Below are 55,358 nucleotides of genomic sequence, written 5' to 3'. Positions count from 1 at the left end.
TTTTTTTCTGCAGAGTGAAAGTCTTCGGGTCCTAAAGAAATGGAACATCGTAATTTTAGTTTCTGACCACAATTCACAAACTATAAACAAATTTCTTTGTAAAATTCTATGGGAATAAGAGTTGACCTTGATGAATATTTCTCCAAGGGACCCTTTCAATAAAAGGGGAATAAGACCACAAAAATATGTTATATACAGAACACACAGCCTACTTGCAGGTAATTTTCAAGTAAAAAGCTCAGCATAATTATAATGCATCGTTCTTTTGCCGTGGTCTCTTTCACGAATATATATATTCACAGTCCCTATACCTGAAGCACACAAATAGGAGATAAAGAGGTAGCTATGTCATCATATATTTAGAAAATACCCCATAAAGCTTCCACTATGATTAGGCAGAGTCCTCTTTCCCTGAGTTTGTACCTTGAAAGGTTAAATCTCATTTCCTTTTACCAGAACGGGAATTATTTTTGGAAGTCAGAGAAAGAAAGTGAAAAAGACATAATCCTTTCTCTAGACAAGACTCAAGCCATAACAAGCACAATGTTCCATGAACTTCTCCCCTCCTTCATCCTTCCTTAATGCACCATATAGAGAGGGCTCTCATGTTGTAAAGATGTCATATATATTTTCTCTTCACTCAAAGCTTCCTGAATAAAGAAAAATCTATTTGTCTCCATGGTGTTTTCACCATTAACAGTATCAGAGCTGCAGGAACACAATGGGAGATGTGTTTTCTGTTAACCTCTTGACTCAGAGATGTCCTGATGTTAAACGTTATTGCATTTTGCATTAGCACAGAACAGTGGGAGTTCTGTGACTGATGTAAAAAGGTTGAGAAGGGCCACAGAAGCTCTCATGTGCTCCATATTGCAGTTGGTGGTGGGGCATGAAGCACATATTTTTTGTTTAGAAAGAGCACAAACAAGAACCAGGAAAGAGGTGGTAAATTTCACATATCCGACATATCCCCCTCTTGTTCAGCACTGAGATAATCTCTACTGTAAAATGATATTCAGTGCTTTAAAATACCCTGTTCATAGACATTAACTTGGCAGAAATTAATTCACTTTTATTTATTACTCTAGTAATCTGCAAACCATGAAAGGAACAAGGGGATTAATATTTGCTGTTGGTTTAGGCTACTTTTTCCATTGCCTTAATGTGGCTTTTATTATTAGTAGCTTGTTGTGGTAACCATTATTGCAGACTGTTCGTTATCACTCTGTTCATGTCCCTTTGACAGTACAGAGACAGAATTGGGAATATTCTCTTCCATATTATAGAACAGAAGGATATGGAGGCTAAGAAATAAGTCATGCCATCTAAGATTCCTGAATTCCCAGACTTGCAGCATATTCTATATTAAAGGCATCTCAAAAATTATCCTCTCTAGTCCATGGGCTTATATAATTGGATATTTATGTTGAGAAAGTTTAAATGATTTGGGTATTGCTGAACCAGGTTTGGTACCTGCACTCATGTCCCTAGCTGAATTCTCTTTACATGAGCTATTCAGAGATGCTTCTGTTGAATGAATGATCATTGTAATATAAAGATCTTTATAGTCAATGTCACAATGTCACTATTTCTAAAATGCAAGTTGCATAGTGCCGCATTTTAGGATTCTGTATTACTGAAAGGAACAAAGTTACTTTTAAAAATTAAGCTGTATAACTACAATTAAAAGGGGAATTTGCTGTACTTAACTAAAGATGAGAGGCTGTCTCCAAATTTTTTATTCTCAGGTTAAATGCCTGGACATCTTGGAATTTGGAAGCATTTGATTTTGCAAAATCTTACTACTCAACAGTGTATACCATGAACAAACAGCATCAGCCTTACCTAAGAGTTGGTTAGAAATGCAGAATTTCCTGTACCATCCAGACCTACTGAATCAGAATCTGCATTGTAACAACATCCCAGAGAATTCATATTAATTAGTCTGATAAACACTATTTAAAGGATAGAACTTGGAAGTTCAACTATTAGAGAAATAAGCTATTAAAGACCACTAGAGGTTAGTCTTATTCAGAATAGAAAAACAAACGTTTTGGTGGAGTTAAAATTTGGAGAGCAAGAGATGAAGGGGAAATAGTCCAGTGAGACAAAAATATTAATGAAGTAGGGTGTTATTCTATTTACAGTCAAAGCTTGCACTAGGTATTTAGAAAATATTTATTGGTTGAAATAAGAAAAACTCGGTTTACTCATTCCTCCCTAAGTCTTCAGAAAGCTTCAAGAAGACAATGAGCCAAAACCAACTATGAGAAAGCTAGTGTTTATCTTTACAAGAATGTCTTTGGAAGTGCATACTTACCCAGTACAAGATGTGGCTTGATTGTGTTATCACATACTAGTTAAATGTCTCTACTAATAAACCAAGTCAAAAAGAATGTGATGCATGCAAATAAAAAAAGTACAAATGACCTGTCTTCAAGGAAGTATGTAAACTCACTGTTTTAACTGGCCAGAGTCTCCTTATATTGCATTAGCCAAACATGCCTTGCTTGATGAAGAAGGTCAAGATGCCAACAGCGCATTTATGTTTTGAAAATTATCAGTGCTCTACAAAAGAGCTGGATGAAATGACCAGATTGTGAAAAATTAAAATAACATTTATACCACCATATAGATATAATTTCTTGATGATATTAAAAAAAAATGTAGCATTCTGCAACACATTTAAAAAATCTTTTTAAGTCCTAACATTAATTCTAAGGAGATACTATTTTTATTTATATTAATGGTATAGTTGGGATATCTGGGATTAAGAATAATTGTCAGATCTAAAATTCAGTGAAGAGTTTCCCTAAGGAAATTGAACACATACTCACCAATGATGAAGGTAAGGATTGAATCATTTTGAAGAATACTTTACCTATTCATTATGCTAAAACTGACACTAAAATGTATCTTAAGTGGCCCCCCCAATCATAATTTATTTTCCATGTGGGTCCCAAACTCTTTGTCCTAGCATGGGATAGTGGCTCAAAATAATAGTATGACCTCCTAGACATCATAGCCATTCTGAAAGCAAACATTATTTAAACTCTGGTAGATACAACTTTATTATCAAATCAGTAGAAAATCAAATAAAAGTTACTTTGTCTTCAGAAGCAGGAACTCAAACACTACTTTGCCCTTGGGAACCATGGCTGTGTGAAACCACTCAAGATTATGCAATCGAAAAGGAGAGGACCTTATTATCTTGTACAGAAAGATAACTTAATTTAAAAAAAGAAAAAGCTTTCCAAATGTATGAACAGTACTAAGTAGGTCCTTATATGTCAAGTGGCTACAGATGTTTAAAACACAAACTCTTACTCAACATGGATACAGGTAACAGCTTTGTTTCATGTCAAATTTATAATAAATGTGACAAAGTAATGAATGACAGTGTCTTCTAGAGCAAGGCCACAGGCCCTTCTAAAGGATGAATGAATGAGCTCAGAAATAAAGACCATACAGGAACCTTAGAGCCTGGCCCTTAGTTCTGCTGTAGATTTTCAGTGGCCTAAAACTAACACTGAACCTTTAGCTGTATTTTGTAATCAAACTGGGGCTAGTTATCCTCGATCTGTTAGTGATATAACAGTCACTATGACTCACCATAAAAATATTTGAGCGTGGAATCAGTGGTGATACAGGGATTTCATCTTTTTTATTTTTTTAAGGCAATTTAGAAAGAGCTCTAGCTAGAGGTTGTAAAACCATTCTCATATATATATTGTTTATTAAAATACAAGACATTAATAAAATTAAATAACCTCATTAGGTGCTTTCTGACTATCTGTCTGTATTTTCTATTAAAATGTGTCTAGGCTTGGAGCAACACCATCCTACCCAAGAGGACTAGATTGTAGTGCTGGTTTGCTGCTCATATGCTCCGTGGAGATTGTGTGAGCTCAGTACAAGTCAGGCAAAATGTCCATCATTCATAATATTGATTATCACCATGAAATGACTAAGCCTTAAATTGTAATATAATCAACCCCCACATTATTACCATTCCAGTCTCTTGGCATTTTTTCCACAGAAGTTGGTTGTAGTATATCTCATTAACAAGGACATAAATAGCATTCAAAGACCAGCTTAGCTTCAAATCCAAAGTGTAAATTTACAAATATAGCTCTTGATCTTGGGAGCTACCAAGGATGGAGGGTATATAATTACTTTCAATTTGGTGAAATTCAAGAAAGTGCAATGTGATTGCTAAAATGGATCCCATTTGTCATACCTTCCTGTGTTCATGCCCTTTGCCATGAAACTTTATAGTGCCTCCAACTGCAGCTCCAGGCTTGGTCATGTGACTTCCTTTGACTAATGAGGAACAAACAGAAAGCCAGCAAAAACTTGCAAAATATTTAAGCCATTTGGCGTATTCTTGTCCTTGCTCTTCTGCTTTTACCATGAGAATGTGCTAGGAAGAGGCTGTTGAAGGATATGACACATGAAATAGAACTGAGTTGTCCAGTCATCCTAGTGACCCCATCCTACAGCTGACAGCCAGAATGAATGAGACCAGCCAAGGCCAGACAAACTGCCCAGTATGTCACTAATCCACAGACGCATGAGCTAATATGTATATTTATTGTTGTATGCCACTGAGGTTTTGTTAATTATTACACAGTATTATTGTGATAGTGAATAACTGATACACCAAATCTCTCAAAATCTTACGTTCTCTGTTAAACGAAATTAGACCAGAAGAAACAGGACATGAAAATACAACATGGGTACAAGAATTAAGCAAAATCTGAATTCTAAAATGCCAGTAAAATAACTGTACCCAATATTACCTTTCATAGACTTTCCTAAGAAAAAAAGGCCTGGAGGAATCATGATTGTTCTCAGCATGTTGCTTTGTGCAAGACCCAAGGAAAGCTAGGAGGCTGTACAGTTATCTCCCTTGATGCAATTCTAAACTATACAACCTACTACCTCAACCTGGGAGCATGCAGTCACAATGGCTGGAAAGCTACTATTTCTTAAGCAATGAAATTGCAAGTTAGTCTTATAATTATTCTTCGTGCTATCACCTATTTGGGCCATTCAAAAGAGACAACACATTAAAAAGTCTGACAGTAGAGATAATATCAAGAATCTTGGCTTGAGATTATTGTTGCAGACAAAAAGGGAGGAAATATTTGGGATTGGTCTCAAAATTATTGTGCATGAAAATTACGGTAATGTCATATAATGGCAGTTGTTCTGATCAATCTAATGCCCTCTGGTGTCTGTTGACAGAATACAGAAGTAGAACAATATTTAAACTTGGACAATTGAAAAAAAGAATTAGGAAAGCAAACATTTTCCTTGTGAAACTGAAAAACTTGAAAATCTAAAGGATCAATAAACAAGGGGCAATAGCTAAAGCCAAAACACAGTGAAAAGATATACACAAGATTCTGAGCAAAATAGAGATAAATGAATAATATAGAAGTTATGTTGAACATTCACTCAACAGTATTGATCATATATATTATATAATTCACATATTTATAAAGTGCCCCTCTTTCCAGAGTTGAATGTTTCAGCACTTTCCAGAAAGCCTGTCCCCAACAGTTTATTTAGCAACTGTAAAGTTTATTTTATATAAAAATTTTATATAAAGTTTATTTTATATAAAAATGTGACTATTTTTTTCTTTATAAGGGGATTTGGTAAATTTCTCTATTTCTTCTTTTAATTTTTAATTTGGGTCTTTCCTTTACCTTTGGCTCTAGTTAAATGCTGAAGCAGCAGACGGACTCACAAGCTTGGTGACTTCCCATCTCCATGTGAACTCATATTTGTTCGGGTTTGTTTTTTCCCATGAGGACTACTCTGTGGTCAATGATGGTCACCTCTCTTCATTGTTTAGGTGGACCCTGGTTTTGCCTGGTAAAGGCTGTTCCACAAAGGAGCTAGGCCTAGGCATTTACAGATGGAGGAGTGTTTGAGTATATGAGGAAGAATGATGATTCTATTGTGCTGATTGTGTTCTAAAAATAGATACAAATACTGTAGAGCTGATATTTCTTCATGCTTCTCCACTAATCTGGAAAAGGATTATTTTTCCAATCCTGTTCCCATATGCAGCTACTATAGTGTGGGGCAGCATTTTTGAGGAGGCTGCCTCTGTTGAATCAATGCTACCTGGTTTTGGGGAAACACTGGGAAGTTAGTTTTATCAAGCAAACTCTCATTCATCCCTCAAGTCTCAATTTAAGTAGCTCTTCCTCTGATTATCTCATAATTTCATATATTTATAATTTAATTTAGAAATTTCTGATTTAACCCTAATGCCATTGCATTATCATTTATATGTCTCCCTCCTCTACTAGAATCTAAGCTATTTGAAAATGGGGCTGTGCCACTAACCTTGACAAATTTAGTATCACTTGCATACAGACTACTTAGAACATAGTAGAAATTTAAAAATATGTCTCTTGAATGAAAGCAAAAATGTATAAATGAAAGGATAAAGTGAAAGTATGAACCTAAAGTTAAAGACCAAGTGATTTTTATTTTTTATGTCAGGTCTCTTGTTCTTTCCCTTTTATTGTAACTTCAATTATAGTAAAGTGGATTTGCTACCAAGATTCTCCAGGGGGGGCAATGCAGAATGGCTGAATTCAACCTGGCAATTTTGCCTCAGATCTTGGATATCATGTGGAAATTCAAGGAGAGACTGTGAGCCCTCTGCCTCTAGATACTCACTTATGTAAAAGATTTAATATTCACTGAGACTTTAAAAGAAAATATATTTTCTTTCCTTTGCATTTGAATTTCTTATATTTTCTTTGCATTGACCATTTGCTTGATTCTGTAAAGACCCTTATGAATGGGAAACAAGGCAATGAGGGGCAAGTAAGAGTTAGAAAAAGAAGATACAATAAAGAGACGATAAGTTTCTATGTGCTAAAATGGTAATATATTAGCCTAAACATATAGCTTACAGAGCTTTTAAATATCTGAAAGTGGAAATATTCATCTTTCTCCATGTACATTCTTCTTCTATTGGTCAAAGATAAAAGGATGTTGCTCTTAAAATACTAATGGCTTTCAATACTCCACTCCTTTGGTTGTGTGAATTTCCTTGTTTATTTACACTGATTTTAGCCCATTATCATGTATTAGTGCAATTATGGCTCATTACATAATTAGTGTAAATATTTGTAGGCATGTGATAACAACATGCAATTATGATATGGAATGAAGTCATAAATAGTCTCATTGAAAAGAAGTAAAAATTCATATAACTATCTTTTATAGGAGAATAGTAGTTATATATTTTAAGTACAGAAAATATATTATACTTTTTAACCTCCAAAAAGTTTATTCCAAAGGTATTCTGAATACATGTAAACAGACTCTCAGTCTATTGATCATTGAAGTTTTGAATGCTACCAGCAGCAAATCCCCCACCCCCAAATGAAGTAAGAATGAACTTCAAACAATATTATAAGTGTCTGGAATTATGGAAGAGCATAGACTCCCCATTAGTAAACATATTCTGTATTTGATTAGGTATTTGGAAGTTGTACAAATGTTATGATTACAATATGTGATTCATTAAAACGTGTTAGTATGGCACGTTTGCAGTATGGAATTCTGCAAATGGGCTCCTGACCAGATCATCAGTGCAGTGTTTTGAAATAAGAGTCATAACTTCAATCTTTAGCAAAGTGCTAAACTCATAGCACATTTACAAGGTTTGCTGGATGAATAGAGCTATATGGCTTCACCAGAAGAAAAAAAAATGAATCTATTCCAACTCATAATTTATGACTATGTTAGATGTTAATAAATTTTTGAAATTTTTGAGGAGTCATTCATATTGATGTCTCTGTAAAATTCCAGCACTATTATAGGCATAAGAAGCTTTCAAAATTTTAATTAGAGAGGCTACGTGACATCTGATGAGATTAAATATCATAGTCAGCAGACAAGGATTCATAAGATCTAACAAACATTGGGGAATGATTGGTAAGCACATTGAAAAATAAGAGATCGTATTAACTTAAAATACAAAGTAAATTCTATCCTACACACACTATTTTCTTTCCATATAGAGAAATCGATTTATTAATTTTGGAATACAAACAACGGATCCTTCCAAAACTGAATACCAGCTCCCCTGTCTTCCCCAAACTCTGGTTTTGAGGGGTGAATTGCTTAATCAAATGTAATTCTTAAAATAGAAATTATTTTTTCTATTTAAAAAATCTAAACTATTTTCCTATGTTACAGCTTAATAAATATATTTTTATAGTAACGATTTGAGAATTTTAATAAAACTAATTTGTTTTATTCCCATTGTGTCTATACCTCCATGCAGTAATGACTACTGAAATATCTTTTTAGAATCTTTCTGGGGAAAAACTTGAAATTCTATAGCTTTCTGTAGAACATTTGGTCCACTCAGAGGAATCTGTAAAAGAATAATTAGTATCTACAGCATCATTTATTCATGAACATTGAAGAAAGAAAAATTACTGAATTTCATCATGTAAAATATTTAATATCCTGTGTTTCTTTTTTGGTGGCCATTGTCCAGGGACTTTGGGCTTTCTATCAGAATATTTTCTAGCCAGGTGAATCAAATAATAATGATGTTTTAGGTCTTTTAGAAACTTTGAAAAGATTGACTACTCTGCCTAATCTTTATTTTTCTTTAGGTGGAGTGGGTGGTGGTTAAAAATCCCTTCTTAAAAGAAACAACCTGGTAGTCACCTACTGGCCATCCTGTTGTCTTCATTTTGTGTTTGTACAGGGAATATAGGCAGCTTGGTGTCCCTTTGGATTCATGAATTCGATGGTCTCTCTTGTAGCACACTTAACAGGAGGTTAAAGGGACGATGAGTAGAGACGTGATTTTGCCTTTATCAAGTATAAGTATTTATCCAGAGAAGGTACAAGTTTAATTTGATAGCAGTTTATCCATTCTCCGTCAGCCACTTCAAAGAGGCATGTAAAGCCCACCAAGTAGATTGTTTGCTTAGTGGGTCAATAAAGGTCTTGGGCAAACAATTATACATAATACATACACACCAATGAGGACAGTCTTTCGCTTCTGGATGTACTGTTCCATCGTTCAATAATAAAGCAATGATTATTTAGCAAACTGGAAGTTGAGATCTACAGTCAACCCTCCTAAATGCTATGCAGAACAAAAATAAAGGAAATGCATCTACACAGTATCCTCTGGGTTTAGCATTTGCAGAGCTTGATATTCTACCCTTCAAACATATGTGATCTATATTGGACCCTTCCTAATTCTAACATACAAAATTTAATTTTTATATACTTTTTTCAATTCAAGTTGATATTTAATATTGTTTTATATTAGTTTCAGGAGTACAGCATAGTGGTTAGACATTTATATAATTTACAAGTGGTTTCCTTCCTCTTCCTATTACTCAAGTATCCACCGGGCACTATACATAGTTATTACAATATTATTGGCTATATTCCCTATGCTGTACCTTACATTCCCATGACTATTTTGTAATTAGTAATTTGAATTTCTTAATCTCTTCTTCACCTTTTTCACCTGGTCCCCCAACCCACTTCCCATCTAGTAATCACTAGTTTGTTCTCTTGATAGAAGAGTTCTAACTATCTCTGAACTGTCTGGCTCTTAAGAGGAGACATAATTTGATAAAATAAAATGTATCTATTTGTATTTCAAAGTTTTTGCTGATGTTAACTCAATAACTACTTCATATTGACTCTTTTTGTTATAAGAGGCTACCAAAAAAAAAATCTTAAGGGAATTCCTGGTACTACGTTTGACCAAAAGGAAATGCAAAAGTTTAAGAGTCATCCAAATTGGATCAACTTTTCACCCTGGGTTCTGTTTACAGACAGACTCTTCAGCTCACTTTGTTGGAATGAGATAAATATAGCCAGTTTTGCTTTGATCTGTAGTCAGTTTGGCTTTCCAATCTTGGCACAATAGTGACATTTAAGAGGCAAAGGGATAAAATTATTTTCATTCCAGCCTTTTAAACATGGTGAAGACTTATAAAACAACTCTGGTCAAGTATGAAGTTGGACCTAAACAGGCTATTTCTTATTTATAAATAGTTCTTTTTTCTTACAGTACTGAATATTTACAGAAGTATTAATAGTTAAGCATATCCATTCTTTGCATTAATTTTATTTTTAAAGATAAGGACCGATTTGTCTGTACTTGGAGAACAATGAGTGAGGAATAATTGCTACAAGATACAGCCCAAAGCAAGGTGAAATGGCTCTTATAAATAAGTCCTTGTTATTTCCAAAAAAAAAAAAAGATCATAACTCTGAAAACAATTGGTCAGGCTTACAGAAAATAAAACAAACTCTTGTTTATATATCTATTTCCTCATCACTCAACAAAAAGTTGTCTGAGTCACCTGAATTCTTGCTGCCTCACCTAGTATTTTAATTTGATAGCTGAGAGTAGTTATAACAGATAAGAGACTTCAGGGTAAGCTTGTAAATTGAAGAACCTCATCCATTCCAGAACAAATGGTCTCCTTCCTTTATATCAGCTCCTCTTTCCATTTCCACCACTCTTAAAGGAATTGAAGGGGAAGAGAAGGAGAACAAAGGAATTTGAAGGGATATTGAGTGGCATACAGGCAAAGCCTGTGGTCTGTGAGATTGCCTAACAGACACATACCTATAGACACAAGCTTGTGTGGACTAACACCACAAGTTCGGATCTACGGGTTTGTGGCAACAGGCCTCAGTATCTTCTCTCATTTGAGGGTTTGACATGTCTGAAAATAAAACGTTAAAACCATTAGTCCAACCAAAGAGTATGTTAATTTATGCCAGAAATTGAAAGGCTTCATCCTGCTCTTAAAGAGTAAAAGTTAAGCAGCATCTTCTATATTTTTCCCCACATACTTCCCTTTGTTTTCATGTATGCTACAGATTGGTAAACTTTAGGTAAACTTCATCATTTTACTGTTTAATATTATGAAAGACTCATTTATTCAGTCCTTAACACACAATCTGGGTAAAGTATGGCAAATTATCGAAATAAAGAAAATTCTTTGAATTGTAGGGAAGGGGGTGGGGCAGGAAGAAAAACATGAGAGTACAAATGCAAGTTCATTCTTTTAAATATCTGTAATTACATGAAAAAAGAGTGAATTTTTTCTTTTCCATTTGCATTTTGGAAAACTGCTGAAACAAACTAGCAAGCACCACCAATAAGTTTGTACGTATTTTCCAAAAACTTCTAGAGGAGATTTCTAGCTATATTAAATTAGAAGATTCATCTTCAGAAAAAGTTAGTATTTTTATTTCCACCCCATTCTCACCCCCACCCCCATTATTGGTCCAAACACCAACACTGAGCAAGTATGAACATATTTTATATAATGTGTACTGGAAAAGAAATTGTAAAATCTGTTTCTGAGTCTTTCTTATAAAAAGATTTCATTTGTCAACATAACATCTTTTCTTCAAAACCAATGTTCTTCTTGTAAGAATGGAACCTCCAAGACAAAGAACTTTTATTAGAGGCTCCTTTTGTGAATTTCATTGAGGGCATAGTCTTATTCATAAGCACTTCATGGACACATGATGCAAAGCAAAATAATTCCCTCCCTAGATGTTGGGAAAAACATATGCCTCCATTCCTTTGCAGAACCAAAAAGAGACCTTTTCAATTTTTGTTAGCAAAGTCTACAGATCTTGACTCTCAAAAATACTATCTCCTTTGCCTCAACATATAAACATTCATTCCTTCTTAAAAAATCTCAGAGACTCTACTAATAACAAAAAAGATGGAGCTAAATATGGGGATTATTCAGAGAAAAGAGCAGGCCCTTATATAAACTAACAGGTGAAATCAAGAATACAGGAAGCCAATAGCAGGACGAACAGAGACTGAGGTGCAATCATTCATAGATACTTCATTGTCTGCTTATACCATCTTGACTGAGCTGTCTGTGGGCACAATTGCTTGGAGCACACTCCTAAAGCTAAGGTTGCCAAAATTCAAAATTTAGTTGCAGTTTCATGGTTTGACTTTTAGATCCAAAGAAACAACAAAAAACAGGTGGAAGTAGGTGGAAATCTAAACCAGTCACCTCAAAATTATCTTTATTTTATTTAAAAATGTTCGGGTTTTTTTCCTAAAATAAAAGATTTTAAAATAAACTCAAAGCCTCTTATTTTCCTTTGATCCCTCTGACAAAGGCATGCGGCCAGAGGTATTCGTGGATGGGCGCTCTGAACACTGTTAAGGATTGCTGGAACACATGTGACATAGGAGCTATTATTAAAATAGAAAGGAATAGGTCCAAGTTACCAAAGTGATGAAAATTAATTGTTATTATCAAACTTATTAAAAAGATATAATACACTATTTTTTAGCAATGGCCAAAGATTTGTCAAAATGTTACATTTAATCATTTAAGTATCACATCCTTCATAAATTTGCACCCTCAAAATTCATAGGAAGGAGCTCAATACTGTACTTCAATTGGGAGGCATCTCTGTACCTTTTTTAGCGGGGGCCACGTATAGGACAGAGAGAAATTTTCATCCCAAATGGTTTGTAGCATTAACTTCTAAACAATTCAGTTTTAATTTCAGAAAATAAAAGAGAAATCAGAAGATGCCTAGACTGCAGAAAAAAAAGAAAAAGAAAAAGAAAAAGAAAGTCAAATACTGACCTAATAGAAGGATGGTTTTTTGGGAATATATATTTTACAAAATATGAATTGAATACCTCCTTTAAGAACCTTCTTTATGTTGAAGAGAAAAATAAGGATTCTTTTCAGAGGTAAGTTTGGCTTTCTTTATTAAGAAAGATTCTATGGGGCTCTCTTAGATAGCAGTACTAATAATTAAGTTGAAAAATATAGGTTAATGCCTGTAAACAATGACAAAAACTGGGTAAGGCAATTTGTCAAGCAAATATACCATTTATGTTATGAAAAAAATTAATTGGCACAAAGTCTTTCAATAACACTAAAAGGAAACTTCTTATAACATGATAGCTGAGCGCAAATCTTAGTCACTGGACATGCCTGAAGATAGTTCCATAAAATGCCACACAGTATTACCAATCTAGGACTAAACTTAAAGCACAATATTGTTATTACACAATTTATATAATAAACCCTGTCTTTTGGGAATTTAGAGTACAAGGTACACTTTTTAGAGATAATTCTCTAATATTTATATTTTTAAATTCGATTACTAAATACAGCATAGAGTTTAAGGACAGTACCTGATGGTTTCAAATAAGTTCTGCCTCAATCGTTGTTGAAAGAAGTAAGCAGTGTTAAGCAATAAGTTTCAAAAAAACTTTCTGAATTCTATAGAATTGAATGTCATGACCATTCTACTTACTGGCTATGAATATTATAAAACTGGTTGCTATTTTTAAAAATCAAGTTTAAAATGCAGTTATTCTTCATAATTAAATCATTCACATATGCTCTAAAAATTGCAATACTCAAGGATGGAAAATTTGAGGAAATTATAGGAAAATACTATTACCTGAAAAAGTAACTTCTTATAAATCTTACTTTTTAAACCTGCTGCCATCTTGCTAGTCCAATATCTTCAAACCATCCACCTGTGTCTGGAAAATAAAATTATTTTAAATGGGTCACAATTTTTTGCTTTTTTGTTTGTTTGTTTGTTTGTTTTTGTCACCCAATTCTTTTCTAAAGCTAAATTAGAATTAATGCCAGAAAGAGAGCAAAAAAGAACACCAGAAACTGAAATAAAAGTAATTCTAGAAAAACACTGGGCAGCATTATGTTTACTTCATTTTCCAAACAACATATGATATAAAGTATCTGAAAATAAGTAACTTTCACATTCTTCCTGGAATTTCCCTGGCTACCAACGAAACTTGAGAATGACTTTACCAGAAAAGTGATCAAATAGGAATGTGAAGTCTTGGAATACTCCCAAATTCCAGTGTTTTATACCAAACCACTCATTCACTAAATATGATTAAGAGACAGGCTATCAATAATTAAGAGTGGTTAAGTTATAATCAGGTTGGTCAATCATTACCTGGCATAATGTAGCATCGCTGAGACATTGTTTAGCTTTTTGATTCTGAAATGATTCAGGAATCATTATTTCTCTCTGCTAATAGGGCTGTTGAAAAGAAGTGGAATATCTGATTGTGGTGGATTCATGAATCTATCCTCCTTCCACCACAGCAGGATTCTTGGCTTCCTCTCCAACGTTCTTTCATTGCCCATATTTTAGACACAGGGTTTATTTCTCCTTCATTGTTCCTTTATCAATGGAAGGAAACTCATTGCACAGCTGCTTGCAAAATGGATGATCTATTTGAGTTTTATCTAGCTATGGACTTGAACACCAAATTCATGGGGATGTCAGGAGAATGATACCAACAGAAAGGTTTCCTGCCCTCCACCCTCTTTCTTTTTAAAAGATGTATCTCTTGTTCAGAATATCCACCAAACTTCTTTGTCTCAAGGGGATAAATCAATTCAATTGAATAATTTTTCATAAAGGAAGGAAGGAGGAAAAGAGACACACACACAGAGAGAGAGAAAGAGAGAGAGAGAGAGAGAGAGAGAGAGGAGAGAAGGAGGGAGGAAGAAAAAAAAGAAAAGAAAAGAAAGAAATCAAAAGAAAGAAAAAGAAAAGCTCAAATCTACCCTTTGGCGTTCACTCTGATTTCATGAAGCAGGGGAGACAGCTAGTCTTCGGTCTTCCTATGGCTTTTCAGTTTTCCTGATGTCTTTTCTCTCATCCTCTGCAGCTCTTGTTATTTTTTTTTTTTTTTTTTTGTAGAAAGATCCAATAGCCTTAACAAAAGTGGCACATCCAGCAATTGCTGCTCCAAGTGTAATTTATTGGTGCCATGTAACACACAATGCTTTATCCATCTATAATATCGCCACCAGGACACCAGACCCCACTGTGGGAATGCCTCTCAAACATGCTATGCAGAGGCTTCTGGCACCAAAGCCAGCTAGCTTAAGTGAATTAATTCCTATCTACCCAGGAAAAACTGGCGAGGAAGGAGTAGAGGAGGGAGGAGACTGGCAAAGCAACACCAAGGTTTTCACGTTCCTTTCAGGCAAAGGGAAAATTAGAAATTGATAGTTTATAATCTCCCTACCACACACCCCTCATATTAAAAATATATTTTACGTAAAATAAAAACTAAAAATGTGGCTAGGTTGACTAAAGAACGAAGACGTGAAAATGGCATGATAGAATAAGACAGATTAAACTAAAAAAAAAAAAATGATGCCCTTAGATTAATTGAGTAGTCAATGTTTTTTTTTTTTGTAATTTAAAAACAATCTTAAATCCACTAAATGTTCATTTACAACAGATGTATAATGAAGATCAACTATTTAAGAAGGAGAAACTGGAGGCAAATTTGCTTTTGATATACTCAATGAAACAAAAGAGAAAGAGGCTGCAAGTTACAAGTTGTTTCATGTGCAGCTAGCTAAAAAAGACTACTTTCATTTTTGAATGAAATACATTTGCTCAGGATGTTTTTCTTCCTTTTTAAAATGCTAACAATGATGCCAGCCTACAACTTCCTTTCTAGTTACATTGTTAATAAAGCCGGGAATATTTTTTAAGAATTAAAATTTTAAAAATTATAGATGTTGATTCTGACATAGGAACGAGGTATATATTTTTAAAAATCAGATGTCTGTCATTTCTTTAATATAAATAAACTATATGCCGCACAAGGCTTCCTATATGCTAGTCAACTATAACACTTTTATATTCAAAGTTATATTTTGCTCTTGAGAAGGCATGCCACTATTCTATTAGAAAGCTACGAATTAAGTGAAGGTAAAGGGTGGCTTGGAAAAGAATTGCAGATTAAATGACTTGTATCCTGCAAAAACAGAGGTATGCAATATCCAAAGCATCAGTGTTTCTTTACAACCTTGATTGTATAACAATGGGATTCTTGTTCTGGAAAAAGTACAAAAAAGCCTGGAACTTCCACAATGATATTTATAAAAAGAAGCAACCATCAAACACAAGAAACAAAGTTCAGCTGAAACAGAAGACATTTGCCTTACTCCAGAGTATAGATTCACTTAGAAGAAGGAGCATCTGAATAGCCTACTAACTCTCTCTGCCCTTCACCCTAGGAGAGGTCAGCTTTTCTTCTCTAAGGCTGTCCATGTCTACTGATTTTCACATTTTCCTCTTCATTTGGAACAACAACAAGCAAACAAATGAAATACAATTTTATATAACCTCCTCCATATTAAAGCTTGGAAAGAAAAAAGTATTAATCTATATTACCTACTTTTGGCTCTAAATTTTTCCCCAAATTGATCTTTTTTGCCGTTTAGCCCTCTATCTACTCCCCTAAAAAGCCCTCACTTCAAGTCTCTCTCTCTTCTCCTTGCCTGTCCTCTTTCTTCTCTCTCTTTCTTTCTCTCCCTCTCAAGCACACATGTATGCATGCACACGTGCACACTCACATACATACAAACACATGCATGTACACATAACACATACTGCTGCTTGGTCCAATCTGGTTAATAACAACAGAATGACAAGCAACATCTGTTTGTAAAAGAGCCAAAATCAAACCTTAACATTTTTGGCTAGGTTCCTTCTTTCTTTTTCCCCCCAACTCTAAAAGGGGAGGAGGCAAAAAGGAGAAATAGTAAGGTTTATATTCAACATCAGCTCCAATGAGGCAGCAACTATACTCCCCCAGAGCCATTTCAAGGCAAAGCAATTTTAGGTAAAACCATTGCAGTATTTATGGTTGTCTCCCCTGAAATGAGCCGAGTCACATAAAATCCTACATACAGATTCTTAAGAGTCAGATTTTTTTCTAATAGCTTTATATTCATCTTCTGATTAGAATTACGGATCTTTTGTGCTTGTGTGTGTTGAGGTGGGCATGAAAGATAGAAAAGGAGAAGAGCATGACAGAAAAATAAAATAATAGAGAGGAAGAGAACTCTGCTGTTTCTCCCCTTTTATATCACACATACATACCTACAAACATAAAAACAGGCACATTTACACAAACATACGCCACACACAAGAACATGTACTAGGAGAGGCTGTGGCAGAAATCTGCACAGCTGTGGCCATCAGAAACAGGCTCTATCACTCCCCCATGGAGACTTGAATTTCTGAAAAGTTACCAACAGTGCACAAAGTCACAACGCAAAGGATCTACTAAACAGGGGAGGGGTTAGGGTGGGAGAAGAGTTGGTAAGGGAAAGAAAGGCTCGTTAACCAAGTGAAATAGTTTCACCCTCATAGAAGAGAAATAGGGGGACTGTTAGATACTCAACTCCTATTTCACTGAGGGTTTGGAAGAAACCCACACACATTAAGGGAAAAATAAATTCAGACAAGTTGCTAAGGAGACTTGTGTAAACTCCAAGCACAGACACATTTCTTGGCCTTTCCCCCTATGCTCCATCTTGTATTCTGATCACGCTGCTCTGCGGCAACGTTGCACCAACCTTCTGCATTAATCTTGGCCTTCACCGTGCAGACTGGCAAAGCACACTGGTTGTATATATCATCATCTTTCAAACCTAACAAGTTAAAAAGTGTCTGTATATGTGTGTATAACTAGTTGGAGGGAGAGAGTAGGATAATTTAATTTGAATTTTTAAAACATAGGTATTGAACAAAGAAGAATACTTAGATTTTGTGTTTGGGAGGCTTTGTTTTTGGGAGGCAGGGGTAGGTAAAACATCTATCTTTGGAAATTTCCCTTTGCCTGTGGATTTCATCTTTTCTCTATGCCCTTGCCTTTTCCCCTTCCCACATCCCCAATTAAAATTATTTGTCTCTGGCAGAGGTAAATAGTGCCTGAATCATTGCAGATACCCTGTAGGGGCCCAGGCCTCTGCAGAAGGCAGTGTACTACACAAAGTGGAAGCCTATTCCCCTGCTCAGGAAGGTGTCCCAGTGAGATCAGCTTTTTGAAAACAAACTAGGACAATTCATAAACCTCTAAACCAAACGTGTTTAGATTCTAAAACAGCCAGAATTTCAGAGAAGAGACTCCAAACCAATATCTGTGCTCAGGAGCAGAAAATTCACCCCATAATGACACACCTTCAGCAGGAGCTGATATCTATCAATATTTGATTTAGGGGAAATTTTAACATTTTCTTTCAAGACAGAGATGTTTGTAGTGTAGAAGCCAATATTTTTCTTTTTCAGCCTCCTGTATTAAAATTTCTAAAATTTTCCCCAGGACATAGGGGGTTAGACAATAAATACCTTTAATTATTGCTCAGGGTGCTGGGGCAAACCAAAGTTAGGGGTGTGTGCGCGTGTGTGTGTGTGTGTGTGTGTGTGTGTGTGTTTATATGCGTGTGCGCGTGTAGTTCCCTGCTTTGCAATCATGAACGGAAGAGTAAGACACACATCAAGGTAGCTGGATGTTGGCATCTGCATGTTCTCTTCCCAAATTCAAGAAGTTCACAATGTCTGGCCACCAGCCACAACAGAAAAGTTTCAGTGAGGGATAACCTACCAAACCTGCTGCTGTTTTAGTCACAATCCTCAGGGGTGGCCATGGGTCAGGGAATTTGGTAAGAGGATGGGAAAAGTTTCTGCATTCAGTGCATAGGTCTGGGATTATCTCTTCATGCTCCAAGAAGGCTATTCCAGCTTCCATTTCTTCCCTTTGCCAAACATTATTTGGTTTTCACACTTCAAAGCTAAAGCAAGCTGTACTGCCTCAGTTAAAGTAAGGCAGTCAGGCGATTCATGCTGGCAAGATGAAGATTTTTGCTCCCGCCATTCACAGAGAAAGACATTATCCTGCAACTAACCCTACTTGCCTACCCTTTAAATGATTCCATGAAAGCAAGCTCTAGATTTTAGGGAAAGGGGCATCATTGGAGTTCTTTATGATCTTTTTTACCTACAAAGTATATTCTCAGATGTTTTGTGGCACTAAGCCATTATGATTCAATGAAAATGAAAAATGAACCCTGATAAAGAAAGTAAGTGGGCCTATCCCAGCAGGTAACTGAAAAATTACCCTGTGCCTGATTGGCCAAGTGACACCTGCATTTTCTCATTTGTCCAGCACGCTTCCTTAGCCTGAATCCCAGGAAATCCTACCTAGTCACCTGTTGGCCTAATTGTCCTTCCTGCTAGCAACAAGAGGCTGTTTCATCCTAAAGTAAAGATATATTTGCTAGGATACTGTAGGATCCTATATCATCTAAGAGAAGAAATAAATTACATGATCAGTGCAACAACTAGTCCTATAAGAAAGGATTCTTTCCATCTAGATAGTCAACAACAACAATAACAAAAATTCTACCCTTTTTAAGTTGTCTTACCGCTTTCTCAAATTCCCAAAGTACAGAAAACATATTAGACACCTTTTATTATATCACCCCCTGTCTTCTCTTCAAACCTGCCAGTCCTCTGTGGAAAAAGGAAAGATACCAGTAAATAAATCATTAACATGGCAGGTTAGTCTGGATGAAAGACTTCATTGGATGCATAAAGAGCCAACTCAGATGACTTTCAGTAAAAAATACAGCTTTCCACATTATATTGGAAAATCTTTAAGGAGTCTTTTCTTTGAGATGAAGAAAGAAAAATGGCCATATAAATAGTGTCTGGCAAACTAAAATGTTGCCCAGACACACTTCGAAGCATAAAGTAATATAACTTCTATTTTTAACATGGATTTTTTAAGTATTTGCTTTACAAATCTCTCACCTTTAGCTTTGAGATTGAAGAGCACATATTTTTCACATTTTATAAAATTACCTTCCCTTAATCCACCCTGAAATTCAGTCTTATGCCCCACACAGAGAAGAATGTTTTCTTTCTGTATCTTTCATGAGCTAATGCTTCAGATCACAAAATGTTTTACGTGTCAGTTAGTAATTGTCTCCTAAGTCCAGTTGGTACTAATATTGCGGTAGAGAGTTGACAACGAGAAAAGTTAAGTGTCTTTCCAAAGCTCATATATTACTGTAATGCCAACACTAAACTGGACAGAAAGCTTAGGTCAGGCTGGAGGAATTTGGTGGTGCCCCTTCTCTCATTTTGCCTTATCTGTCAGTCAGCCATTTTGAATCACCTATAATCCCAAGATATAGAAAATACTGGCCACATAGCAGCTGCCATCTTGGGGAATCCCAAAGAATAGGCAACTAAATGCTCATATCTGAGATTGACATCAGAGGTCAATTAAGGTTGAGAAAGGTCTCCAGCAGTGTGTTCTAGTCAAGCCAATCCAACTATAACTCTGATCATGAGTGACATATAAGTCACAATTTGGTTCTGCAAAATGATTTTAGTCTATTCACACTTAGACTAAAGTCCATCTAACCGTTACCTGAGGTAACTGTTATTGCTCACTGAAATTTTATTTGTTTTCACCTATGGGATGGGAGAGGATAAATGTAAGATTTGAAGAGAGGACATCAAGTTCAAGGTATCCTGTGTAAAATGTTTACATATTTTCTATGTATTTCCAAGGCATGTGGTTATTAAAGTTCAATTTAAAAAGTACTAGTGTTCCTCAGGGGGCATTCAAAGTAGTTAAGCTCATTCTCTTGGATAGGGTTAATATTCATAATATAATCACATATCTGTATTTTTATCTCACATAAGTAATTTATTTTTGACATTTAATATAGACCAGACAACACCTCATAGATGGCTCATAAAAGCAGGATCATATTTCCCATTTAATTCTGCGTGGTAGACAAGAATAGGTAGGGTGTGTCTTGAATCTTGAATCTCAACTAAATAATTTGTAAATAGAAAGTCTGGCAAAAGCCACACAGTCCAAAACTCCTTCTTTAGATACTTAAATTATGCCTTGAAGAATTCAAAAAGCCACCTTTTACAATTTTATTTTATTTTATTTTTTTGATTAATTCCTTTATGTCAACTCTGACTGGCTGGTAGGGGCTGCATGGAGTACAAACTGAAAAGGATTATGAAATCCTATCTGATTTCAATAGGAAAGAGTTTTATGAGCACTCAGAAAGCTATCACTGTCATGGGGGAAGTCGGTTAGGGATGAAAGAGATGTACCAAGTATTTGCCATTTCTGAGTGACCGCAGACTCTTCTTATATCAGCATTTCTTTGTCTTCCTCATGACAAGGGAGAGGAACTGTTCAACAGCCTCTCTGTGGTAAATTTTTGAATTCTTAGAAAGTATATTGTTGTTATTATATATCTGGACATTCTAGCTAATAAAGAAGGAGTTCTAGTTGATTTTTCCTTTGCATGAAATAAGTCTTAAAATTTTTACTCATACAATCGTTAGAATAAAGACTTCTCCCCAGGCAATACAACAGGACTAGATGAGCATTACCATTTCTCCAGGGAAGCTTGGGAGGTTCCTGGTGCTGGCTGAGGGCAAACCAGAGCAAGGGAAGGCACTGTGATGAGACCTGCATGCATCCCATCTTACAACATAGAATTTGCCAAGCTCCCTCTTTTTATGAGGCTAGACAACTGTGACTGAACAGGACCTAAAATCAGTAGACTTGTCCTTTATTCAGGACAATCATTCACAGATAGACTTCACCAGAAAACTTTAGTCTCTGAGGAAGCTTCATCATTGTAAGTGAGGTCACTATAAATTCATAGATTCACTAATAAACTCCTGCCACTCAAAAAGGTAAATTTAGTCTATGGCCCAAGTAATTAAATTTCCTTTTCAGAAACAGAGGTCTAAGGGGACTGCATCAGAGACTTTCTCATTTCTACTGATGTAGCTTTCTCTGCAGAATTCTATGTTTTGAGTTGTGAAATCCACCTTCCGAGAGACAAAGTGGGATTCTTTCAAAGGGCAAGTGGATACTAATTCTAACCTGCGGAGAAGCCAGCTTTATTTTCCGATTTATGATATGAGATAGAGGATACTTTCCCAGCCTCAGCCTTAAGAAACTAGGCATAAGAGCCTGTAAAAGGTAGGGATCTTCTAATCATTGATGGGAGGTCATCAATTCTTTCTTGACTGAGTCAAATAGACAGACTCATTACCTAGTTCTCCAGAAGTTAGACCATTACCTAGTCCATCCTCTGTCACCACAGAGGACTACAAATGGGTTCTACAATTCCTTCTCACTTCAATACACTTGGCAAATGGACAGGAAGGGTCAGGACTGCCAGATGTTTTCAGTGAACCTGTGTACATACAGTGAGGGATTAAGATCAAGTCACTGATGAGTTTTCCTCATGGACTTGGAGCTCCCAGCAGAACTGGTGACCACAAGAGAGAGAAATCTCAACCTTTGAGTTAGGGATTTTCAAGAAGACCTAAAGGCTCGCCCTCTAAGGGTGAAGCCTGGTTTGAGCTCAGAAATAAAATACAATACAAACTCTGAAAAAAGTTTACATAAGATCTCCTAGGTATCAGAAAATTAAGAAAAATTCCATCTGGGAGCCAGGTGAACATCATAACCTTGGTTTTTGCACATCTGTAAGACTTATTAGTGCTCATCAGCCTGTGGACTGATTTGCGACTGCAGTTACACTAAAGGGGCCATGGCGATATGAGAGCTAACAAATGGCTTCCTCCACCCCTTGCTAAGAGCTTTCTTTGAGGGGATGAGAGCAAAGGGATCACAAACTCAAGGGTATCCTTTATCTTAAATTATTACCACCATCCTTGTGTAGAAGTACAATCATATGTCTCCTCAGCTACTGCTTAGTTTCCATGAGTTTGCAGATAAAGAGGTTGATATCTTGCTGCTGAAACCCAGAGCTGGATTTTCTTCTTAGCATGTTCATAACCCCTCTAGACCCATGGCCCTGAGAAAGAGAAACACTTGCTCCCTAACTGCTTTTGTTACAACATATGGCCTACTGTCCTCACTAATGTTAATATGATGAAATTCCTATTTAAATGTCTTATCAGAGGGTTCTAAAATGGTACTGGCCCCAATGTGCTTTTTTTTCTCTCTCTCTCTTAGATCTCTGCTTTTACTAGAGTCCTATTTCCCTGCATACATATAACTCACAAATGGGCTGTGCCAGATGGGCTCTTAATCATAGTAATCAGCTGAGAAATTAAATTTTGTAAAATCCAGCTAGTCTCCTGAATTGTCTCATTCGAGATCAGGGCCTGAGCTGTCACAATGTCCTATGTGAGACCCAGGGTGCCTTTTAAAGAAGGGTCAATGTGATGGACCCAGTGTGGGCTTCAAGCTTTATGATCATTTGTGTTTCTTCCTCAGAAAATGACTGCAGCTCAATTCAATTTTGTTTACATTCTGCTATTAGTACCTCCTATTTAGAGAACATACACCTCATCTTGGAGGAGCTCGAAACATTTATAAAAATTAACCAAGCCTTGCAACAGCCCTGTCAAGTAGCCAGAAACTAGATATTAGTATTTCATTTCAGAAGAAGAAATAGAGCTATTAAGAGAGAAAATTTCTTTGCCCTGCCCTGTAGATAGGATCCATGGCTCACTCATTTCCAGGGCTTTTCTGAACCTTCCTAATGAAGTGGTATTTACTTACACTGTACTCACTAGCTTATTACTCTAATATTTTTCACAAACACAAACACACATACATAATGCCATAAGATCTTGGTGTGCAAATCATATCTTCTTTCTTTCTATAAATCTCCCCACAAGTTTCCTCTAGTGGGTGATCAATACATGAGATTGATTGATTTGTAATAAACCTATACTTCTTTCTAGAGTGGCTTTCTCCCTCTCTGCCCGAAGACTCCTAGCTTCTTCCCAGATGTTGCTGAGGTTCTATCAGCAGGTTCTATCAGCAGCTAGATTTTGATCCTGTAGTAACCATCAAAGCTCTTATCTCAGTCTATTACAATTATTAGAAAGCATAATAGTGGGGGGAAAAAATAACTCTGTAGTCTTTGAGACAGATATGCCTCCATTTGAATCCTAATTCTGCCATTGTAACACTGTGGACAGGTAATTAACTTTCCTCTATCTCCTCATCTGTAAAACAGGGGTAATATTACTTTGGAATCCATCATGGGACTAATTGCAATAGAAGAAAATATAAACAATTTAACATTTGTCTGTATGTAAATGGTCAAATACATGATGGTACATCAATATTGGGAAATACTCCGTAGCTGTTGTAAAGATTATAAATATATAAAGAAAGAACAAAGAAATACTTCTAAGACATATTAAGTGTGAAGAACAAGTTGCAGAGAATATATATAATTCTCTATATATGAAAAACTTCCGAATTATGTTATTATTATATACGGACTTACTTAAAGCTAAGGAATGAGAAAAGTGAGTAAGATAAATTGTACGAAGCATGTATAAATAAAGTGTTCCAAAATGGGAGCTACAACTTTTGCTATGTATAGGTTCCTTGGAGGTGGAGCTGTGTTTTAATCTTAGTATCATATCTAGCTCCTGGCACAGTACCTGGCACATCATATGGGCTGATTTATTGAGTGAAAAAATAACTTTGAATGAATGATGCAATCAGAAATTAATTGTTGAGTCAGGAAATAAAAGCACTAATGTGAATCGCAGAGTCATGTTTTGTTTGGAATGTTTTTAATGTAGAGAAGCAGCATAGTCCTTTGCGAAGAAATTAGTCTGAGAGTCATTGAGACCTAGATTCCAGATTAGTGTTTCTTAAAGTGTGGTCTCAGGCCCCTCCAGCTGACACATTACCCAGGAGGCTTATTAATCATATAGATTCCAGGACCCATCCCTGATCTGAATCAGAATCTCTGGATTTGTGATACAGGAATCTGTTTTATAACAATTTCCTTTTTATCTGTAGATCAAAGTTTGAGAATCATTGCTTTAAATCCTGTTCTGCCTTCCTGTTTGACTTTGGACAAATCACTAACCTTTCCAGACCTCAGCTCCTTTTCTATATTATAGAGGCTGGATCTTAAATGCCCTTTTAATTTGTAAAATTATATGCCTATGACCAATCTAATTCCCTGCCTTTAGGTAGGCCTGTATATAAGCCATATAAGATGGACTAGTTAAACCTGGTTTGAGTTGTCTTTGGGTCTCTGATCTGTCATTTAGATACTTTTCAAATTCTGAAGTGCTTATTATTTCCTCTTGCTCCTCATACTCTTTAATTAGTAAAACCAGCTAGTAAGGACGTTCTCTGAGCATTGGTTCTTAATGATCAAAATACACAATTTTTATATTTTAATATATTTGTGTTTAATTATTATATATTAACATAATTACTATAAAATAATATAAAAAATACACACACACAGTTAAGGGAAGGTGGTATGAAGACCTTGGAATGGATATGGAAAACAATGTTAAGAAAGATTACTGAAGAAGGTCAATAAAATGTCTCTCTTTGGCCTTGAGTATGGATGGAAATAAAAGAATATGTTCAGTCATTTTCATGGAAATTAAAAGCCAAGAATACAGATGGCTAAGTTGAAGAGGGACTCTCTAGCATGCCCTATGTGCAGCAGGCAAGAAATGGCAAGTGATAGCATCCTCTAATAAATTCCAAAGGTTTTCAGAAGACAGGATCCAAAACCAAATTAACCCCTCCTTTAGTCTTCAGAAGAATTTTTTAGAGTCACCAAGAAGTGGCCCTAAGTTTTAATAAGAATACTTTGAAAGAGGTTTTTACCTAAGCCAAGGACTTTGAAGTCAATGAATCTGTAGTTAAGTGTCCTCCACCCTATTAGTTATGTTCTTAGGTGACTTCTTTAGTCATTTGAAGCCTCAATTTCCTTATCTACATAAAAATAATAATAATAATAATAAAAATGAAATCTATTTCACAAGATTATTGAAAGAATTTCAAAAGTTAAATGAAATAATGCATGCGAAAGTACCTCACCTTGTACCCAGGGTATATTAAGCCTTAGGCCAATATTTAAAAAACAACATCCCTCTTCCTATGATGGTATAGCAGATAATTGTCCTTTGAGCCTGTCTTATCTTCTTCACAGAAGTCTGATAGAGTGGTGATTTAGGACTTCAAGAGGGTCACGCTTTTTTGAAATTCTCAAATTGTTTTAATTTTAGTTTCTATTTTATTCAGCTCTGTTTCTTATTCTCTTTAATGATTAAAACCAATTCATAAACATGCATGGTGAGTTTTTTTTCTCAAAAAATAAACTCTAAAGACCTTTTTAGAGGCACCTTGAAATAAATCTTACAAAAGGAAAGCCAAATTTGTTGATGTCAGCACCATCAATGATTTGAGGCTGATGAAATCCCCTGGCCTAGGACACTGCATGGCACATAGTAAGTACCAAATAAATATACAAAAAAATGAACACAAGATCTAATGCTTTTAGTCATTTTAAAACAGGAAATAAAGTTAAATTTTTTAAAGGTTGACAGTGTATAGATAGTAGAGATGGAAGGCTAAATCTGAAAATTCATTGGTAATCTTAGTTGAGAGTGAAACAAGTCACCTGTCAATAAGTTAGCCTCCAATAACCTAGATTATTGGAGTTCTTTAGATATTTTCACATTTATATTAAACTCTCACTCTGTCACCTCCACAATATCAAGCTCTTCAAAAAAGTTCTGAGAAAGAGAGTTAAAATTCCAGAATTTAAACACCATCTTTGGAATTCTTTGGACCTAAAAACAAGGACTGACTGGGAGCCCTTAGATTTGATCTCTTTCTTACTGTCCTCATTCCTTTCCTTTCTCACTCTTACTCACTTCTGCTTATGAATGTTCACTTCATTTTCAGGTATGAGTCAGACTCTGCACCTTCTTAGAAGCAAGTTTCACACCTTTCTTTCTTGCTGGCATGTGCCTAGCCTTGGCATTGTGTTGAGCACATAGTAAATAGTATGGAAAAAATGTTATATAAATTATATATCAGCTCAAAGTATCAGGGAGAGTCCATATCAGGGGGAAAAACTCATTGTTTTACCTTTACCAGCCATACCAGTCATCTCTACAGTACCCCACTATTTCCTATTGCGAGGTGTATATTATTCTAAATAGTTCATGTATTTGTTTGTTCACTACCCCATGAGCTGTGAAAGTCTCCAGATCGGGTTAACATCTTCCTCCTCTGTATCCTCCCACAAACTACCACTTCAAATCTACACCCACAGTGTTTGATGATTTACTAAGAATGGCTTCTTGACTCAGAACTAACATGATTGTTACAACCCACTCTAGACCTCCCAAGGAAGTAGTGACCATGCCTCCCTCATGTTGGCATATAGTCTAATACCTGACCCATCAAAGATTCTCCCTAAATAGGAAGGCAGAGAAGCAATAGAAATGAATTAAACTTAAAAGAAAAAATCCAAATATTTTGTGAAGTCAAATATGCAGCAAAATAAATGAATGTACTTTTATATTCATTCTATCCTGCATTCATTCAACAAATAGTTATTGAATGCCTACTTTGTGCCAGCAATTGAACTTGGCACCAGTGACTTACAGATAAATTATAAATGAGTGAGAATGCATGGAATGTCCACTCTAGTAGGGAAGATAGATGATACACAAGTGATTGCATGTGTTCTGGTGTTGCCAATGGGCGAAGAGAAAGTACACTACTTCTTGTAGAGGTGCAGAGGAGGCATGAAGGAGACACTGAATAACCAGGGAGAAATAAGGAAAGGAAAGAGGAGATTAAAGAATAGTCAACAAAATTCATCTGTGCCTGCAGCAAGGAACTTCTTGTAAAGACAAATGTATTCAGGACATTAGTCACTCTTTAAACTAATGGTTTAGTGTGATGACAAACTCTGTATAGCAGACATCTTTTATGCACAGTGATATTGACATGCATTCAGCCAAGAAATTTGACTGACTCATCTGACAAACTACTTGATCAAATGCCTAAGATCAACTGTGGGCTGACTTCCTTGACCTTGGCACTTACACAGGAGCTGTTTCAGTTGTTTTAACAAGTACTGGGAAGTGGTAAGCTGCTGTTTCTCTTGATTTTCAGAGAGTTACTTGTTGACTTGCACCGGGCATTCAAAATACCATTTTGTATCCGGGAGTCAAGCTCAGTAGGAAAGAGTGGTGGGAATATAGGATGATGAAGAAAGGCATTTGAGAAATTATCAAAACAGAAGCATAGGCAGTTAAACACTACGTAAAGTTATTTGACAAAAGGACCCAGAAATGAGTTATAACATTGACTTAGAATTAATTCAAAATGTCATGGTATTGGCAGAAAAACACACAGACCGGTGGAACAGAATCGAGAGTCCAGAAGTAAACCCATGTTTATATGGGCAAATAATTTTTGACAAAAGAACCAAAAACAAACAGTGGAGAAAGGAAAACCTCTTCAATAAATGGTGCTAGGAAAATTGGAAAGGCACTTTCAAAAGAATGAAACTAGACTGTTGTCTATCACCACATACCAAAATTAACTCAAAATGGATTAAAGACCTGAATATAAGACCTGAAACAATAAATTGCATAGAAGAAAGCATAGAAAATAAACTTATGGACCTTGGACTTAAAGAGGATTTTATGAATTTGACCTTAAAGGCAAGGGAAGTAAAAGCAAAAATAAATGAATGGGACTACATCAAGCTAAAAAGCTTCTGTTCAGCAAAAGAAATCATCAACAAGATAAAGAGACAATCATCTAAATGGGAAAATATATTTGCTAGCAATGCCTCTGATAAAGGCCTAGTATCCATAATATACAAAGAACTCATATAACTCAATAACAACAAAGAAACAAATGATCCGATCAAAAATGGGCGGAGGACCTGAACAGACATTTCTTCCAAGAAGACATACAAATGGCCAACGAAGATATGAAAAATGCTCAACATCGCTAGCTATTAGGGAAATGCAAATCAAAACCATAATGAGATACCATCTCACACCTGTTATCAACAGGACAAGTAATAAGTGTGGGAGAGAAAGCAGAGAAAAAAGAACCCTCATACACTGCTGGTGGAACTGCAAATTGGTACAGCCACTCTGGAAAACAATATGGAGTTTCCTCAAAAAACTAAGAGTTTTTCTGCCATATGATCCAGCAATCCCTCTACTGGGTATTTACCCCCAAAGATTTGAAACCCATATCCGAAAAGATATTTGCATTATTCATGGCGGCCAGGATACGGAAGCAACCAAAGTATCTTATAGTAGATGACTGGATGAAGAAGCTGTGGTATACAGATTTACAATGGAATATTACTCAGCCAAAAGAAGAGATGAAATACTGCCATTTGCAACAACATGGATGGTCTGAGAGATAATCATGCTAAGTGAAATAAGGAAGGCAGAAAAAGCTGAAAACCACATTATATCACTTGTATGTGGGATATAGACCTAAAGGGAAAAATGAACAGGACAAACAAACAAAGACTCATAGATATAGACAATAAACTAGTGGTTACCAGCGGGAAGGGGGAGGTGGGAGAGGGGAGATAGATGGAGTAAAAGGTGTCAAATATATGGTGACTGAAAGAAATCTAACTATGGGCAGTGAACACATAATGCAATACATATATGCCTTACTGTTGAATTGTACATCTGAAACTTACTGGATTTCTTTAATCAATGTCACTACAATAAAAATAAATTTAAGAAATAGAAAAGAAGAAAAATCAATTCAAAATCAAGTGCAATTACTTTGAATATCAAGATGGGTAAGAGGAAACCAAGGTACTCTAGAATTTGGCCACGTACAAACCTTCGATCTGGAACTTATAAGGCCATTCCTATTCTACCTTTTTCACCTCCTATGACCATCTTGGCCTGCCAAATACTATAAGTGCAGTCTTAGGCCATGATCTCCACATCTGTAAAATGGAACCTTCGCTGTTGTATGAATAAGGAATATTGGAGGGGCCCTAAGCTCACACATGTGGATATGCAAGTGAGTGTCTCTCTGTGTTTGTCTGTACAGAAAAGGAATTTAAGGACTTCTGGTCAAGACAGCAAAGTAAGTAAACATGGTGCTTGCCTCCTCCCATGACCACATCAAAATTACAATTAAATTGTAGAACAACCATCCTTGAGTATGGCCCAAAGATTAGCTGAAGAGAACTCTTATAACTAAAGATATAGGGAAGAAGCCAAAACAAGACTGGTAGGTAGGGCAAGATGCAGAATGGGCTATCTCCACATCCATGTGTGGTGGTCCTCTTAAAGAACCCATGTGAGGGCTCACTTGCTGACAGATGTACTTACTTTGAGCTCCAGCACGGCAGCAACTTGAAAAGCACCAGGGACATACAGGGAGGAACTGAACTGTCTGGCTTCAGATCGAGAGTTGAACGGGCAGCTTTCTCTTCCATTCTGTTTCTTTGCTGAGTCTTCCTCACCCAGCCTGCAAGTGCACACAGGTGCCAAATCTGAGTCTCCATCAAACTGGCTCTAACTTGATGATTCCCTGAGAACCCGTCCCAACCAACTAGACCATAGACCCAAACCTATTTCAGCGACTGATACTCAGAAGCAGCTGGCTTACACCTACACTGTGGACTTTCCTAAAATTTCTGAAAGTACACAAAGCCTTGACAATCAGTGACTGGCTTTGTGATGCCCTGTACCTCTTGCTAAGTGACCCTAAGCCCAGCGCTAGTGGCAGTTTACCTTGGTTCACAGCATAGCCTCTCCCAGGTGCCTCCAAGCTCAGCATAGGCAGCTAGCAACCACAGGTCACTTTATAGCTCTTACAAGGTGGCCCTGTGCCAGGCTCAAGCAGCAGCTGACCTTAGCCTGCACCAGGGCCCCTCCCAAGAGGCCCCAGAACAACACAGCTGGTGACCAGCTTCAGACCCAATTAGCTCCACAAACAATATACCCAAAAGATGAGCTCAGCAAGCAATAGAGACCTCCTATAGTGAGTCCTACTCTGTGGGGTTAGCACCCACACAATAGCTTGACCACTATAGTCAGAGTAAGTCATCATAGCCAGTCAGCCTGAGACTCAATTGCACCCACATGCCAACAGCATTTAAGACTCAACTACAACAGGAAGGCACACACTACTCACATAGGGGACACCGCTGGAGAACCCAGATCAGGTGACCAGGGTGACTGCACCACTGGGCCCCACAGGACAACTACAAAAGGCCTCCCTGGCAAGACTGGGAGATGTAGCAGGTCTACCTAATACAGAGAAGCAAACACAAGGAGGTAACTAAAATGAAGAGACAAAGAAATGTATTCCAAAAGAAAAATTAGGACAAAGCTCCAGAAAAAGAACTAAACAAAATGGAGACAAACAATCTACCAGATGCAGGGTTCAAAACACTGGTTATAAGGATGCTCGGTGATCTCAGTGAGAATTTTGACAAAGAGATATAAAACATAAAAATTGAGATAGAAAACATAAAAAAGAATCAGTCAGAAATGAAGAATACAATAACTGCAATAAATACATTAGAGGATAGTTTAAGTGGCCTCTGGGACAACCTCAAGCATAACAACATTCACATACCAGGAGTCCCAGAAGGAGAAGAGAGAGAGCAAGGAATTGAAAACCTATTTGGAGAAATAATGATTGAAAACTTGCTTAATCTGGCAAAGGAAATAGACATTCAAGTCCAGGAAGTACAGACAGTCCCAAACAAGATAAATCCAAAGAGGCACAAACCAAGACACATCATAATTAAAATGCCAAAGGTTAAAGACAAAGAGAGACTCTTAAAAGCAGCAAGAGAAAAGCAATTAGTTACATAAAAGGGTGCTTCCATAAGACTACCATAAATAATTTTTTTACAAATATGGTACATATATACAATGGATTATTACTTGGCCATAAACATATAAAATCTTATCATTTGTGACAACGTAGATGGACCTATAGGGTATTATGCTAAGTGAAATATGTCAGACAAAGAAAGAAAAATACCATATGATTGCGATTATTTGTGAAATCTAAAAAACAAAATAAATGAACAAACAAAACAGAAACAGACTCATAGATACCAAGAACAAACTGATGCTTGCCGGGTGGCAGGATTAGGGGGGCTCAGTGAAAAAGGTGAAGGGATTAAGAAATACAAATTGGCAATTACAGAATAGTCACGGGAATGTAAAGTACAGCATAGGGAATATAGTCACTATTATTGTAATAACTATGTATGGTGTTAGGGGAGTAATAGACTTATCAAGAGGATCATTTCTTAAGTTATATAAATGTCTGACCACTATGATGTACTGAAACTAATATAATATTGAATGTTAACTGTAATTGAAAAATTTTTAAAAAGGAATGCAAGGAAGTGAGAAAATAAATCTTCAAACAGAGTACTCCTTATCACCTAGAATGTCTTTTTATTCAGTTTTCTAGGATTATTTATCTGTCCTAAGGAGTTCAATATAGAAATGCAGAGGCTGACAGCCAAGGATTTCAAATACAGTCCCACCTGAGACAACACATCTGAGATACAATGCTGAGTAATCAAAGATGAATAGCAATCAAAGGGCTTTGAGTAGCAATAAAGGAAAAAAATAAAGACATTGCTCCTTTGGGGATAATTTCTTACTTCTCCCACATGACCATTTGCTTCTGGATGACAATGTCCCACGTCCAGTTGTGCCTACGAGAAGCTGACTTCTGTACGCTGCTATCCTAATCACATAGCCATCTTTCCCTTAACTTCTCAGGTGAGTATTTCCACTGGATAAGAGCTTCTAGAGACTTCTCATAGGACACGGTGCTGCCTGTAATTGGTCTCATCTCTAAGTCAGGCAGGCCAATGCCATTTTGATTTTTTCTGTGATTTCTTTTATAAAAGGTAAGATTGGAGAAAGAGAGAAGAATGCATATCCACGAGACTTTTTTGGGCTCCTGAATATTGTTCTATCTAAATGGGTATAATTGCAAAACTCTAACACACTAAATGATAATTTACACACACTCATAAAGGATCACTCAGAAGCCTAAAAATAGCCAAGACATGAAAATAACCTAAATATCCCTTGACTAATAAATGGATAAGTAAATTGTGGTATGTGTGTATGTATATATATATGTGTGTGTGTATATGTATATATACATACACATATGTATATGTATATATATAAATGTAATATTATTAAGCCATAAAAAAAAAAACAAGAAAATTTTAGCATTTGTGATAACATGGATGGACCTTGAAGGAATTATGCTAAGTAAAATAAATCAGACAAAGATAAATACTGTGTGATCTCACTTATACATGGAATTAAAAAAAAAATCTCATAGTAAATCATGGTTACCACAGTAACCAGAGGTAGGGAGTGGGGACAGGAAAAATTGGAGAAAAGTGGTTAAGGGTACAAACGTTCAGTTATAAGATAAATAAGGACTAGGGATATAATGTATAACATGATGACTGCAGCTAACACTGCTGTACGACGCAGGAAAATTAAGAGAGTAAATTTTAAGAGTTCTTATCACAAGGAGACAATTTTTTTCTTTTTTTTCCTTTTTTCTTCTTATCGGGTCTATATGAGAAGATCCATGTTAACTGAACATATTGTGGTAATCATTTCACAATATATGTAAATCAAATCATCATGCTATATGCCTTAAATTTATACAGAGATGTATGTCAATTATTTCTCAATAAAACCAAAAAGAAAGGCTTACACTCACATTTTTTTAAATTTCTATTTCTTATAGAAAACAAATGTAGATGGCACTTTCTTTTAATGGTTTATTTGCAAGCTGAGCTTCAGAAATATTATGCTCATAAAGATAGTACATGAAGGACTATTGCATTTTTCCTTATCAACATAATAGAAATATAATATAATTAAGTGTTTATGTTATAATAAAATATAATTAATATAGATTCATCTAGCCAACTATTATATATGAAGTGCTTCCTATGGATTAAGCAATGAACTAGACCAATAGAAATGCATGTATAGAAGGAATTTTTACATTGCCTTGAATAGTATTATCAGTATATTTGATAGACAGATCTCATGGGTATACAGTGAAATCTGCTGTCATATTTTTGCTGTGCATCACACTTAGCTTTCATGATATTTTCATGATAGCTTTTTTTGTTTACTCTTAGTATGTTCTCTCTTTATTTTTTTTAATCCAATCTCAAAAGTATTGTCATCTCTAGTATATATAAAAAAAAGATGGGATTCCTCATTTAGGATGAATTTACATGTGCTATGGAAATATTGATTCTATAAAGAGAAATTGAGGTTGGATACTGTTGGCATCAAATCCCAAATAGAAAATAAGTACATAAACCAGGATGATAAATATTCTCAAATAAAGCCATCCTTTTTCATAATTTCTAAGGTAAGTCATGTTTGTGGTACTCTTTAAAAAAAGAAAGGGGAATAGAACGGAAAAGAGAATGTCTAGTAAAATAAGTAATATTCTCATGCATGCATTCTCTTCTTTTTTAAATTTTATTAGGGTTTTTTTTTTAATCATTCAGCAAGTATCCACTAATACTGTGTGCTAGGAAATAAAGCAGGTTATTGAAAACAAAGTAAGATAAGAAAAAAACATGCCTAGTATATATATATTATACCTTTTGAAGAATTTTAAAAATTACTAAAACACATTATTTTAAATAAAGAAACACTTGTAAAATGGTATTCCAAGGGTATGATAGTTAGTATTACTCTTTTGTCCATAGGAGGTGGGTTAAAGGAAAATAAAAGTGGCACCTCTTAACAGTGGTGGGTAAAACATGTTGATACTTATGAAGAATAGGAAATGGAAGCTAATGACTCAGTGAGTAGACAAAGACAGGAGAAAATTTTAAAATGCAGAAAGATAGAAGACACATGGCATTGGTCATCATCCCACCTGCTCCAGAGACATGAGTTCCATGTGACTCCTACCACTACTAGCTACTGTTTATTGAACAGTAAATCAATGTCAGGTACCTCACAAGATTTATTTACATATTTTCTTATTTAATTCTCACAATAGAATTTGTTTTGTGAGAAAAATATCAAAAAGTAGGTGATATTTTTTCCATTTTCTTCATTGCCTAAATAAGAATGTGAGACACAGAAAAGTGATACATCTAAGCTCACATAGTCAGGGAAAGTAGAGCTGGGTTCTAATCCAGAATCAAGGGTCTGTCTGACTCCAAAGCTTGCCCTATGTTGCTTATCTCTGATTAGGTTCAATCTAAAATTCAAGGTGGGATATCTAATTGGAAAATAATAATGAACACTTCAGAATATTTCCTTCCTTTATGACTCTTACTACTTGTTGGTTCTTAGACTTCTATAACAATTTTATGAAAACTGTAGTCACTCTTCCTAGAAAGAAACATGAATGTTCACAATTATTTTGTGCATGCACTTTTAAGGGATTTCCAGACTCCTCAAAACTAAGGCTTAGAACATGTGCCTGAAAGCTGCAGGACCTGGCAGGGACAAAGTGGGTAGAAATATCTCCTTGGCCCAACCAATCCAGTTCATACAAATCCTATAATATAAGCAATTCTTTGCAACTATAGAATTCACCTTTAACTAGGGTGAGTCATAATAGACAGAGACCTCAAATTATAAAGATATTCACAAAGAACACAGGTTACAGCCTGATTCTTGCTGGATCTTTGAATGGGAATGAGTCAGCCAGCAGTGTCTAAGGAATTAGGAAAGAACATTGCTAGAATGAATGTTAACTCTGTAGTTGGGCTATGTCTCCTGCTCATGACCTTGAGGGTCAAAAAATTATCTAAGCCAATTCCAAATTGAGTAGTCATTTCACACAGTCCATAGCCCAGCAGGACACCATGCTCCAACTCTGCCATTATAACATTGCTATCAGCAGCAACTGAGCTGAGATTTCTCAAGACCAAATTTATCACACACGAGATTCCATTCTTACATAAGAATCACTTTTACTGGTGCATAAATTTCAGCACCTAGCTGAGCCAAGAGTAATCAAGATTTAAAAGAAAGGAACCTGAATAAATAGCAAGCAGATTTCCTTTCTGTGAGGGTTAATTTGAAAAATCTGTGTGCTCTCATATGCCCCCTCAAAGAAGACTGTGATTTTTCTACTTTAAGTTTGCATCACTGCTGTCAGGGGAAGGATGCTGTAAAAGCCATAGAAAATCTATGTTCTTAGAGGTTCTGTTCAAGCTATGACTTTGGTTTGTTCCAGCTTATGTCTATCCTCACAAGTTTCAGCTTGCTCTCATCTTCAGCTAAATTAACCATAAAGCAAAGCCTTGACTCACATTACAGAAGCCTGAGAGAGATGAGTACAAATCTGGAGCTATGCATCACTATATCAAAAGCTGCAGGCCTAAGAAGAAATGCAGAAACAGCCCTAATATTTGCATAGCACTTTGGGTAATGAAGAAGATTTCTTTAGTTTAAGACCTTGGAGTGGAGATTCAAATGTGTTGTCTGAGAGCAAAGAAAATATCATTTGATAGTGATAAAAGGAAGTAGAGTTGTTTAAGAAATAGTGGGATTGGGATAACAATGGATGAGAGGGCAGAATATAGGAAGGAGGGCATCTCTTAAACTAAAAAAGGGCTAAGAAAATGACCTAAAGCTTCATTTGATAAAATTTGGGAAAATTAAATTAGGGTTAACAAATATCGAGGAAGGTTTGCATCTGTGACCTTGGGTAAATTGTTCCATCCTCTGGGTTTCCATTTGTAAAGTAGAAATAGAATGAAGACTCCTTCCTGCATGCCATTATAAAAGATAGAAAAAAAGCCTTTGAAGCCAACATAATGACTCCTCTGTCCAGGGAAATATAACAGCAATAACTCCAATAACTTTCAGTTTTGCTCTTGAATGAGTTCTTTGCTTTTGTCTGAGAGGTAAAGTAGTTCATTCCTTGGGGAAAAATCGAATGTGGAATGGTAGACCACACCCTTTTCACTCAGTTTCATGATGTTATTTTGAATTATTATTAATATATAGAACATTCAATATAAGTTAACATTTTACTGAGTATCAGCCATGTACCCAAGGCTGCAGTAGCTCTGGGGTAGACAAAGAAAAAGTGTGTGACAAGTTTTAGTCTTCAAGAGCCTTAACATCTCAGAAGTTTACTTGTTCCATTTTAAAAGCCAATCTGAAAACAATCCATTATATTTAAAAGTTTAATTTTTAAAATCAATATTACTTCTTGCTCTTAATGTAAGCAACTCACTTATTTTTATATTTTTACTAATACTATATATGTATTATTTATCTTGATATGCATTTCTTCAAGGAACCTCACCTTGGCATTTGTAAATCTCACATTGGCTTGAATTTTGGTGGGATGTCTCTAGGTAAAACAGAAACAAAAGTCAAATAAAAACACTTTTTGAATTTTCAAGCAAATGCAAGTTTGTACATTTTGAAGTTCCACTCAAGTGAAATCTCTATAGGATATGAAAGAAAACTAAATGAATCAATTTTTTGAAATCGCTCAATTCTTGCGTATGCACATTGGTTAATATTTTTGCATATCTATTGAACATTGATGTTACCTCAAGTTAATTTCCAGCAATGGACTAGTATCTTCTGGTGATGTCATCTTTCCCAGACTATTTTTTTTTTCCTTTGAAGTTTTCTAAGACAAATCACTAATCAATTTATTATAAATGATAAGCCTTTCCAAAATAGACCTTGGATTAAAACAACTTTTCAGGAAATAAATATGCTTCAAATGAGGTCTTTGCAATGAATATTATCTTTGTTATGACCTGAAAGTACTTGTTCCAACTCTTCTGTATGTATATGCTTGTGTGTATTTTCAATTAAGTATATTTAAACATATAAAAATGATGTATGACATGGTATACTCATTAGTGGAATTTACGATCACATTACATATTTCTAAGCCGTTTATTAAATGATGCACCAAGAATTTAAAGTGTGTTATTCTTACTTAATAAATGATATACTGTATTACTGTGTTTTTCTTCCAATAATTCAAAGCACATTTTGTTCCTTAGGTATTCAAAATTGAGCTAGTTATACTCTTTAGTTCATGAAATGTGAAAGCATCTTTATATGCATTGTTTTTATGGCAAACACAGTAAGATCGGAGGCAAATATTTAGGGTGACCAATCATCCTGGTTTTCCTGGGACTGAGTAGGTTTCTGGCACATGGCACTTGCCATGAAAAAGTCCCAGCAAATAAGGGACAAATTGGTCATCCTATGGATGTTATATTTCCCACTGATAGTTGGGGAAACTGAAGTAGAGAGAAGCAAAGTGCTTTACCTGGTTGATCCAGCAAACTAGAAGCAGATATTGCATTTAGTCTTCTATATTCCAACAAGAGCATATTTGCAACTAAACAGATCCCTGCTATGTCCTCTCCTTTACTTTCACCTGGAACTGTAAGGAAACCAATGTTATCTTTGCCTTTTTTTGTATGCAATATCCCAAAAGTGCTAGGTTGAAATACTGTGGATACTAGGGAGTGGGGCCCTTTATTGATATCCCACATTATTCAGGAGGAACAGCATTGCCACTTTGTGTTTTAGAGTAGAACAACAGAAGGAATGGGAACTTATAATTATCACAGTTCTTAAGAGCAGAAGAAATACTAGTATAAGTCTCAACTTAACCAAGTACCTCTTAAGACCATTATCTATCTCCAGTCTTAACTGGGCCATATGTGTAATTTCATGAAACAAATCAACTTAAAAGAACCTCAGGAAAATGACCAGGTGGCCACTTTTTGAACAACATGGTAATAGCTAAAATTTACTAAGGGCTTGCTGTGTGCCAGGCACTAGGCTTAGAGCTTGATGTGTATTTGATCAATTCAGCCCCACAACACTTCCATGAAGTAGCAACTAACATTCCCAATTTACAGATAAGAAAAATGAGGTTTAAAATGGTTAAGTGACTCATCTAACATCATACAGCTAATAAAGGTTGGAGTCTGAATTTATACCCAGGCAGTCTGAACCTAGATCCAGTGCTTTTAGCCACCTATTATGTCAGTTTTAATAAAAGCAGCTGAACCCCACAGTTCCCAACGTCCAGTCACTCAGACAGATACTAATTAGAGTAGACCTAAGACTAGCTAGACCACACTTTCCTGAAATGCACAGCAGATGTGTTAGTCTTACCTGTTCAGGTAAAAAGGCATGAAGTTTTCTAGTCATAGGTGTTAAAGGATCTGAAGGAAGACATTTTAATCTGTTAATTAATTCCAGAGTGAGATAAATTACCCTGTCACGATTCTCTTATTTCTTCAATACCTCTATTACTCTTTCTGAAATATGTAAATAATATGTCCTGGGCTTCTCTGAGAAATGACTCGGTAAAATAATGGGAAAGCACAATGCAAACTGTAAAGTGTTTTGTACAATTATCCCATATGTTAAGGAGCTTCCAAAATAGCAATTTCTTTCAATACCCATGCAAAGCAAATGAGACACAGCTGCTAGAATGTTCTGCAAAGAGATAGAAATCCAGCTCTTTAAAACATTCAAGAAGGAAAACACATACCATAAAATTACCCCAACGATGAATTTTACAAGAAGCACAGGAGTGTCTTCAAGTTTTTTTATGGTTAATTCTAAGAGTAACAGCATTGCAAAGATCAAACAAGGCAATTCTTCCACAGAAACCTGGGGAAATCCACTGCTTTAATGACACTTGCATAATAGTTAGAAATATAAATTATACTCACATGAGAAGCAAGAAAAGGAAGCCAAGTTTACTGGCTCTTCTCAACCTTTTCCAGAGACAAGTCTGTTGGTGGGGGAGGGGCGGGGGTGGGAAGGACTTGTTCTAAACTAAACATAAGGAGGACTTTAAAAGAAGAAAAGGGAAGTATTAAGAAAGGATGAGGTGTTCTGGAATGCTATGAAGCATTCAAAGTGACTCAGCACTTGCCAAGGGGTGGCAGCAATTAAATGAGTTTTTTGAAAGAACTCTAATAAAATCAGCATTCCCTGTAATCTCTGAATAAGATTCACCACGAAAGAACATTATCAACAATGTATTTGTGGGGCTGTGGTTTGATCGAAGTTGCTTGGTGGTGAGTGAACTCAGCCATGAGTCACAGACTCCTCAGATGAAGTGGACTAAAACCAGAGGAAGCAGGGTTGGGTCTCTAGGTCTCTGTTCTCTTCCCTCTGTCTCCCCGTCTCCTAGGGGATTTCTGCCCTTCTGCAATCAGACAAAAGGAGCAAGTCAGCTGGCCATTGGACAGTAAGAATTTGTCAAACAAGTGAAATCAATTTTACCTGTAGCACAAAGTATAAAATTTATAAACTGTATAAACATATCCTGAGATGGGGAGGAAGGAAGACTTTTGTGGGGTCTTCTTCATCTATGAGAATGGTTAGTGTAGATGTCTGTATCCATGCAGGAGAACACCTAAGTTATCGGAGATGGAGGCTATGCAGATTATTAAAATTCTTTGGAGAAAAAGAATGTCAAAATTTCTCTTAGTAACTAATTTAACTAATTTTTATCTTTATCCATTAGCCATTAATTTCTGTTCTAAAACATCAGTTTCTCTTGTTCTAAACTGGTATTTCTGAATATGGATGGATATTTTTCCCCATTGAAAAGTGTAAATCCTTCATATATCTACACATAGTTGTTCTCATACTAAACTCATAATGAAAACCCAGGCAATTCTCTTACCCCTTCACAAATGAGAACTTCCCACCTACCACTTCAGATCATAGAAAATATATATATATTGATCTTCTTGCATCCTTTTTCCTATTTCAGTGGCCAACTACAAACTGAATGAAGAGCTTATCTTTTCACATCTTAAGATAAAAAAATTTTAAAAGATTAAGAACTTGAAATCTGACATTTCTGTATTAACATATTTTTTTTTCAAAATGCTTGTATCGATTTTTTTGTTGTTCTGGAATAAACTCAGGTATAAAATATTATAATTTACATATTCATTACCAAATGAACTTATTTATTTTATATAATATTCATGAACTGAATATTTGTCACTTGTTCTGCCAGCCAAATTGTTCTCCTTCATTCATAAATGGAACTATTTTCTGTTAAATAACTGATTACCAAGAATAAAGGGAGTTGACATCTTTTAAATTCTTTAAAAAGCTATTAAAGTCAAGCTACTACCATTTATTTTTCCCCTTAAAAAAAGTTATTGTTCTATTTGATTTATTTTGTTCTGAATAGAAAAATTAAAAAACTAGGATGGATTCTTTTTTTTTCTTTTTTTCAAAAAAACTTTTTATTAAATTTATTAGAGTGACTTTGGTTAATAAAATTATATAGGATTTGAGTGTACAATTCTATAATAAATCACCTGTATATTGCATTGTGTGTTCACCACACAAAGTTAAATTTCCTTCTATCATCATATATTTGATCCCCTTTATCCTTATCTCCCTCCATAATGCTCCCCTTTCTCCCTAGTAACCACTAAACTGTTGTCTGTGTTGATGGATCTCTGTCTTGTTCATTTGTTGCTTTCAGATTTATATCCCACGTGTAAGTAAAATCACATGGTTCTCAACTTTTTCTATCTGACTTATTTTGCTCAGCATGATAATCACAAGATCCATCTATGTCGTCACAAATGGCCATATCTTATCTTTTCTTATGGTTGAGTAATATTCCTTTGTATATATGTACCACATCTTCTTTATCTAATCATTTATTGAAAAATAAACCATCAATAAGACAGAGGCAACCAAATGAATGGGAAAAGATATTTGCATATATCTTTTAGCCTCTGAAAAGGGGCTAATATCCAAAATATACAAAGAACTCATACAATTCAAAATAAAAACAAAATGATCCAATTAAAAAAAAATGAGCAGAAGACCTGAACAGCCACTTCTCCCAAGAAGACATACAAATGGCCAACAAACATATTAAAAGATGCTCAACTTCACTAGTTATTAGGGAAATACAAATCAAAACCACAATTAGATACCACCTCACATCTGTTAGAATGGCTATCATCAACAGGACAACTAATAACAAGTATTGGAGAGGTTGTGGGGGGAAAGGAACCCTTATACACTGCTGGTGGGGATGTAAATTGGCACAGTCACTATGGAAAAGAGTATGGAGTTTTCTCAAAAAACTAAGAATATACTTACCATATGATCCAACAATCCCTCTTCTGGGATTTACTTAAATAATTTGAAAACATTTACCTGTAAAGATATGGGCACCCGGATGTTCATAGCAGCATTATTCACAGTACCCAAGACATAGAAACAGCCAAAGTGTGTGTGTTTTTGTTTTTTTTTTTAAATTTTATTTTGGCATTCTTATAGGAAAAAGAGGGAACATTTTCTATTTCATCAACCAGAACAACACTAGTTTGAGATTGGAACACAATCTGGTTCCAGAAAACCTATATTATAGCTTCCAGAAATGAGAAGAAACTTTTGTCTCAATGAGACAGGTGAGATATTCCTTTTGCTTTTAATATTTGTTAATACCAACATGTGAAACATTTCCACACACACGTTTGGAAGCATGAACCAAATCCTGTGATAGATAGCAAAGTAGCTGACTCCTTGATACTGACCAAACCAGCAACATGCACTTGAATTTGAGTTGGATTTAGATGAGCAATTCAATAAGTTGTATAGCAGAAAGATGACTACGGGCATAGGAATCAAATGACATCATGATCTTGGTGAAAATTTTGCTCTTTTATGAGCAGTTTAGTAGTTGAGGTCAGTCTTTTAATTCACTTATAATTTTACAGAGAGTTTTCACTCTATAGCACTTAATCATTTCTCCCCAACTTGATTTCTTCATTCTTACGATTGGGTTAATACAACTTACTGTGCAGTTCTATCATAAGGACTTAATAAAATTTATATATTAAGCTTACTATAGTGCCTGGTACATAAAAGCTGAATGATTATTTCTTATTCACTATGGTTCTACTACTGAATATTGGTTTTTAATAAGGTAGCAGACTATAGTAATATTCCGCCACCCTCTCAACCCCCAGAAAACACAGTTAACTAAGAAAATCCCTAATTATCACAATTTTATTGTATCTCTCGCAAGGAACCCAGTCACCTTACACCTACTATAATAACTTATTGAAAATTTACCATGAGCCATGCTCTATAATAAGCACTATACATGGGCATCCTCACTTTATTTCTATGAGTTCAATACTACTGTTATTCTCAAAAAGAAAAAAATGGGAAACATAATTTAGGTTAAAGTGTCTACTATCTCTCTCTTTTTTAATCTTATAGGTGTTTCCTATCTCTGATTAAGTTTATAAACTTATAATAAATAAGAATGGCCAAAACTCTCATTAATATCTGTTTAAGAAATACAGACAATATATACAAAATGCAATGACAACACTAAAAAAACAGTCAAGGTTAGCCATCTGTTGAAATAAAAAGCAAAAGGCCTCTGAAGAATTCTTTTGAAAATTACTCCATCCATATTTACCATTTTAAAAATGTTATAGAAATTCATGCATACTGAATTGGCAAATAAAAAACTTCTATACAACCACTAATTTTTACTGCAGCAATGAAGAATGCCTGTGTTTGATACAGAGACATTAACCAGGAAAAGAATTCTTTATTGGGAATACATCACATCTCTATTTAAAAACCTCAGTCAATTTGTATAATTTAGAAAACTTCTAAAATGAAATATTTATGGTATATTTTTTATATTGTGTTTGGCTTTATTTATTTATTTATTTATTTATTTATTTATTTATTTATTTATTTATGTTTGTCTTTCTCCCCCCCAGCTTTATTGAAATATAATAAACACTTAGTTGCTCATATTTACATTGTACAATTCAATGAGATTTTTTTTTCCAGTTATAGTTGGCATACGATAATATACCAAGACAACAAATAACAAGTGTTATTAACAAGTTTCAGTTGTATGATCTAGTAATCAGAGATCCACATAACTCGCAAAGCAATCACCCCACTAAATCTAACACCCCTCTTATCCCTTACATTATTACAACATTATTAACCATCTTCCCCATGTTACACTCTACATCTACATTTCCATGCCTATTCTGCAACTATCCATTTGTACCTCTTTATCCCTTTGCCTTTATTTACCGTCCGCCACAACTCCCCTCCCATCTAGTAGCCCTCAAAATATTCTCTGTATCTATGAGTTTATTTCCTTTTTTGTTGTTGTAGTTGTTGATTTTGTTCTTTAGGTTTCACATGGGACATGGTTCCACGATGTAGCGGTTAGCACGTCTGCTTTACATGCAGAAGGTCCTGGGTTCATGCCCCAGTGGAGCCAGGGTCCATGGTCTACGGCCATGCCACCCTGAATAAGCCGGATGTCTGATCTCAGAAGCTAAGCAGGGTCGGGCCTGGTTAGTGCTTGGATGGGAGACCACATAGGAAGACCAGGTGCTGTACGCATAAATAATAAATAGATAAATAAATAAATAAATAAATAAATAAATAAATAAATAGATTCCACATGTATGTGAAATCATGAGATATTTGTTTTTCCCTATCTTTCTCATTCAGTGCAATACTCTCTAGGTCCATCAAGGCAATATCTTTTGCCATTCCCTTCCTTTTAGTCTGTGTGTGTCTTTAATCTGAAGTGAGTCTCTTGTAGGCAGTACACGTAGGGGTCTTGTTTTCTTATCCAATCAGCCACTCTATCTTTTGGTTGGAACTCTTAATTCTTTTCCATTGAGTTACTTATTGATAGGAATATAGCTATTACCATTTTTTATTTCTGTTTTTTATACATTTTTTTTTTCTTAAAGAAGTCCCTCCAACGTTTCCTGTACTACTGGAAATTTATCGATGATAAATTCCTTTAGCTTATTTTTATCTGGGAAGCTCTTTATCTGTCCTTAAACTCTAAATAATAGCTTTGCTGGATAAAGTATTCTTGGTCATAGATACTGGGTTTTCATCATTTTGAATATTTTGTGTCAAGCCCTTCTCTCCTGTACAGTTTTTTTGAGAAATCAGCTGCCAGTTTTATGGGTGCTCCCTTGAAGGTAACTAACTGCTTTTCTCTTGCTGCTTTTAAGATTCTCTCTTTGTATTTAACCTTTGGCATTTGAATTATGATGTGTCTTGGTGTGAGCCTCTTTGGGTTCCTGGTTTTGGGGATTCTCTGAGCTTCCCGGGGTTGTATGTCTATTTCCTTCACCAGGTTAGGGAAGTTTTCCTTCATTATTTCTTCAAATAGCTGTTCAACATCTTGTCTTCCTTCAGGTATCCCTATGAAATGGATATTTTTACCTTTAATAGTGTCCCATAGGCTCCTGAAATTATTATTATAGCCTTGGCTTCTTTTTTCTTGACATTCTGATTGACTGTCCTCGGCTTCCCCATCCTTTATATTGATGGTTTGATTCTCTTCTTTATCCACTCTGTTTTTCTATCTAATGTACTCTTCATCTCAGATAATCTGTTCTTCATTTCTAACTGGTTCTCTTTCATAATTTCCATTTCCATTTGTTCTTTTATCTTTTTGTCACTGAATTCATCTACATTTCCCATAAGTTCATTGAGTATCTTTACAACCAGTGTTTTGAACTCTGCATCTGTTAGATTGTTTGACTCCATTATTCCTGCATCTCTGTTCTGCTCTCTAATTTGGTTTCTGCTTCTCTGACTTCTTGTTTTCACTGTCTTTCTGTGTCTATTTCTATGTGCTAAGCAAAGCTCCTAAGTCTCCCAGTCTTATTAGTGCAGCTTTATGTAGTAGGTGTCCAGTGGCACAGTCTTGAGAGGGCTTCAGCTGCTGGCCAAGTTTAGTCCCAGCCTGTGCCCCTCAAGGGCCACCTATTAAGATTCAGCAAGCAATCCAAAGATACTGTGCTAAAAGTTGACTCAAGAAACCACACAAGAAATTGAGGCCAACTGCCACTAGTGTGAGTCTTGGCTCTGCTTAGCAAGGATCACCTGACTTGCTGAGGATACACCTGGATGTGGCTTGGGTGTAGCTGTGAGTTGGGGGAGGTGGAGTTTCATGGAATCCTCTGAGTGGAAAAACTTGTTATCCAGTTTGATGACATCTCAGCTATGGCAGCATTGTGTCCACTCACTGGGGGTTGAGAGGGTGGAGTTCAACATAGGAACAATGGATACTACCAGTACTTCTGCCTGGGAGAGAGCCTCACCTCTGGCCCTTGGCCCTCACTTCAACAACTCAGTGTCCCCTGTAAGTCCCTTGTGCTCCCCATGCAGCCTACTCGGTGCTGGTGCTCAGAGTGAACAGGTCCATCACCATGAAAGTCCCTTCGCACATTTTGCTTTAGCCCCACTGGCCACTTTGCTGTTCCCTAAACATGCTACGTATGCTTCCACCTTTTGGTCTTTAGAAAGGCTCTCTCTCCCTTGGCACTCTTACACAGATATATTCATGTTTATAGGCTTACTTGACTCGGGTCTTTGCTCAAATTACACCCCTATTTAAAACTGCAAGAATACACACAACCCTCCCTTGCTAGCCCCTAAAGTCCTAAATCTCATTATTCTTCTATTATTCCTCTTCCTTTTCATAGCATCTATTACCAGGAATATAATATATTGATTTATGTATTATGCTTACTGTCCATTTCTGCTAGAATGTAGGCTCTGCAAGGGCAGGAATTTGTGTAGGTTGGAGTCATATCTTTTCCTAAGCATCTAGAATAGTGCTTGGCATGCAAAGTCACTCAATGGATATTAGATTGAGTTGCATTAAATTAAATTAAATAGGCTTTCAGGAATATAACATGAATTGATAACATTGTGCTTGTACTAAATAAAGACTCAATTTAAAATAGCACGATAGAAGATTATTGTCTAGTATCTAATTAGATCATAAAGCAAGAGGATAGAACATCTAAATACAGGGTTAATTTGTTGGAAAAGAGAGTATGGAATAAAAAAAAAAAAAATCCTGGGAGAAAATGGAGATATATCTTTCTTCTTTTGCTTTTAAAGATTCAAGCAATATATTTTTGGATGCCTCAAAAAGGAGTTTTGAAAATACCATAATAATGTATTCTACAAAGTCAAAAAGGAGTTGAAAATTTCTTTTTTAAAAAACAATTCTGTTTTTCTTTTTCTAGTGTTCGTCATGGCTCTATATAGACACCCTGACTGCAGATGTCTGTCTATGGTTTGATGGCTTAGTTAAGTTCTGTTTCATTAAAGCAGTCTCAGAAAAGAGCAGCAGCCCATGGAATATTCTTTTTACCAGCTTTGGCAACATTAAGGGTGATCAGGTAGCACAGTATTCTCAGTGTGTGGTCTCTGTACCTACAGCATTAGCACCACCTGAGAAGTCATTAGAATTGCAAATTTTTGGAACCCACTCCACCCAAGATCTACTTAATCAGAATCTTGAGGGTAGTATCTAGCTATTTGTGATTTAAGAAGTCCTCCAGGTGATTTTAATGCCTCCTTAGGTTTGAGAACCATTGAGGAAGCAAAATGAGAGAAATCGTCAGAATTGTTCATAAGTTTACACTGACTTCCTTAGCAAGGCAACATTAGAATACAGTTTTCCTTCACTAATAAATGCAGTAAATTCTTAGGTCATCTAGCACCTAACAATGACTTGATGGACTTCTCCTTGCACTAACATTTATGAAATACTCTTTATGGGCACTATGTGTCAGATTAACAAGAAAATGGTAGATTGATCATATTCTAGAAGCATAATTTAACGGATTTCACAATGCTCTGAGACACTCACTACCTGGATCTTCTTCTTCTTAAGATTTCTGACACAGCCCCTACCTTTGAGGAGGAGCTTAATGCTAGAGACCCTGTGTCCCAGATCATTTAATACCAACTTTTGGCTGACTTTGAAGTTTTAACAAAATGAATAAAAAGAATAATAAAGATGATTGATTTCAATACTAAATAAATCTTGGAGCAGCAAGGATTTTATCACGAGGTTTCCTAAAGTCCTCACACTGACCAAACACCATTCAATCAAGGCACCAAGATGTCACAAAGACACATTGGTAATAAAGAGTTTAAAAGTCCCCTTTTGTATCCTATTAATATTTCATACCCAGAACAAAATGTGGAGATACCATGTGAAAAAAACGTTTGCACAAAGGCAATGGAAATTGAAATGCACAGTCAGAAAAGACTAAAAGCTATCTATGAAAAAAAATTTCATTTTACAATTAAAAAATAATGATGTTCAAATATATTTCCAAACAAAGATACGTTAGAACTGGTATATGTCCCTTCTATTATTCTCTTCATTATCTGAGTGTGAGGTTAAGTTTGGAGGGGTTACATTTTTCCAAACACTAGCAGCTCAGCTTTACTAAATGTTCAGGTTAAGTCAATACATTTTTGTAACTAAGAATTAGAGACCTAAGTTCAGGTCTCCACTTTGCCACATGCTGGCTTTATAACTAAAGGCAAATTATTATTTTTTTGGGGGGGGGCAGTTAGAGGTTAAAATAAGAGTAGCTTAGACAGTGTTTTTTGATAAAGTTAAAGCTTTCCATAAAGTACAAAGTCTACACAAATATGAGACCATATTTATCATCAATTAACATTTTATTTAGGTACATATAATGCACTCTGAGTGGCAGTAGGTCCCAGGGATACCCAAATGACTATTAAAAAGTGTTAGTGTTTTTTATTCTATTATTAGAATAGCTGACGAACACCTCAGAATAGTAACCCAAAATGACCTAAAGCATGGGAAAATTAGACTTAGAAGAATTTTTAAACAAATGAAAATTGCTTGATTAAAAAATGAAAGACTAAGAGGTAAGCATTAATATATTTTTTAAAGCTTATAATGTCATTTTAAGATAAACTTAGGTCAGCCAATATAAAAGCAAATAAAGATTTGGGGAAGATATAAGGAAGAAAGAATAAACTCCTTCTAAAAGGACACTAGAGCCAGTGATTGCATTCCTCTGCTGCTCGGCTGAAGATATTTTAACAGTGATTAGCTAATTCTCTCTCTCAATGGATTTAAAGATATGACTAAAAGTGGAGTGCTAGAATAATTCTTCTTTTAAAGTTCCACTTCTAGAACTCTGTGAATGGTAACTAGGTAGATTAAAAGTCCATTTTCTTTTCTCTGCCTTATTTGGCTGATATGTCTAATTCCAGATTTGGAAACTCATAGACATTACCATGAAATGTATCATAGACCATGACTCATTATGAAAAGGATAAGTGTATAAATTGTCTTACCAGTGAAAAATTCTCTGCCTATCCTGCCCTTTTTTCTGGGACAAAATTTCAGTTTTTTTTCTCTGATTCATATCCTGAGGAAATCAAATCACAAAATGGCTATGTTCAATTAAAAATATCTTCATCTCACCATATTTTAAGAATGTAAGATCTTTTTTAATCCAGATATTTATTATTTTCCCAAGAAAGCTTTTCCTTCAGAAAAACCTTGGTGCCATTTAAGATAGTTAAAAGAGTCAGAATTCCATTTATACAGAAAAGTTATGCATTAAGTTCCTTTAGCCAACGTGTCTGTCAATGGCAACCATTTAAAGATGAGAATTAATAGGAGAAAGAGCTAAAGTTTATTTGAGCCCACTGGTGTCGGCTATAATAGGTGATTTTCTACAGTAATAATTGACATTAATTGAATTCTTACTAGGTATGAAGTGCCATTTTAAGTTTTACATGCATTATTTCATTTAATCCAAACTGCTCCATGAGATAAATACTATTATGGATTCCAAATCACAGATGAAGAAAATGAGGATCACAGAGGTTAACTAACTTGTTCAAGATGATATGCCAAGTAAGAAAGAGAGATGAGAGTCAAACCCAGAGTGTCTGATACCTAAACTTAAACTACTATCCTCATATAGTTCTTTAAAAAAAGAGAGAGAGAGAGAAAGGTAGATAAAATGTCTCCACTATGTTTAAGAAAATAAAAGTTCAAAGAAGATAAGTAGCTTAAGAACCCAAAGATTATTAATGGTTTTTAGCCTGGAATTTAAACTCAGGTCAGATGGATTACAACATATATGTTCTCATCATGTAGAGATTAAATTCAAAAGATGAGCAAATATCCTAACTTAAATTCACTCCATGTAAATTATTCTTTTCTTTTTCAATTTTTTGAATTTATTTTATTTATTTATTTTATTAGTTTCAAGTATACAGTACATTGGTTAGACATTTTTATAGTTTATAAAGCAATCCCCTCCCCCTAATTGCTCCTTCTTTCCTCTGGCTCTCCACCTAGCCAATATAACTGCATTCCCTATGCCATGCTTCCCATCTCTGTGACCATCTGTCATTTGCTAATTTGTACTTCTTTAACCCTTCACTCCCATTCTCCTAGTCCCTTAACCCCCCATCCTTTCTGTCTGTCACCAAATTTTCCTCTATATTCCTGAGTCGGTTTTTGATTAATTTGTTCTTTTTGTTCCTTAGATTCCATATATAAGTGAAATTATATGGTATTTATCTTTCTTTGTCTGACTTATTTCAACTCAGTATAATAACCTCTAGGTCTATCCATGTTATTGCAAATGGTAGAATTTCATTTTTTTAATGGCTGGGTAATATTTCATTGTATATATGAACCATAACTTCTTTATCCAATCATCTCTTGTTGGGCACCAGAAATAAATCCATGCCTATATGCTCACTTAATATATGACAAAGGAGACAAGAATATACCATGGGGTAAAGATAGTCTCTTTAATAAATGATGTTGGGAAAATTGGACAGATGCATGCAAAAAAAAAAAGAAGAAGAAGAAAGAAAGAAAGAAAGAAAGAAAGAAAGAAAGAAAGAAAGAAAGAAAGAAAGAAAGAAAGAAAGAAAGAAAGAAAGAAAGAAAGAAAGAAAGAAACTGGACCACTTTCTTATACTGCATACAATAGACTCAAATGTATTAAAGATTTAAATGTAAGACTCAAAACCATAAAATTTCTAGAAGAAAACATAAGCAGTAAACTCTCTGATATTGCTAACAATAATTTCTTTTCAGATATATCTTCTTGGGCAAAGGAAACAAAAGAAAAAAATAAACAAATGGGACTACATCAAATTAAAAAAAAAAAATTGCACAGCAAAGGAAACCATCAACAAAACAAAAAGACAACTGACTGATTGGGAGAAGATATTCTCTAATGACACATCTGATGAAAGGTTAATATCCATGTAAATTATTCTTAAATTGATTCAAATAAACATATGTTTACTTTGTACAGAGCTGCATATGAGACTTTGAAGATAATATGAAATATTAAAATATAGTCTACTTACCTCCAATGAACTTTAAATTCTAGTTGGCAGAGAAAATACGCAAATGAATAGACAGAGATATATCTATACATACCTTACTGTTCAACCGTACACCTGAAACTTACTGGACTTCATTAACCAATGTCACCAAAAATTTAATTAAAATAAATTTAAAAAATAAAGTATATAACAAGTAGAGTTGATTCTATTGCCTATATATTCCTGGCTATTTCATGGGTAGGAAGAAAAGATACTTTGGAGAGCCTATGGAAAGAAAACACAATCTTAGCACTTATCAGATAGGTTCTATTGAAGACATGGCTCATGATCACAGAGCAATGGAAACATGGAAGGAAAAGAAAGGATTTTTCTGTGGTGACAACTAAAACTACTATTACTCTTTCTCTTGGCTAGTAGTTTTCCAGAAGGTCCCATCAAATACAGACTATAATAGTTATAAATCAAACCTGGACTTAATGTTTATAAAGAAAAAAAAAAAAGGCAGAGGGGAGTGAGAGGAAGAGTCGATTTCACCATTTTCAAGGAATTTTCCATTAAATTTATTCAGTCTAAGAGAAAAGAAAAACCTTTTTTCTGAATTAATTTTAAAAATAGAGCTTTATTAGATGTATGTACTAGAAACTCGACTGTTTATTTCAGACTTCCTTCCTACAAACCTTCAATTTAATGAGGAATGGGCTGTTTAAAAGAACCTTTGGGATGGTAAACATGTATTCCCTAATTTCAAGGATGTATCTAAACTGTATTAAACTTTTCTTTATTCTAAAATATAGATTTCAGCCTTTAATAAGACTATTTACTGAAATTTATCCAAGAACATCATTTTCCAAACTATCTATGGAGGAACAAGAGGTACTCAGTATGCTAATGAGTATTGCTAAATAAAACAGTTCTATAGTCAAATAATTTTGGAAAAGCTGAGTTCAATTTATTTTTTACAGCCTCAGATATGTGTGTGTGCATTTTATATCTTTAATGAGGACATACCCAGAACGTGTTTAACCTTCTAATATCTTCTTATTTTGTGGAACTTGTATTAATATCTCATAGGCCTAATATTCTAAAAAAGAAGCCATGTTCTTCCTTACCTAAATTTTAGAAAGGCAACTATCAGAAGAGTTAGGTCCAAGGAGATTAAATAATTCATGGAAGAGAGAGAACTACCAACTGGCCGTATCTGTGATCTCATACTTGGGAGTGGTAGACCTCTATTTCTAGATTTTCTGGGTTTATCTTTAAACAAGAGTGAGTAACAAATCTCTAATGCTTTTCAGGGTCACCCTCATAGCAACATAGAAAATTATTGGAGTCAATCTCCCCTGTAATAATCAGGTCAGAGTTGGTCTTAGTGGGGAATGTGGGAGATGAGGCAGGGGTTTCTTCTCATGGGAGGGCCAAGAACTCTGGAAAATTGAAGGATCACATGGAGTAAAATTATTTACATTGTGTGCTTGAACACACTGTATCAATTACAACTTAGCGTTTTGCCCATAGTCTTTAGGATATATTCAGAGAGTTCAGATTTCTTTAGTGGATCATTCTCTATCTGTCAGATGTACTTCCTTGCCTTCTTCCATACTTGACCAGAGCATAAGACAGACTCACAGAATATAATGGAATTATACTTGTTCAGATCCTTTATATGCTATGTGACTCTTGAAAATGTTATCATTGTTTACAATCATTTACATAGGAGAAAATGGAAGCACTGAAGTGAAAGTTTCACCTCTTAGAGAACTAGAAGGAAATTCTTAGGCTAATTCATCTACAAGGATATATATAGTTCACCTGTTAGAGAGAATGCCTTATAATCACAACATCCAAATGACTTAATTCCTAACATATCACATGTCTAGCTGAGTCAGACTGCCTCCCCTAAAGTGTTCCTCTGCCCTATCCTCAGAGTCAGAAATGTATAAAAAACCATAGTCAACTCATTAAGATGTTATGCATTTATAATAGCATTAACCAAGATGTTTAGCCAGTAAGTACAATTAACATACCTCTTAATGTGAATAATGTATCTTGCCATGTAACTATACTTACATGCCTTTTTAAGTCTTCCAAATATTCTTGTCAGTTAAAAATTCTGTTTTCCTGATAAGCATGTTTAAAGAATAAGTTCGTATAGTACTTTACAGTTTTCTAAGTACTTTCATTTATGTGTCTTATTTTATCCTCAATAAAACTCAGAGATGAATTTTAGTGTCTTTGTTTTATGATGTAGAAATTAGAGATTGAGAAATTATCACTAAGTTAATACCTGGCAGAGTAAAATTGAAATCCAAACTCTTTGATTTCAGATTTACCACTGTCAGCTTCCCATGTAGTAAGGCAACACCTACATTTTTTGAAGGATTCCCTTGTTAAGATCATGGTGATCTCAAGCTTTTCTAAACTCCTAATGTATTATACTATAAAATTAATACTTTACTGGAAATTGTCTTATTTTCCAATAACTTCATCTGTCTTATTGTCTTAGTGATTTCATTTTGCCACAAGCCTTTGATTATGCTGTAATTTCAGGTATTCTCTGAGCTCTCATAGGCTATTCTTACTGCAAAGAATGCTTCTTCCCTCCAGACCTAACACAGCCAGGCCTGATCCTATTCAACAGAAGGCAGCATAGGCTAGCAGTGGCTCCTTTCTATTTCTTGGAAACTCTCTCTGGCCTTCTCACCTCTGTCCTTGCTTCAGGGAGGAGACTCATCCATGTACTCCTATAGCATTAGTGCTGATGGCTATGGCAAACTCATCCCATTTCATTATACTGCAAGTGTCTCTTTATCATATGTTTCCCACTTGGCCTTGATCATCTTGAGAACAGGAATCTTGAATTATTTCTCTTTGAATTCCCAGAACCCACCACACAGTAGACTATCAATAATTGAGAAACAAAAAAATCTAATAAAGAAACACAAATCAATTAAGGCAGTAGTGCCTTTGAAGAGTTCCCAGTCTCAAGGTGAAGAAAAACCTGTTGACAAACCAGGACAAGCAATATGAAGAGTTGGATTTTCCTAGTGAAGGTGGGTTCATGGTACTCTGAGAGCATGGGTTGAAGGGATTGTGTTGTCCAGGCAGTCAGCCCTCAGAGATGGTGAAGTTGGTCAGGGTCTTCAAAGAGAGTAGGTTACCAGCCAGTGTGTGCGAAGTGATAGGAGTAGAGTGGGAATAGGCAGCAAATGAGGACAGCAGGCTTAGTGGAGTTCTATTTTTTTAATGTACAGCAACCCCTTCTCTGGGTCAGTTTCCCCTTCTCCAGCCAACCTCATGGTTCTAATAGCACCTCTCAGTCATGGTATGCTGTTTCTTTGGCCCAGAGGACTTCCCACAGGTTTTACAAATTTCTCCAGGCTCACAAAGGATGCAGATCTGAGAGAATAAGCTGATCTGGAGAGAGAAACCAAGGACAAAGTTGGAGGAAGTGTGTCATGGAAGCAATTGAGTCCTTGATTCTGGTAATTTCTGGAGTTTGGTGTACCCTACATTTCCTAAAGCTTGTTCTTTTACCTCAACTAAATCAAGCTGGGTTTCTGTGACATACAAACATAAGAATCTGGATCTTCACTAAGACCTTAAGAAAATCTCCCACAACATGCACAGAGATAGGTACAAAGTAGCTACTTAATATTTTATTCCTCAAACAGATCTTCTCCCATTGTCTAGTTCATTCCTCTAAATGGAGACACAGGCTTAAGTACCTTTTCCAAAGCCACCCAATCCTACTCATAACAGAATTTACACTAGAATGTGGACTCTTCACAAAACAGTTTCATCCACCACACACTATTTCCTTGTCATTTATTGCTAATCAGCCTCAAGGTAAGGGTGATTGTGGGATTCAAATTTAGTGAAAAAAAGGACACATAATTCATAATAATGACTATAAAGTGATACATTATTGTTTTTTAAATATAGTTCCTCAAAATATAGCTCCTGACATGCATCTTCCTTTGTGATAGGTGGGTATTTTGAGACAAACAAGGCATGCTCCTTTATCTCAAGTAGTTCACCAAATATAGTGAGAAATAGTATGGCTTACCAGAGCTCATATACTTCCAAATTAGCTATCTGGGAGAATATTTTACTAATTACTTTTGAAATTGCTGGTAAGTCCCTTTTGAACCAGCTATGAGCTAAACAAAAATGTCACCTCATAATTTCATAGCTGCATTTAAATTCCCTTTTGAACAAAAATGGTATCATCCAGATGGACCAATTAGATAGGTATTTCATTTTTTGAAAAGGCAAAACACCCTCCAAAGACAATGATTTTCTCCTATGAAGTATATTAAATATATATATATCTACGTACA

At 35.4% G+C, this 55,358-nt stretch overlaps 1 long non-coding RNA gene and 1 pseudogene across 1 annotated transcript; one reads left to right on the top strand and one right to left on the bottom strand.

The window, feature by feature from the left end:
- Positions 1-10,708: 10,708 nt before the first annotated feature.
- On the bottom strand, positions 10,709-39,741 carry LOC111733122. The gene is made up of 6 exons (XR_002777836.1): positions 39,507-39,741; positions 38,941-38,990; positions 38,081-38,197; positions 37,088-37,135; positions 13,501-13,585; positions 10,709-10,757 (listed from the first exon to the last, which is right to left on the bottom strand). It is a non-coding gene; the product is annotated as an uncharacterized LOC111733122 (long non-coding RNA).
- Positions 39,742-44,101: 4,360 nt separating this feature from the next.
- Positions 44,102-44,217, top strand: LOC111733131 (annotated as a pseudogene).
- Positions 44,218-55,358: the final 11,141 nt, after the last annotated feature.

The sequence above is a fragment of the Pteropus vampyrus genome, unplaced genomic scaffold, assembly GCF_000151845.1.
Source record: "Pteropus vampyrus isolate Shadow unplaced genomic scaffold, Pvam_2.0 Scaffold528, whole genome shotgun sequence".
Lineage (NCBI taxonomy): Eukaryota > Metazoa > Chordata > Mammalia > Chiroptera > Pteropodidae > Pteropus > Pteropus vampyrus.
Note: the sequence above shows the minus strand (reverse complement) of the source record. Positions and strands in the feature narration are given on the sequence as shown.